Source organism: Chenopodium album, chromosome 19 (assembly GCF_948465745.1).
Source record: "Chenopodium album chromosome 19, dcCheAlbu1.1, whole genome shotgun sequence".
NCBI classification, from domain to species: domain Eukaryota; kingdom Viridiplantae; phylum Streptophyta; class Magnoliopsida; order Caryophyllales; family Amaranthaceae; genus Chenopodium; species Chenopodium album.
The window spans coordinates 11,193,391-11,263,716 of record NC_137852.1 but is presented as its reverse complement, the minus strand read 5'-3'; the positions used below and the strand labels follow the sequence as shown (position 1 = coordinate 11,263,716).

Sequence of the window (70,326 nt, the reverse complement as noted above, 5' to 3'; positions counted from 1 at the left end):
TTAAGAATTCATGTATATATGTTAGAAACATTAATGTTAGTTCAAGAAAAAAAAAATATATATGTGATGGAATTTCAAAATAATTTAATAAATTCCTCATTTTTATATAGTACAAAATTCTCTTTCAAAAAAAAAATTTAGTACAAAATTGTTTAATATTGCATGAAACATTCCGTTACATAATCTACAACGGAGTATTATGTTAATTTAATAATACACGACAAAATTACATGTCAATCACTATTAATGTTTGATCATGTTCCAACTCTTTATTTTAAAAATGTCAATACAAACCTCAAGATTGAATTTCTAGAAGAAGCACCCATGATCAAAACTTCAACTGCGGATTGAGTAACAAACTCTATCAATGCCTTTTGAACATCTGAATCTTCAAGCACGATGTCCCGACATTGTATCTATCCATAAAACTTTCAATAAATTTAAGGAAAAAAAAACTAATAAAAGGATTTTAGAAATAAATATAAACACCTAGTTTGAAGCTTTGTTTGTTAATCAAGCTTGAAGCATTGGCAAACACAACCATCTTATGAATATATGAAATACTTAAATCAAATATGAAGTATTTTGAGTGTCATATAGATATCCGATAATGAGTATATGACACAAGTATTTGAGGTGAAATGAATATAGTAGAATTATGTAAATTTTATATGATGATCCTACATATGTGTGCTGATAAATAAATTTCCATATAAATCATGATTTAATTTTCGATTTATTTACTATCTTCGTTATATAATATTATGTGCACCTTTTGAATGTTTTATATCTCATAAATATTATTCAAAAGTCGCACATAATATGTAATAGAGATAGTATTTGTTGTAACTACAAAAATGGAGCGCAAGTACCTACATCTTTCCTCGTGCAAAAACAACGAAAGGGGAGGAACAAATCCTTTGTTTGTTGATCCCATTGTCTACCTACACAAGTGTAGAAATATATAAAGACCATAGAGGCAAAATGGTGTCGCATTATCAATATATATATTCAAAAAAAATTTAACCGTGCATTTCATAATTTTTTCAATAGACGAATATATATTTATTCAAAATGTCAATATTTCATGAATTTGTCAATCAATGAATATAATAAAGAACTAAACATTCATAATCATGTGGTGATTAACTTCGCACACTACCAGTAGTCATGGTCAAAGTTATGCATTGATTTTCGAAATCTTACACTTACCATTGATAACAATATGGGGAGAAGAGCCATAAGAAGGCCTAACTTTAACATGAACAAGAACAACAGTTTGGCCTCTTTGAAGAAGATTATCAATTGCCCATTTAAGAGCATGTTGACTTCCTTTATCCCTGTCTATTGCAACTGCAACCAATTGATTTGATGTATTTCTCTTATCTGAATTTTCTTTTGAAAGCCACATTCTTTGATTAATCTTTACAAACTCAAATCCTTAATTTTTTTGTATTCTACACCATACGTAATCATCCCCCCTTTTTTTAAGGTGTTGTCCTATAAATTTTGTTAAAAAGAAAAAAGTTTATTTTTATTCCCTTATTTTATTCATTTTAATGGGAATTGATATTTTGAGTTTCACGATCACCCACTAATTATTGTTCTAGTGGGACAATCTCTCTTTTCTTTGTTAATTCATTAATCTCCCCTTAAAACTAGCCTAATTTTGTTCATACCCACAAGTATGACACATAAAACTTTTCTTCCATATATATATAAATGTTTTTCTCATAAATATTTATATCTTCTTTCTTTTATATCTCCCTTATATTTGATATATTAACTTCCCGTGATAATACACCTAGATCATTTCACATTTTGAAATACTATAATTAAATTTTATCAACAAACACCCTTGACCTCATCATTCATGGAAGCAAATGATTACGAGAGAATTTTATAAGTGCCCCATTGAGACTTTATTTTTTTTTTAAAACTATCTTTTTTGCTCATTTAATGATTTTATTCAAATTCATGACATGTTATACTCCCTCCTTTTTTATAAGTGCCCTATTGAGACTTTTAGCACTACTCATAAAACTTACTTTGGAGGAGTGATGGATGACTACCAAATATGAGCTTCTATGGTCCATACGGCAAAAAATGTATTTTTATACAAATACTTAGACAGTATTTCATTTCGTTACCAATTAAGCTGTAAAAAAAATACTCTATCTTCACCGGAATTCTCGCCAAAAAACCCTTTTTTTTTTGTTTAAATTATCTCCTCTTTCCCTTTGTAATTTGTAGATCTCAAAGGTTAGTTTGTATTTCGACCAGAATTTTCACTGGAAAACCAATTTGAAAACCTTTGAGGGAGAGGAGAGAGAAAATCAGTAAATCACCATCACCATCTTCGTCTTCATCAAGTACAATGTCCCTGGGTTACTACACCGTCCTTACCACCACCGCAATCGAATGTGTAATAATAATACTTCCTCCGTTTTTTTATACTTGCAACACTTTCTTAAAATGAAAATATCACAATAGAACACACTATAAAATGAAGGTTTTTATGGTGGAAATTGTGCTATTACTTTTATTTAAAGCACATGGCCCACTTGATTATACTCAGAACAACCACTTAACCCCATTTAAACTATATTATATATATTCTCATTATGTGAGGTTCATTATTCTTAAATACCGTGATAAAGTGTGTGTTGCAATTTTAAACAAACTAATGAAGTATAAAACTCTACTATAACAGTATGAAATTATAAGATAACATTATATAATTAAACTATAATTGTATACAAATCAATAACAACAATATAATCAAACCCACAATAAATCATATACCCGAAAACAATGAAAACTCACAAAACAATTCAACAATTACGGTATACAATTAAAAAATAACTGTATAAAAAAAGACACTCCCTCCGTCCCAAAATGATAGTCCCTTATGGCCTATTTTTAATCCCTAATTGATAGTTCCATTTGCTTTTTTCAAATATCATTAATATCAAATTTTTTTTTTATCAAAATTCCCTCCAATTGCAACAATATTTGTGCAAATTTAACTTTCTCATATAAATTTTGTTTTTTAATGTACTTTTATTACTTTTTCTCTCTACTATTTTACATGCACAATGTAAATTTATCTTTTATTACTACTTTTATTTAAGTTTCTTAATTCCCGTGATTTTTGCCCATAAGGGACTATCATTTATAATAACTGAGCCCCGATAAACAGTTAATGTCAGCATCTGCAGCTCTTTCATATCCAAATTGTTTCGAACTTTGACAATACCAAACAAAAAACTCGCCGTTTTCATGGATTAAGTCGTAAAATTGCACTGTGGTGGTGAATATATCGTCTCTCGTGACCAAAGTAATAAGATGTTTAAAGACCTTGAAAATCCTTTGCCGTCCCCCGACTAATCACCATTATTTCAAACGGCTAAACGCAGTTACTTAAATTTCTCAATACCGAAACCTCCTCCGAGGTGCAAAAATTGGTGAATTTTTGCTTGAAATTCGATACACATTGCTCGCCTCAAACTTCGCCACTGTCGAAAATCGCCTCCGGCTACAATTGGTCCCCCCCGAAAAGGGATAGGACCTAAAAATGGCTTCTAATTTTTTTTTACCCTACGCCTATTCCTATTTACTAAAAAATATCATTTCCCTTAAAAAAATAAATATAATTTTTTTAAAAAAATTCTGATCTGGTATGGGGCAATGACCGCGCACCTATACTAGGTAGTGGCATATACTTCCTCCTCACTTTGACCAATGTTTGTGAATTAATATTCAATTGTTCTAATTTATTTTTATTGAGGAAAATTGTTCTAATTTATAGTTATTAATAATTTAAGATATTACTGGTCAAAATTTTATGTCGACATACATATCATGTCACTCAGGGGCACTAAAAAAACAGAGTACATGATAATAATGAAATACTCTTTCGTATTATTATAATTGTAATACTTTGACATGCATGTCACTATGGGGCACTTACAAAAACAAAGGGAGTACAAGATAATAGTTGTAAAAAGTGTTAATTATTATTTATAATTGCAAGATAGTGTAATAAGTGGGGTAATAGTGGGTTTATAATTGTTTTAAACTTACAAAAATATTTAAGAAAGTGTTGCAATTATAAACGATCTTTCAGTTATAAAAAGTGTTGCAATTAATAAAAAACAAAAGAAATATAAAATTACTCATTTTTGTTTTACAAATTAAGCAAATCGGTGGTAATTCAAATGATTTTTATAGGCAATAAGTAAACAAATTCCCTGCAAAATTTGGGGCATTAGAGTGTCATGCCACGCCACGACAAATACATTGTGCACGACAAAATCACGTTGTCATGAGCGACAGACTTGCATTGTTACGTGACACGCTTCCCCCTATTCGACTCAAATACGAACTTCTGTTAATGCCCCGAATTCAATTTTAGTGCATTTCTTGAGATACTCCGTTCAATTTTATTGTTTTTAGTTTTTTTTTTGGAAAAATGGAAACTAATAATCCCACCTTTGACACTTCTGCTCAAAACAATCCCACCTTTCGAATTCCCAAAATAATCCCACCTTTGACCCCCATCTTCTCAAAATGAGCCTTTTAACCCTCAACTTATTTAACAGGTTAACTTTTTTTTTTTTTTTTTCAATCTATCATCTTCTACCTTAGCTATCCACCATTACCACCACTAAATTGAATTAAAGAAAAAGGGTCGGAAATAAATAGTCTAATTTCCGAAGAAATTAGACTATTTCCGGCCTATACGGCCAAGAAAACTAAAACCCTAGAAGAGAGAGGAGAGTGAAAAGAGTAAAAGACGTTTTTAGAATTCTTTTATATGTACATTTGTGTTTTTTCTTGGATTTATTCTTAGGGGAATTTAATTCTCCTGTACTTTTAGGGGAAGTTAATTTACCTAAACTCTAATTTTCATTTCTTTCTTGTGAGATAATTTAATTTTCCTAAGGTTTAATTATTTATTTCTTTTTGGGGATATTTAATACTTCGTATTTTAATTATATTTTGCTGTCTCTAAGTTTTTTTAATTTTCCGGGATAAAATCGGATACCCTTCATTTGTGATAAAAATAAAGGAATTCTTTTTTGCATCAACTCACTGACAAGCTAGCAAAACTAATTTGTCAAGTCAATAAAAATGGCTAAATACTACCTCCGTTACATATTATTTGCAACGATTTGACATAAAGTAGAGAGGGAAAATGTCTAATCGTTACAAATAATATGTAACGGAGGTAGTAAATGGACAAGTAATGCAATCTGGTCAAATGTACAAATGTACGAGTAGTAATCTACATAATAACATAAGTACAATGACATAAGTAAAGTCAAATATGTACAAAGTCAAAAATCCCTCAGCATGCAGTCTTGGAGAAACTCTCAAACTATCCGTAGACGCTCACACTGACACCTAAAGGCAAGGCCGGAGATGATCACCACCATTGTGCACGCGGAGTGAGATCTCAAGTGACATCTGCACCAGTAGGGTCTGAAGTCCTAGTTATCAGCCCGCTCCACATAGTGTACTGTGAGCCAGAGCCTCTACACTCCTAGAACTACGATGGACAAAGTTGTATCTCCATCGGCATCCTCTACAAAGTGTGAAGCCTGATCTGAGGCCTATTGCAAGGAGTAGGCATCCACGATAATGGCCCACCGGAGATCGACATGAGCTCAAGAGGAGGTTGCAACGACTGCAACAACTGTTAGGGTACAATTTGTTTGTTGTACCTTCGAGGTGGCAAAAGAACGGCCTGAAACGGCTGAGGAGGTAGAAACTTATGATACGGCTGAAGCTGAGGCTGCCTTGGGAACTCTGGAGAGGACCGGCGATGACTGACTCCCACTCTGTCCGATTCACCATGCCCCGGACGAGAACGAGACCGATGTCGTGGCTGAAATGAGACAAGACATTAGTAGGCAAAAAATAAAAGCAAACAAAAGTAGTACACAAAATAATAAAGAGATCATACCCGTTGCTTGTCCTCTAAATCACAGTGACACTTCATTTGATGACGCCGCAACTTGATCAAGCTATACTTGAGAGCGTCAATGACTTTCAGTATCTTCATCAACTCATCACGGGATACCTGTGAATTAAAAGAAATTAATTCAGAGAAGAAATTAATTCAGAAAAGAAAGTTGAAATTTCAAATACACCATCAATGCAACAAAGATAAGACTCACCTGCTCCAGCTCATCTGGCAGCGAATCTTGGGCTTGCCGATAGCCCTCCGGGGCATCTGGGATGTGCTCTTCTGTCTCCCCGAATAGTCCCTAATACCGGATCGATTGACTCGGAATCTGGAACGTCTTACCACGGCGAGGAGCCTACAAATCATTGGAAAATCATGTTATCTGATGATATAATGGGGCTACAAACAAACCCACGCGAAAATAATACAAACCGTTAGGAAGCCGGGAGCTAAGGCCAACCTCAGAAGCAGCTCTGTTACATAGTCACGATCCATGTAGACCAGCTCACGCCAGGAGGTTCGAGAAGGACCTCCACCATCGATAATGGCGAAGATCCTATGGGGATACATCATCGAAGCAGGCGGGTCCCGAGGGACCACAAAATAGTTTGTGCTGTGCTGCTTGGTGACCCTCTCACCCAAGTACCAAGTCGGGAACCTAGTCCCAAGAAAAATCGCGCGATGGGTTGAGAGATAAAAAGTGTACTCATAGCCCTCAATACTGCCCATACTATCCCAGGGACGATACCATACACCAAACCTTGACTGAAAGAAAAGGTATGTTGTAAGCACAAACAAAGATACAAATTACAAAGAAACAAAGACAATGTTGAATACTCACATCGGCACAACCAACACGCTGTAAAATCCCTTTCAAAGCAGCCATGGAGGTGATCGCAGACGCACCTCGCTGTCGCCAACTCGCTCCTATTGGGAACGAGCGAGTGACCCCAATAGCCCGGGTTGGGGCCAGCGAGGGAAAATACTCATAGAACCATAGCTGCAACAAAGCAAAACATAAGATTTTGATTATAAACTTACATAAAATTACAAACAAAAGAAGAAATCATACCTCTACAATTCTCCAAAGGCCACTCATGGTGACCTTGGGCGTGTCATCGACCTGGCGGCAGGCTTGTCTTAGGGACATGAACATGTCCGCATAGCTAAGACTAGCCCAGTCGTAAGAGCCCACGTCGGCAAGAACAGCAAGAGATGGTAAGTACTGGAGCATGACACGACTCCCCCCATTAGAAGAAAGAATGCTAGATAGAAACACTAACACAAAGATCCGAACCCTCTGCTCTGCAGTGGCTTGAGGGTGGTGAAAACCCTCTGCAAGTGATGCCGCTGAAATCATCTTCGTACCTTGGCGATTGCTACCCTGTCGGCCCCGCAACACCTTAACGATAGGACCCAATAGGTCCAAAACCAAAGGAGACGACAATCTAATCTCCACATCCTGCTGCAAAGGTTTCGGGCGGAAATGAAGTCCGCTGATCATCATGAAGTCAAGGGGGGTTACCGTCATCTCACCCCAAGGAAAGTGGAAAGTGTTGGTAGTATCCCAAAAATACTCCAAAAGAGTTCGGACTATTCCGGGTCCACTCTCATGAGGACTCACAAAACCGGTGACAGATCGCCAGAAGTCGCTCAAACCACACGACAACCACAAAGTGCGAGTCTCATTGTCAACCATGACACGTTCGTATAAACCAGCTAAAAGCCTCTCAGATCCAAAGTCGTGGTGCCGGTCAACCCGCCCCACAACTTGCGGATGAGAAATGTGCTGCTCGGGGCAACACACCAACTGGTGTGGCTCCCAAGACAAAGGAATCCACGCTCTCCCACAAGAATGACGTGAATTGCAAGACACCAACTCCTCCATGAGAATCGCTCCAGTAGGAATGTCCTCTCGATAGGCTCCTTCTTGAGTGTCATGATTTATACGTTTAGGCATGCTATTTTCCAAATGGTTATTAGAATCAATTTCCAAACAACTAATTATAAGATTAATTTTCAGAGTCTAATAAATATTTCTAAGCACTATAATGTAACTAATGGAGTTCTTAAAGTATTAGGTTTCTCATGGTAAAAGTTAGCTAAATATATGGAATAAGTAGTATTATGTTTCTCATGATAATTTAATAATACAATTTTCCTAGCCGCATGATACTATGTTCTTCCCAATACCAGGGATAGAGCAATGTTCAACTTATATGAAACTTCAAGATCTACACACATAAAATAATTTTTACAAGATCTACAACACCAATATCATCATCACTTCAAGTGCAAAAGAGGCAAAATATATAAACACCAAAATATTCTTCACACACAGCATACTTCTTCAAAATTGGCAAATTACTCATTTATTCACCAAATCAACAAAATTAGTATCAAAACACTCACATGCATACATACATACACACATCAATATACAAGAATTTATAATCAAGAATAATTGAGCAAAGTTGAAAATTAGTAATATGAATTATCCGCCAAAACCAAACCATTTCAAGCAATTTTAAGCACGACAACATACTTCTTCAAAATTGGCAAATTACTCATTTATTCACCAAATCAACAAAATTAGGCCCTGTTCTTTTCACCTTAAAAAAATAATATTAAGTAAAAATAATTTCAGCTCAGTAAAAATAAGTTCAGTTCAGTAAAAATAATTTCACTTCAGTAAAAATAAGTTCAGTTTAGTAAAATTCAGTTTTCTTAAAGAAGAATTATAATAGAAAATCAGTAAAAATAATTTCAATTCAGTAAAAATAATTTAATTTCAGTAAAAATAATTTCAGTTCAGTAAAATTAAGTTCAGTTCAGTAAAAATAATTTCAGTTCAGCAAAATTAAGGTGAATCAAACAGGGCCTTAGTATCAAAATGCTCACATGCATACATACACACACACACGCACATCAATATACAAGAAATTATAATCAAGAATAATTTAGCAAAGTTGAAAATCAGCAATTTGAATTATCCGCCAAAACCAAACCATTTCAAGCAAATTTAAGCACGAAATACTTACATGGATTGTGGAGTGTAGTTTTAAAAATTTGAAGCAAGGTAGAAGATTTGAGAGAATTTAAGCCATGAAACAAATTTGCAAAACAACTTTTGGTTTGTTGTATTTGCAAGTTGTAAAAGTTATGAATTTGAGGCGAGCAAAAATCTATTAAGTATATTTAAAATCAGAGTATCCTAAACAAGAACCGGTTAATAATTTCTATGATCCTTATTAATAGGTTTCGGTTCTGATTTCCATTGTATTCAATTTCTTGGACCTAATCTATAGATTTCGCTTTTAATTTCCACTTTGAGGAACCGATTCCACAAATAGGATGCCTCGTTATGCTCACCCCTAGTTGTATGGTCACGCAGTCAAAGTAAGTAGTCTAGTTATTCTTTTGTTAGATAATTAATTATTTTACATGTTGTGGTATTCCTTGCTTAGTATGTTTAATTATTACTCGTAGTATCATGTTAGGTGTTGTATTGATTTTGTTAGTACCATACTCCCTCCGTATCTTGGGTCAATCATCCAGAAGAATGGTGACAGTGACCAAGACGTGGCCCATAGGATTAAGTTAGGGTGGCTTCTAAGAAAGAGCATATTAAGAAGATGGAGGTTACGGAAATGTACATCTTAAGGTGGATGTGTGGAAACACTTTAAGAGATAGAATTAGAAATGAGGTTACTCGCAAGAAAGTAGGTGTGGCAAGCATTGCAAACAAACTAAGGGAAAATCGTCAGCGTTGGTTTGGACATGTACGACGGAGACCCGAGGGTACACCGGTGCGAAGAGTGGAGGAGTGGGACCATGGAGGGATTAAACGAGGGAGAGGGAGACCAAAAATGACTTGGTTGGAAGGAGTTAGGAAGGATATGAAGTGCATGGATTTACATGAGGATGATGTCTTGGATCGTAAGGAATGGAGGAGAAAGATTTATGTTGATGACTACACGGAATAATCAAATTTGGTTCATATTGGCCGACCCCACTTTTGGGATTAAGGCTTTGATTGATTGATTGATACTCCCTCCGTATTTAATTAATTGCTCCACTTGTCGTTTGCGGCCATATTTAATTAATTCCTTCACTTTCCTTTTGTGGTTGTATTTAAATAATCACTATGTTTACTTTTTTAAAAAACATTTAACAATATTTTATTATTTTTCTCCCCACCAGTGATCCCCTCATATTATATTTTAATATTTTATATTCTCTAACCTCCCCATTTATACCCACTAATTGATTATATGTTAATCAAGATATGCAATTGCAAATCATGACTAATAAGATAATTTGGACGCCAAAGTTAGATCCTGTTGATTTTGTTGCTCAATCACAGTGATCACTAATTAGTAATTTGTATGTGCATTAAGTATTCAATCGACTTAACATAATCTACTTTGGAGTAAATGAATCTTTGTTTGTATTTTTTGGTCGCACTTAGCATATGTCGCAATAAAAATCAAGTAGAGGCTAATATGAACAAAACTATCTTATTTATACAATTTTATATCATCATCCCCGACTCCTCCTTTCATGTTTCGTGACCATATAGAATATAGATTTAACAATAACATGGATTGTGATAAAGGTGTAACATTCATGTATATAAATTATTGTTGTCTTCTGTATTGTCCCTTTTGTGGTTATTTTAAATGATCCATGAATTGTTCATAAGTTTCGTAAAAGATTTGTTGACAACTCCCTACTTTATCCTTGTCCATATAGTTTATTTGTCAAATTCACCACTTCCTATTATTTGTCAAGCATATTCACATATGTTAAGATATGCCAATTCCCATGAGACATTGAGACCTAGAGACACATACCCTGTCACTGTCAAACATGGGTACCCAAGTCTAAGGAACATAGTAGTCGCCTATATTTAGCTTCAACTTTGAATGTCATAAAATCAAAAGAATAAGTAGAATTGCACCTGAATGCTTCTATGGTTTCATTGCCCACTGTGACTGCAAGGTCATTTATGTCACCTGTACATATAAATATATATCCATAGTAAGTATATACTATCAATAAACTTATTTTGTTAAAATTTATGAACCTTGCTAATTCTAATCTTTCATTACATAGAAATTGAACGGATAAAAATAATCAAGCGGAACTGTGGCCTCTTGGTCATATATAGAATTAAATGTAATAAAGTAGATTGTAGATTGTCTCAAAAAATTTATTATCTCAGTAAATTAAATACAAAGGATGAATTCTTTCAAAAAAAAAAAAAGATTCAAAGAATGAAAGAAAAATGGAGATGTAAACTTTATTATCCAAATAATTTACAGGAGTAACAGGACCTTCTCCATCAGATCAAACAATAAGCACCTAAAGAGCTATATTAGAGCATTTGAATATTCTAAGTGTATGCACCTCATGAAAATCGATGTCAATCGAAACAAAGTGCTTCCCCATGTCAATAATAACAGTGCTACAGAAATGTCAAAAGAATGCGAGCAACAGCATTTAAATCTCAGCTTTATACAAAAAATTGAAACTCACACAAAAGTTTCCCTAATCTTCAAGCCAACTTTTTTATAGCATATGAATGCCATCGACTTTTATAGAGTATTCCCTCCATACCTTTTCTATGGTAACATTTTGACTTTAGTGGTCAACGTTTAATAACTTGACTATAAAAGTATACAATTATAAAGATCAAAACCATAACATGTGAGATGTTGTATTTGTCTTGAAAGGAATTTTCAAATAATCAATTTTTTAGAATGTTTACTCAAATTATATTAAATATATACATGGTAAAAAATGTGTATAAGAGCCATAAAGGTCAACGTTACCATAGAAAAGAGACAGAGGGAGTATCATATAATCTTTACAGGTAACCAATATATTGGCTTGAACCTATAAAAATGAATGACGCTCATATATTAAAAACAACAAGGTGGGAGCATGAGGAATTGGATACTTAATTGTGCTCTAGCAACTTATAAACCCCTTTCAAGATGATATTCATGAAGTTCATGGTGCTAGAACCATAACAACACCATGACATGGAAAAACCTGGATAAGAATCATATCCAGGCAGTTGCAACTGTTGCCATCGCATAAGGGAAGCAGACACTATCCCTGATCTTTCTTCTTCTACTTGACGAGTGATATAAAATGTTACTGAACTAGAATGTCTAAAAACAGTGTGAAAAAAAGCTAGTGTTAAAAAACAACACGGACCTAAATGCAAAACAATCAGAAGTACGTTGGAAAAAGAAGCTGGAATCTTACAGAATCAACATTTTTCAAAAGAAAGATGGAGCACCACCATAATGATAGAGGTCATAGAGACATAGACCATACAACGATGTCAACTGAGAAAAGCATAGGCTTGTCAAGGAAATGGAAACACAAAAGATAAAAATAACTACGGCACATATCACAATCTCTAATGTCAAATAAATAGGAGTACAAAGTGGAAAACCGGGAGGCAGATAAAGCACAAAGGAAACTAAGTCTGAAATACTTAGTATCATCCAATTTTGACTGATCTATCTGAAGACCCATTGCTTAATAGCATTTGGAAGCAAATAACACAAGGTCATAAATTTTACTCCTCTCAGTTAGCAACGAGCATGCCTTACAAAGCTGGTTCAGATATGGTAGTTTCAAAGGATTGCAAGCATTGCAGGAAGAAAAAAAAATAGACTTAAGCTTACAGATACATATATGTAATAGTCAGCATGACAAAGCAGCTTACCTCCATGGACATCCTTGTTGGAGGAGTATTTCGCCCTCAGGTGACTAGCAAAATCACCTTCATACTGGCCATACTTTGAGATTTCATCAGCAGTGAAGCACCTGTCAATCGTCCCAGACATTGATAGACTTGCGTTAAGCAATGCCAAGAGCCTAGATTATGCATTCCAGATACATAATAACAGTATGACATAGAGGTAGCTGCACTATGCAATTATTGCCTAACTTTACATGACAGCTAAAGCAATCAGTGTACTCCATCTACTAGACTCGATAAAAATTGAGATGACAGATCAATCTGTAGATATGCATTTCTTGATGGCATTACAGGCAATAACCTCTATTTACTCATTAGGATTCCTTAGGAAAGGTTTTGGGAAATCCTCCTCACTAATATCCCTTCATATTTAGGCCATGTATCTCTTCATCTTAAAACTAAAATATTTGGTACTCCTTACATTTTATAATAATCGCAACATATTCCTTTTACATCTGTTATATAATAATTGCAACACTTTCTAACTTGGTAAGGACCCATCACTGTTTTATTATTTATCTTTCCCACTAACCCCAATTGCATAAATATTTTAATATCTCTCTCTTCTTCTAACCTACTTTTACTACTTATTTTTTTTCCTCTCCAACTAGCAATCTAATATATCGCCTCTGAGGCACCGACTATACTTTATATTATAAAATTCACCGTATGATCTCTACCTTATAAATTTCTTAAAACTTTGTGCACATCCTATTGTTGCGATTTTACGAAATGGAGAGAGTAAAAATAATTTTAGTTCGGTAAAACTAAGTTTAGTCGACAAAAATAAGTTCAATTAAGTAAAAATAAATTTTAATCGGTAACTTTAATGAGCAAATATAATTGAAAATTAGTAAAATCTAAAAAATTTTAATTCAGTAAAATAATTTCAATTAAGTGAAAATTAAGTGAAAAGTATAGGGCCCCCAAAATCACACTTTGAATTGTTAATTCGTATTAGGATTTAGAAACAATTGAAAACATTTTGTTAATCAATAAACAAAGGAATGACAGATGAAAAAAAAAATCCAAGTGCCATTTTTTGGCTTAATGTCGCCGGAACCTTTAATTTTTACTAACGTGTCATTGCAACAACTTTTTCTTAACAATTTGTCACCAGAAATATGATTTTAACTTAATTGAGTTTGTTTTAAATGCTTCTTTCTGTTCCGGGTAATTCCGGCACAGATAATCTTCGTGGGTTGGTAAAGGTTTACCGTCCAATTACGCACCTGCACAGTCAACACAGATAAGCTAACCCGGGGGTTATCCGGGAATAACCTCTCCGATGCTAAAGTCAGCAATCCGATAAGAAGAAAGAATGAAGAGAGAGAAAGTGTTTTTGATGTGTAGAGAGAGAGAGAGAGAGAAAAGATTGTACCTTTGGATGAACATTTGCTTGGGTATATATAGAGAAATAACCAAGCTGGTGCCACCTATAACGATAGGTGGCAAATCGACCCCATATGCAGCAGGTGCCTACGTGGTCTGAAGCAGCTCTCCACGTGGCCGTTTAGAAAGGCCGTTACGGACATTTGAGCTTTCTTACTAATCAGTTGTTTCTGTGTTATTATTGCATATTACCGGCTAATTACTACCGGTACTATCCCGTACAACTAGCCCCCCAAGTGAGGTCGTCGGTGAAACCGGCGTGCTCACTTGTAAGTGTAAGAAGAATCAGAACAAAATGTGGTACCGATAGTATGTTGAAATTAGAAATGTAAGATTCGCCCCTTAAGTGAGCTAAGTACCGACAGTACTTTGGTCACTTTAAAACTGATTGTGATTTTACAAAAAATCTCTAATTTGCCCCTTTAGTGAGCTAAGTACCGATAGTACTTTGGTCACTTTAAAACTGATTGAAACTTTACAAAAAATCTTTAATTTGCCCCTTAAGTGAGCTAAGTACCGATAGTACTTTGGTCACTTTAAAACTGGTTGAGATTGTACAAAAAATCTCTGATTTCCCCCTTAAGTGAGCTAAGTACCGATAGTACTTTGGTCACTTTGATGAAAAAATTTAAAAACTGCAAAATTTCGTGGGCGGGAAGAGTTTAAAATGAGTGGGGCACGTGTCATTCATCCTACGTTTTGAGGTTGCGAAAAGGCGTTTTTCCCCAGCCGTTGGATTGCATGCACAAACTGTCACTTCAACTGCCACTGTTCATGGGGGTATTTAAGCGTCGAAAATCAGCAATTTTCCTCATTTGCTGTTTGTTTCAAAAATTTTCTCCGACGCATTTTCTGCGAACACACTTAGGGTTTCGTCAATTGATTTGCATTATCAAGAGGAGAACGATTTCAATTGCTTGCTTGAAGATCCAAGTCTCTCAAGTTTCTCACTTCAGTGTTTCTGTCCGTTCTTTCATACGAAGTTCATTTGATTCTACGAGGTAAAAAGCCCTAACTTTTGCTTATTTTGGTAATTTAGAGCGTCAGTTGCCTGTTTCGCCTTAGTGTTGTGTCTGTGGTTGTATTTGTTAAGTTTATGCCTAAATTTGTTCAAAACTCGACTTCGGGTAAGGCCGGCGAGGCTGACCCGTTTGCACCCTTGTCCCCAGCTCCGGTGAACGAAGTTGAATATTCTTGTCAGCCTACCCGGTCTAATATTTTGGAAGACGTTGAGATCATCTCAATCTCCCCGATAAGCATTTGCCCTCAATTGCATTCTACTTTCGAGATTATTCAATACGGGTCAAACTTAGGCAAGATAGTTATCTCAGTTGTACGGGATAGTACCGGTAGTAATTAGCCGGTAATATGCAATAATAACACAGAAACAACTGATTAGTAAGAAAGCTCAAATGTCCGTAACGGCCTTTCTAAACGGCCACGTGGAGAGCTGCTTCAGACCACGTAGGCACCTGCTGCATATGGGGTCGATTTGCCACCTATCGTTATAGGTGGCACCAGCTTGGTTATTTCTCTATATATACCCAAGCAAATGTTCATCCAAAGGTACAATCTTTTCTCTCTCTCTCTCTCTCTACACATCAAAAACACTTTCTCTCTCTTCATTCTTTCTTCTTATCGGATTGCTGACTTTAGCATCGGAGAGGTTATTCCCGGATAACCCCCGGGTTAGCTTATCTGTGTTGACTGTGCAGGTGCGTAATTGGACGGTAAACCTTTACCAACCCACGAAGATTATCTGTGCCGGAATTACCCGGAACAGTTGGCGCTAGAAGGAGGGGATAGTAATAACTTCTATCGTCCAAATAACCTTCGCCAGTCATGGAAGAAAATCAGGAACGCATAACACCGACAGCAGAAACCGAAAACCGTTAGTATGATAGCAGCACTTTGAATGTCAATGCAAACAAGACCGTCAATACAATACCCGAGATTGAAGTGGAGGATGAAACTCATCTTCTCCACAGGAATACTGTGAACACACCGGTAACACCAGAACGAAGCCCTGCACGAATGTTGGACCCCATGGAGGAATTTACCCCAGAGGAGTTAGAGGTAACGGCAAGGGTAATGAAGGCGATGTCCCGAAAAAGGAAGGAGGCTGAAGCTGCAGTCAACAGGGGGCGAAATAATACACCGGCCATTCCTGTGATTGTGAATCTGGCAAGCCAGTTCAACCAGGCGGACGAGCAACCGCCGCCACAGCCCCAAAATCGAGGAATAATTATCCCCAGTGAACGCCAACCAACTCATGGGACGCTGATAGGAGATTCAGGATCCCGACAGCAAGAGGTCAATAGCGGGCCGCTAAGGCGTGGAACCAGGACTATAGTCAGGCCGAGAGTATCACCCTTCACCCAGGAGGTACTGGATCAACAAATGGAAAGGATAAAAATGCCGGCATGTACCTTTGATGGGAAAGGAGATCCCAGGCGATATGTAGCAGCGTTTGAAAGCCATATGTTACTTTATACCGACACCGATGCGGTGTGGTGCAAGGTGTTTCCGACAACGCTCACGGGCCCAGCCTCGGATTGGTTTTCCAATTTGGAGAATGAATCTATAGATTGCTTCGATACTTTGGTTGAATTGTTTACCGGTCAATACATTAGCAATAGCGCAAGGCAAAGAACTTCTGAAGAGCTTATGTCGGTCAGGCAAAGAAGGGACGAGTCCCTTAGGGATTTCATAAGGAGATTTAACAGTGAGGCTAATACGATACCGAAATTACAGCAAGAAATAGCTGTAATGGCCTTAATGAATGGTCTATGGGATAGTGATTTCAAAAAATATATGGCGAGAAAGTCGTTTCCAAATTTAGGCGTGGCCTTTGGCAAGGCCTATGAATACATAAAAAGCGAGGAGTTGTTGAAAACCAGTAGCCAGATAGCGGCATCAGAACCCTCTCGAAGGCAGAACGACGGCGTTGCGCCTCACGCTTACATTGGCGGGACGAACAGATTACAGCAGCAATCAGGCCCACCAAGAGCCGCCAGGCCACCCAGAGGTCTTGGCCGGTACAACAGTTACACGCAATTGAACACACCTAGGGCCGCGATATATTCGATAAATCAACACCGAGAAGAATGGACGCGACCGGCACCAATGATAACCAAAGGTCGGGACACGAAAAAGTATTGCATGTTCCATAGGGATATCGGCCATTATACGGAGGAATGCACTCAGTTGAAGGAGAATATAGAAGACCTTATTCGAAAGGGCCACCTGTCTCAGTACCGGGCACAAGCAGGGTCAAGCCAGCAGCCAGCCCCGCAACCCAGACAAAATGAGTATCGAAGACAGGGTGACTCGTCCATGCAAGATGACACCTACCGGCGAAACCACAACGGGGAATACCGTCAGGGGAATGGCGTGCCCAATCACAAAATCACCATAGAGGTTATTACCGGTGGTCCGGTACATGGGGGATCGGTTAGCAGGGCGAAAAAGAGTTTGTCTGAGCACCGACACACAGTAAATGCACTAGGTATAGACGAACGCCCAAGGCCCGCGTCCATGCCGTCAGTGTCCTTTTCAGAGGCAGACGCCAAGGGCTTGGTTTTTCCTCACGATGATCCATTGGTTCTAATTCTGACGGTCAATGGAGCCAACATCAAACGCGTGCTGGTCGATGGAGGAAGCTCCGCTAACATCCTGTTCGCAGAAGCATTTGATGCAATGAGAATAGGCCGGAAGTACCTCACCCCGGTATCGTATCCGGTTATCGGTTTCAACGGTTCTACAGTTAGGCCGGAAGGAAGTATAGCATTGCAAGTTCGAATTGGCGAGGGCATGGCGGCCAGGGATGTTATGACGGAGTTTTTAGTAGTTGATGTGCCATCGGCGTACAACGCCATTGTCGGTAGACCCCTGATCCATGATGTGCAAGGGGTCGTTTCGACATATCATTTAACAATGGTATACGTTTCAAATTTGGGGAAGACAGAGCGCGTTAGGGGAGGTCAGACAATGGCCAGAGAGTGCTATGTAACGGCTCTAAAGCAGCCCAACCGACAGCCCCAGGTTAATCAGGAAACGCAGAAAAGGGGGCGAGCTATATCTACACACGACTTAGCAATGGAGAATTTCGATACGCGCCCGGCAGCAGTTCCCCGCCCTTCGCCGGGAGGGGAGACAGTAGAAATTGAATTACAACCTGGGGTATCGGGAAGGACTGTGCGAGTAGGGTCAGACATGGATGTTGATACCCGTTGTCACCTGGTAGAACTTTTAAAGGAGAATGCTGACGTATTTGCTTTCTCGGCAGATGAAATGCCAGGGATTCACCCAGACGTCATAGTGCACAAGCTGAATGTGGATAGAAAGGCCAGACCGGTTAGGCAGAAAAAACGAAACTTCTCGACAGAAAAGATAGAAGCAATACAAGCAGAGGTAAACAAGTTGCTAGCGGCAGGGTTTATTGAGCCTTGTACATACCCCGAATGGTTAGCAAATGTGGTCATGGTGAGGAAGCCGTCAGGAAAATGGAGGATGTGCGTGGACTTTACTGATCTGAATAAAGCCTGCCCAAAGGATTGCTATCCACTGCCCCGAATAGATAGGCTGGTAGATTCCACTTCCGGCCATGCTCTGCTCAGTTTCATGGATGCTTTCTCGGGATACCATCAGGTCAGCCTGTATGCACCAGACAGAACGAAAGCGGCATTTATCACTGATGCCGGAGTATTTTGTTACAAGGCAATGTCGTTTGGGTTACGAAACGCCGGGGCAACATATCAGAAATTGGTAGACAAAGTCTTCGCAAATCAGAAAGGGAGAAATGTGGAAGTATACGTTGATGACTCCATCGTAAAAAGCCGGTTAGCCATGGATCACGTTGCAGATTTAAGGGAGACATTTGAAACTTTGCGTCAATACCGAATGAAGCTCAATCCGGAAAAGTGCGTCTTTGGGGTTCGTTCAGGGAAGTTCTTGGGGTTTATGGTTAGTGAGAGGGGGATAGATGCAAATCCCGACAAAATAGAAGCTATACTTAGCCTACCACAACCCAAGTCGATAAAAGATATACAAAAGCTTACTGGCCGCATGGCGGCGCTGACAAGGTTTATTAGCAAATCAGCTGATAAGGCCTTACCGTTCTTTGTAGTCCTCCGGCAAAACAAAACATTCATCTGGGGAGAGGAGCAAGCAAAGGCATTAGAGGTGGTCAAAAGCCATCTAAGGTCTCTCCCGACCATAGCACGGCCGGAACAGGGAGAGAGCCTGCAGTTGTACATCTCGGCATCTCCGAAGACGGTTGCAGCGGTGCTGATAGTGGAGCGAAAGAAGGCTCAATTGCCAATTTATTTTGTGAGCCACGTTTTGAACGCGGCTGAGAGAAGATACCCTCTGATAGAGAAGATTGCATATGCAGTGGTAACAGCAGCAAGAAAACTTAGGCCATATTTTGATGCGCATACCATTGAAGTTTTAACAAACCAGCCGCTAGAGAAGTCCCTACAGAAGATGGAGACGTCAGGAAGGTTGCTCAAATGGGCGGTAGAGTTGTCGGAATATGCTATAATTTACAAGCCACGAGTGTCGATAAAGGCTCAGGCTCTGTCTGACTTCATTGTGGAAGCATCTTACACAGAAGAAGAAGAAATCAACGGATTGTGGAAAGTTTCCGTTGACGGCTCCTCAGCATCAACAGGCTCCGGCGCCGGTATTGTCATGACATCACCGCAAGGTGACATATTTGAATACGCCATCAAATTCAAGTTTAAAGCCTCTAATAATGAAGCCGAATACGAGGCAGCACTTGCAGGGGTGCAATTATGTGTTGCGGCTGAGGCAAGGCGGATAGAGCTCACGACATACTCACAATTGGTGGCAAGTCAATTTGACGGCACTTATGAGGCCAAGGAACAAACAATGATGGCTTACTTGGCAAAGTTGAAAGTGATAACGGCTAACTTGGAATCATTCGAAATACAATTGGTGCCGAGAGCGCAAAACACACAGGCAGACGCCTTGGCAAAATTGGCAAGTTCAAGCTTCAATGATCTGGAACGTACTGTGATGGTGGAGCTTCTGGGACGTAAAAGCATTGACCCCGACGATACTCCAAAACAAGTGAATTGCGTGGTTAACAGCAGCGAGTGGTATGATGGCATACTGGCCTACAAGGTGCATAACGTCTTACCGGCGAACAAGATAGAAGCCCAGAAAGTAAGAAAGGACAGTGTCTGGTTTGTCATGTTCAAAGGAATGTTGTATAAAAGGGGGTTCTCGTTACCGTTGCGAAGGTGTATAACGGCCTATGAGTCAGCTAGGCTGGTAGAAGAGATCCATGAAGGAGATTGCGGAAATCATGCTGGAGGCCGGTCAATGTCCTTGGAAGCGATGAAAAGAGGGTATTATTGGCCAACAATGAATGCCGATACCTTAGCATACGCGAAAAGGTGCGACAAATGTCAAAAATTTGGGCCAGCAATAAATCAGCCGCCAAACGACCTGACACCAATTTTAAATCCAATACCGTTTGCACAATGGGGAATGGACATTATCGGACCTTTCACGTCAGCAACAGGGAGCAGAAAATTCCTAATAGTAGGGATTGACTACTTCACTAAGTGGATAGAAGCAGAACCGGTAGCAAAGATAACAGCCAGTGAAGTTAAGAAGTTCATATGGAAGGGTATATTCACCCGATTTGGTCTACCGGTCGCCATGGTATTTGATCACGGCTCCCAATTTGATTGCAATCCGGTTAAGAACTTCCTTAGCATATACAAGGTGAAATTTGCATATGCGGCTGTCTGCCATCCTCAGTCAAATGGGCAAGCGGAAGCCGCAAACAAGCAAATATTAACGGCACTAAAAAAGAAAGTGGAAGATGCAAAGGGCTTGTGGGCCGATCTGATCCCGGAAATATTATGGGCGAATAGAACGACAACAAAGGAAACCACCGGAGAGTCGCCATTCAACCTTGCTTTCGGCTCTGAAGCTGTCGTTCCGGCTGAAGTAGGACTCCCTACATTTCGTGTTCAGCATTTTTGTGAGGATCAAAACGACTTGCTCCTACGACAACAGTTAGACTTCTTACCTGAAACTCGGCTTACGGCGGCCATCAAGTCAGCGACATATAAGAATCGTATGAGTCAAGCGTATAACAAGAGAGTTAATTATCGGCCTCTGGAAGATGGGGATTTGGTCCTTCGTCGAACGGCAGCGACGGGTAGAGGGAATGCAGAAGGCAAACTCACAGCAAATTGGGAAGGCCCCTATCAGGTGTATGAAACGGTTCGGCAAGGATCATATCGGCTAATGACTCTAGAGGGAGTACCGTTAAAGAATGTTTGGAATACAAATGTCCTTAAAAAATATTACGTTTAGTTTATGCATTTGCTTCTTATGTTAGGTACCGGCATGGCATGTAGTCATGATTTAATATTTTTGTAACCAACCTCCAGCTTGTAATTTGTTTTGATGATTTATGGCCACGGCCGTTAATTAATAAAAGAAAGTGCTATAACATATGGAGCCATCCCCTACTTTCGATATGATCTGATAAACAGCCTAGCTAGCTGTCTCTTTCATTCAAGTAAGGAGGAAGGTTGGATAACTATTGCGCCTCAAGGCAAGTTGAAATTGATGGTCTGATCTACTGTCAAATACTTGGCCTGATAAAGGCTGCAGATACTGGAAAATACCGGCAATAACAGATTGATAAGGAATTCCGAAATCAATTTCTACGGAAATTAATTGCGGAATTCGGTGGCATATGCCTAAGCCTAAGAGTCGAAAAGACGGGAGGGCAAGTTATAAAATTTTTTCGTACAAATAAAAGAACGAATATGCAATTATAATACAAGTTACAATCTACTTGTAAAAAGCAGTTGTAGAAATCGCAGACAAGCATAGTGTTATCTACGGCATTAGAATCAAGACAGTAAAGGAACGTGCACACAGTAAAATAAAATCAACGGTAAAATTATTCAGAAAATGGGCTCAATAAAGAAGCAGTCGAACGACATCGCAGTCAAAACATGCAGGACGCTAAGTTCAAACATTACAGATACGTGTTTTAACTCAAACAGGAAATAAAAATTGTTAGAACATACATATGAAATCGACAGCCATCACCCAAAAAAGACAAGGGTCATATTGGCCAAAATACAAGTTTTAAAAACAAAAAAAATTATTGTTGTCTTCGAGCAGAAACAAACATAAGCTGCTCAACAGTGAGCTGCTCAACAGTGAGCCTTGGAAATTACAGATAAGGAGGACCCGCAAGATTCCGGTGATGACTGCCCGCCCCATTAATCTTTCTTTGACCCGGGCTCCTTCTCGGGGGCAGGTTCAGAGGTGCCGACAGCAATGTCCTCTTTGACAGGACTAGCAATAGGAGCATCAGCAAACTCTTCTTCCGGCAAATCTCGCGGATCCAGGTTCTTCAGCACTTCGATTGGAGGGGGGTTGTCAAAATAATCCCCTTCGTAGCTGGTAGGAGAGAGATGCATGTCTTCACCATAAGCAGCCTCAGCTGCCTGCCATTTCTCCGCATCCCAGTTCTCGGCTTTGCAGACGCAACGGTGAGCGGCTACCCACCCACCAGTATACCGGTCCACCAGCAAATTCCGATAGTTGTCGGACTGTAGGAACCGGTTGACTGCTCGGCGCCTGATACCGGGCTTCTCCTCTTCAGCTTTTTTCAAGGATCCCTCCAACCTTGCCTTAGCCTCTTTTTCTGCTTTCAGCTCCTGCTCGAGGCTGGTAATCCTCCTCTGCATAGACTCCTGATTGGTCAGCTTTGTGTTTAGGGCAACCAGTTTGTTCTCCATAGTTTTGACGGTGCCTTTGAGTTTCTCCTTCTCGTTAACAGCAGCTTGTCGGGCGTCGTCGCACTTCTTGAATTTCGCTTCAGCTTGATCATGACAGCGCTGGTAATAACGGTACATGTGTACCACCTCGACAGCCGAATTAACCGTCTAAAGCAAAAAAAAAAAAAAAAAAAAAAGAAGAAAAAACAACATAAATATATATATAGTAAAATAAAAAATAATAATAATATATGAATCAAAACATAAGTAATAAAAGTAGCAAGGGTCATGACGGCAATTTTGTCTTACTCGGAGCATATCATTCATCATCTGACCGCAAGGAGCTATCAGCTTGTCGACAGGCCTGTCTGCCGGCGTGGCCAAATCTTTCAGCATTCTCCACCCCATGCTGCCTCCGGTATTGGGATCGTCGCAGATAACAGACTCTCCCCTATTCACGTTAATGCGCGGAAGCCACGGCTCGCCAGCACTGCCGCTAGGAACCAAAAACTCCTCAACCACCTCGGTAGGAAGCTTTACATGGGGGACTTCGATATAATCCCCTGTCAGCACAGGTATAAAGGCGTTCTTGCTGCTGGCGGACTTCCCCGACAACCGAGTTTGTCGGACCCTGAGAGAAGACTCTTCCGCCGCTACCGTCTTCTTAGTTGTAACCACTTTCTCCGCTGCTATCACACTTGTCTCAGCAGGTCGGCGTAAAGTGATATTTAACTTCTTGACACCGGTAGGAGCGTCGTCCTCCAAATTCACGATGTTCAGATCCTTGAAGGCATCTGACGGCTTCTGCTGATCCTTAGCGGCCTCCTCCTGCTTTTGTTTTTTATTCTGGTCACGGCCGGAGAGGTCGATGGACCTTTTCTGAGCATTTGCTCCACCTCTTTTGACCGGAAGAGCACGGGGAACTCTGGTCCTGCGTTGCTCGTTGGAAGTCATGTCTTGCCGTCTTCTTTTCTTCCCTTTATGAGCACGTGTGCAGTAAACAGGTAAGGTATCGTAACTGTGCTTTGGATTTGGAGGGTACTGATACTTCACCCTGCCGTCAGGATATAAGCCCAAGTTGGCGAAGTCTAACTTATCAATACCTGCACCACAGCAAGCACGCAAGAAATGAATACGAGTAACAGGATTGTGAAGCTTAGATACACTAAAAATCAAGATACCGACAGGGCAGTCAGTTATTTCCAATAAAAGTACATAAATAAAATATAACAGTGAAAATAGAAGAAGACAGTAACGATGTACATAAAAAATAGTAATAATAACGATGAAAACGAAAAAACAAAAGCAAAGCTGTTAATATGAGAAGAGCCATACCAAATGCGTCAGTCCAACAGAGACCGACATGAGACAAAGGGGCGTTACCCAAGATATAATTACAGTTGGGTAGCCACACCCCCGGTACAGCTTTATTCCTACTACCGGCCCTTACATATGTACAGTCAAAAAACTTACAAGCGTACTTCTCTATCTCACCTAATCTTCTACGCCTAATAGTATCAAACATGCTATGAGCAGGATAGAAATGCCTGCGAACTTTGTATTCTTCAGGAACACTTAAAAAATAGAAATTCTCCATCCAGCCTTTACAACTGGTCAGTTTCGGCCAAACCGTGCATTTACCCCGAGCCGTGAACAATGACCAAAACCCTGGTGACTGACTATCTCTCTTTAGCCAGTTAAGAGTGCGAAATAAGTTCAAAGTAAGAGGGAAGTCCATGAATATCATTACCCATACCAGTGAAATAAGATTACGAATAGCAATGGGCGTTAGCTGCGCCACGCACACATTCCAAGCCCTAAAAATTTTCTCGACAAAAGGATGTAGTGGGAACCGTAAGCCATACTCGAGATGTTTTGCATATACAACTATATGACCGTCAGGACAGTCAAGAGCAGTTTGACCCTCTTCGGGTAATTTCAAATCATAGCCGTCAGGGAGGTTGAAGAAATGAGCACCGATACGGCAATATTCTTTCTCGGTAGCCTTCGCAAGCCATTTTGGGTCAACTTTTGTTGACACAACCTTATACTCGGCCTTTAACTCAAGGGGTTCTCGGTATTTTGGATCGTCGTTTTCAAAGTCATACCCCTCGTCTAAATTCTCTTCTTTTATGACGGCATCGCTTCTTTCAGCGGCCTCACCCTCCCTCACTCTGACCCTTTGCTCACTTACCTCGGTATCCTGGCTGCCATCCCCACTACCAGGTTCACCGGATCCCTCATCTCCACTCTCACCTACACCTTCATTTTCACTGTTGCCTACACTCTCCTCACCCATATCCTCCAGAAATCTCTCTACAGACTGTATGTGCTCCTCACCGACATCAGAATTTCCCTCAACCACAGGTTCTTTGCCTTCACGGTGTTCAGAGTTTTCACATTCCTCAGGTTGATAACTAGTTCTTTTAGTTCTCGGCATTGCTGTTGTTTTACGACCTATCTTGCCTAAGTTTGACCCGTATTGAATAATCTCGAAAGTAGAATGCAATTGAGGGCAAATGCTTATCGGGGAGATTGAGATGATCTCAACGTCTTCCAAAATATTAGACCGGGTAGGCTGACAAGAATATTCAACTTCGTTCACCGGAGCTGGGGACAAGGGTGCAAACGGGTCAGCCTCGCCGGCCTTACCCGAAGTCGAGTTTTGAACAAATTTAGGCATAAACTTAACAAATACAACCACAGACACAACACTAAGGCGAAACAGGCAACTGACGCTCTAAATTACCAAAATAAGCAAAAGTTAGGGCTTTTTACCTCGTAGAATCAAATGAACTTCGTATGAAAGAACGGACAGAAACACTGAAGTGAGAAACTTGAGAGACTTGGATCTTCAAGCAAGCAATTGAAATCGTTCTCCTCTTGATAATGCAAATCAATTGACGAAACCCTAAGTGTGTTCGCAGAAAATGCGTCGGAGAAAATTTTTGAAACAAACAGCAAATGAGGAAAATTGCTGATTTTCGACGCTTAAATACCCCCATGAACAGTGGCAGTTGAAGTGACAGTTTGTGCATGCAATCCAACGGCTGGGGAAAAACGCCTTTTCGCAACCTCAAAACGTAGGATGAATGACACGTGCCCCACTCATTTTAAACTCTTCCCGCCCACGAAATTTTGCAGTTTTTAAATTTTTTCATCAAAGTGACCAAAGTACTATCGGTACTTAGCTCACTTAAGGGGGAAATCAGAGATTTTTTGTACAATCTCAACCAGTTTTAAAGTGACCAAAGTACTATCGGTACTTAGCTCACTTAAGGGGCAAATTAAAGATTTTTTGTAAAGTTTCAATCAGTTTTAAAGTGACCAAAGTACTATCGGTACTTAGCTCACTAAAGGGGCAAATTAGAGATTTTTTGTAAAATCACAATCAGTTTTAAAGTGACCAAAGTACTGTCGGTACTTAGCTCACTTAAGGGGCGAATCTTACATTTCTAATTTCAACATACTATCGGTACCACATTTTGTTCTGATTCTTCTTACACTTACAAGTGAGCACGCCGGTTTCACCGACGACCTCACTTGGGGGGCTAGTTGTACGGGATAGTACCGGTAGTAATTAGCCGGTAATATGCAATAATAACACAGAAACAACTGATTAGTAAGAAAGCTCAAATGTCCGTAACGGCCTTTCTAAACGGCCACGTGGAGAGCTGCTTCAGACCACGTAGGCACCTGCTGCATATGGGGTCGATTTGCCACCTATCGTTATAGGTGGCACCAGCTTGGTTATTTCTCTATATATACCCAAGCAAATGTTCATCCAAAGGTACAATCTTTTCTCTCTCTCTCTCTCTCTCTACACATCAAAAACACTTTCTCTCTCTTCATTCTTTCTTCTTATCGGATTGCTGACTTTAGCATCGGAGAGGTTATTCCCGGATAACCCCCGGGTTAGCTTATCTGTGTTGACTGTGCAGGTGCGTAATTGGACGGTAAACCTTTACCAACCCACGAAGATTATCTGTGCCGGAATTACCCGGAACACTTTCGATTCAAATTGGATCTCAACTTGGCACACACCTCTTTTATAAACTAAATGAATAATATGAGAAAATCCAATTTTGCTAAACAAATTGCTAGTTGATAAACGTCTTTTGTTTACTAATAGATTGGAGCTTTGCTCGTACACAAATTCTTATATGTGGCTACCCGTATAACCACCTAAGAAATTAAATTAATTACGTAACGTAATAGGAAAACGGGGTTACTCAAATGAACAAATGGAACTAATATACCAAAAACAAAAAAAAAATAACAAAAAAAAAAACGAAAATAAGAATTGAAAAATCTTACAATAATTGCAGGCCATTATGGGAATTATTGGTGCTATCCTTGGGCGGAGCCGTAGCACCGGTATCCATGGCAGTATCTTCTTCTTCTTTCTGAATTCTGACAAAATTTCAGAAACAATTCAAAAACATCAATTGAAATTAAAAGGAAAAAAAAAGTCAAAATGGGTATAAAGGAGGAGAGAGAATGACCTGGGGAAATGAGGGTATAGTGGGAGGGGGGTGAAGGATTATAACCTGGGTTTGATCGGATGATATTTTTGGGACAGTTCACTAAAACTAGTGTTTGTGTAAACTCAAGAGGTAGGAGAGAAAGAAGAGTGAACAATTGCAGAAGGAAAGAGAGTGTCTGGTGAAATTACAACAAGTTTTACGGTGGCAAATTTGAGATACGGATTACTCCCTTTGTTTCAAAATAAATTTCTAAATAATTGAGATGAGTATATTTGTCAATATTGAATTTTGATCCTCTATCTATAGATAAAAGTTTGATACTTGAAAATTGAAATGGTCATATTCTCATATACTTTACTTTGTTTGATACTTTGATAATGGATATCACAAAGGAAAATTTGACAAAAATAATCCCAACCATTGCTAGTTCACTCAAAATAATCCCAACTTTGAATTATTTTAAATAATATGAACTTTAGGAGTTCTTCGCTTTCAACGGTCCAAGTGACTGGTAACCTGTTAAACAGGTAATTTTTTTTATTTATGTGACATGTGTCACTACATTATTGGTTGGAAATTAAAAAGAAAACCCAGTCGGAAACCCCACCACCAACCAGATTTCTGGCAGCCACCGCCCACTCATTACCCAGACCCTAACTGTCGATCCTAACTGCCGCTCCCAGAACCCCCTCCCCCGCCGACTCCGGCGTTTCCCCCTCCCCTAATCCCTGAACCACCAAAACCCCCACCACAAAACCCCCTCACCTTCACCTGAAACCCATAAAAAAATAAAGCCCCACTGCACAAAACCCCTCGGTTTTGTGCGGTGGGGCTGGGTTTATTATTTTAGGCTTCGTGGTTTTGTTTTATGGTGGAGGTTGGGTTAATTACGGGTAAGGAGGATAGCAGCGCCGGCGGCGTGAACGAGGGTCTTGGAGCCGGCGTCGGCGTTAAGCAGGGTTGGGGGCTGTAGTTGGGGGCTCCGAAAGCAATCGGTGGCTGGTGGCATGAAGAGTTGTCGTGGGTGGGGGCCGAGTTTCTTTTGATAATTTTGTTTTTTTTTCTTTTTCTTTTTTTTTGTTGTTTTTTTTCTTTACATAAAATCAATCAATAATGTGGTGCCACATGTCCCCATAACCTGATATAATAGGTTGGGTGACCGGTTGGGACCGTTGAAAGCAAATAACACCTAAAGTTCGGATTATTTAAAAAAATAATCCAAAGTTAGGATTATTTTGAGCGAACTGGCAATAATTGAGATTATTTTTGTCAATTTTTCCTATCACAAAACCCAAACATTAGGCTTTGTTTGGTATCATTTTTGGTTTTCAGTTTTCTATTTTTTAAAAAAATTAAAAACCAAAAACAGGAAACAAGAAAAAGATGTTTTTACTTTTCTGTTGTTAGTTTTCAAAACTATCATGATTTATTATGTGACATATATAATATACTTTTAAAAAACAAAAAACCAAAAAACAATAAACCACACCGATGCCAAACGAACCCTTAGTTAAAGCAAACGGAGCGGAAACGTTATTATTTTGCTAATTTCGAGCTCAATTCGGATCATAAAGGGCTTAAATGACTCCTAAAACCTTAATCGGATATTTTTGACACATAAACCTATAAAAAAAAGTTAATCGACTGTAATTTATTATTTATAAAAACTTTAGGGCTTTAATTTTTATTTTTTTTAAAATGGCTGCAATTTGCAAATTTTCCTCTCTTTTACGATAAATTCTTTAAAATGTTTTTTTTCCCAGCAAAATAGTGTATTTAAAAAGTTATTTTTTTAATACACTATTATTTTTTAATTTATTTCTTTTTTCTCCGTGAAAACATTTTACGTCAAACCAAACAAGGCCTTAAAAAAACAAAAAAATTTGAATAACGTCGTTAGGAGGCGAATCAATCCCCTAAAATGCTACGAGTAAAACCCTACGAAAACCCAAAACACTGGACTCCATTTTCCATTTTCTCAGATTGCCACAATTTTTCTCCATTATATTTTGTAACACCCATTTGAAGCTTCATCAATATTCTTAGGGCTTGTTCACATTTACTGAATTGAGCTGAACTGAACTGATTGGAGCAGAACTGAACTGAACTGATTGAGCTGAACTGAACTGATTGAGCTGAACTGAACTGAATTGAGCTGAAATGAATATTTTATGAGATAAGGAAATTAGGAGCTGAATTGAACTGAATTGAACTGAACTGATTGGAGCTGAACTGAACTGAACTGATTAAATGTGAACAAGCCCTTAGTCAATTGAAATAATCAATCTTTCTGCAAAACCCATTTATGCAAGTTGTTTAATTCTGTTGTGTGTCTTTGATAGTTGCTTTAGCTGTTTTCACGGTGGCGGTAACATCTTAGATTTTTCAATTTCGAGTTTTAAAGAGCAAAACAGGTATTTTAAAGGAAAGGAATTTCTAAGGTATTACAACGGTGGTCACGTGTTTCTAATTTTTATCCTAGACCTATTTTAATTCGGATTTTTGTTGTTTTTCCTTCACCATTTATCCTTCAATCTTGTTTCCGAGAGCTTTATTCCTAAAAAAATTCTCCCTTTATTTTTTACTTTTTTATTATTTTCTTTTGGAGAAGTTGTAAAACTGGTCCCATTATTATTTTTTTTTTTTTTCTTTTGGGGAAGTTGTAAAACTTGTCCTATTTTTAATTTTTATTTTTATTTTATTTTCTTTTGGGGAAGTTGTAAAAGCTGTCCCATTTTTAATTTTTATTTTTATTTTCTTTTGGAGAAGCCGTAAAATTTGTCCCATTTTTTTATTTTTATTTTCTTTTTATTTTGGAAAAGTTGTAAAGCTTGTCCCATTTTTATTTTTATATTTACTTTTTTTTTATTATTTTCTTTTTATTTTGAAGAAGCTGTAAAACTAGTCCCATTTTTTCCTTTTATTTTCTTTTTCTTTTGGGGAAGGTCGGTACCCTCCACTTACGAAAAATAACGATTTTTTTTCGCATCATTAATAAATACACAATCACACACAGTCAGTCTCAAGCACACACTAACATGCACACTAATTGAGTAAATAATGTCAAATACGTAAAGTGTGAATAAAATATACAAAGTGAGTCATGCTTTATAAATGATGTCAAGTCTCATCAACGAAGTACATAATAAAAACCCTCGGTCAATACTACTCAGATCCAGAGCTGGGATCACTGTCATCTTGAGGTCGCGAGTAAGTGAATGGCGGACCAAAAAGACCCTCCATCATCCGAGTGCGAGGAGTAGTGTCCCTACTACTAGTACCAAGAGCTCCAACAGAAGAAGCGGGTACTGTCCACCTAGTAAACTGCGTAGACTGACTCCAAGATGTAGGAATCGTCGGAGGAGGCATCATCCCAAACAATGGAACTGAGAATAAACCCTGGTCCGTAGGAGTAATGACCGGCCTATACTCAAGCTGAAATGACTGAGAAGGCTGAGACTGCTGCCACTGAGTCTCCTGAAACGGCTGAGAGGGTCGAGTCTGCTGCCAATGAGTCTCCTGAAATGGCTGAGAAAACTGAGACTGTGGCCACCGAGTATGAAACCCTTGAAATGGCTGAGAAGTCTCAGGCTGCTGCCGTTGTGTCCGAGAACGTCGACGAACCTCCAGGGATCGTTAGCGGTGACTAGGCTCCCCCTCGTCCGAGCCCGAGCCTCTATGCCTCGAGCGCGAGCGAGACCTCCGTCGCTCCTGAAAGACACAAAATGAAAAGATATCAGTGATACAAGAAAAGGTAAACATGAGAAAACAGATGAATATACCTCATTAGCATCGTTTGAGCCACTCTTACAACTCGCACCGCATCGTAGCTTGATGATACAATACTTCAAATCATCAATCAACTTCATAAAACCCATCACATCCGAGTACGTGAGCTGAAACCAAAAAAAGAATCAGTAACAAGCAGTATTAAGAAGATAAAAAGACATGTCAAAAGGCTTACCGGCTCGAACTCATCGGGCACGGACTCCTGCGCCTGTCTGAAACCCTCTGGTGCATCAGCAATATGCTCCTCAATCATACCAATCGGTCCCGGGTAACGAACAGACTGAGGAGGGAGCTCGACCTTCCCCCTACGACGAGCAGTAGTCTAAAACATGATCGAATAATCAGGTTATTCGACGGTTTAAGCATGGACTAGCAAAATAAAATCCTAAAAGAAAAGCAAACCTCGGGAAGACGAGGCGGAGGGGCCAAGGAAGGAAGCAAGTCCTGGGAATAATCGCTCTCCATACGCACGAGCTCCTGCCAAGGAAACGTATAGCGCTCCCCCCTGTCCAACAGCTCCCCCAGCTGGCGTGAGTCTAACATCGACTCCGGTGGAGGTAATGGCACTACAAAGTGATTAGCGCTGTGCTGACGAACAACACGCTCTCCAAGGTACCAAACAAAGCGTGATGTACCAAAGAAAACAGTACGACACGCCGAAAGCTGCAAAGCCTCGAGAAGGTCGGTCATGCCAGCCCAAGGCCGATACTGGATCTCGACAGCAACCTGAAAACCATAAGAGATTTCAATTAATGTCGAAAAATAACATCGAAGTAAAAAATAATACACTGTGAAATCGATCCTTACGCCAACAGTAGAGGTGCCCCGACGCAGCAGCCCGCGCAAACTCGATACAGACTCCACTCGTGACTCACCTCGGTCACGCCAGCTAGCTCCAATAGGGAAATCATGGACCGCTCCGCGACGCCGTTGAGGGGCCAATCCTGGAAAGTACTCATAAAACCACAACTGCAACAAGAATGACCTCTAAGCATATGAGCTAAACCGATAAAAGCAAAACAAGAAGAGGAAAAGACCGTCACCTCTACGACTCTCCACAAACCATAGACAGCAACAGGGGCCTGATCGTTCAGCTGCCTGCAGCCATGACGCATCGACGAGAGTAGATCAGCATATCCAATACTAGCCCAACTGTAGGATCCTATCTCGCCAATCCTAACCAGAGACGGCAGGTAGCAAACAAGCGCACGAGAACTCCTATCATGAGAAAGAGTCCCGGAAATAAGGATCAAGATAAAGATCCGTACTCGCTGCTCAGGTGTCGTCTCAGCTATGTCAAAACCATGGGCAAGAACAGAAGCTAACTCTGATCGTCCACTCCTATGACCACCCCGAGGCACTGGTCGAGTCCTGATATGCTGAACAACAGGACCTAATAACTCCGCTGCCTCGCTCGCCCCCCAAGTCAGGTCAGGAATCTGTAGTACAGGTCACTCGGTGAATCACAAGCCGCTGATCATACTGAAGTCCAGAGGAGTCACCGTCATCTCTCCCCAAGCAAAGTGAAAAGTGTTGGTAGTATCCCAAAAATACTCCAACAGCGCTCGAACAACTGTCGAACCACAACCTCGAGGGCTGCGAAATCCCACAACCGCTGAATAGAAATCTCCCAAACCAGCAGACTCCCACAAGGCGTTGGTAATAGGATCCCCTTTGATGATCCTGTACAGCCGAGGAATCAAATCTCCAGCTCCTGATCCATGATGGCGAAGCACGCCATCGACTATGCTGGTAAGTGGACGGTGAGAAATATGATTCTCACGACAGAAAACCAACTCATCAGGTGTCCACGGAGGTGGAGTCCACCTACCCCTACTCGTAGAGGGGCGAGGCTCAGTCTCCAAGGCATCATCTATGCCCTCGGAAACCGTAGGAGTGTCCTCTCGGAAAGCCTGACGCCGACCACGAGTAGAAATGTCTCGATCTCGTTGTCTAGGCATGCTACTACGTTCAAACAAAAAAAAATCTAACTACTTAGCATAATTTCTTAAGTTACTTAGTTATTTATTCAAAATATAGCTTAATAGCTGCCTCAAGTTGCACTATCTGTTATACGCTAAATTTTTACCTCAAGGTCAAAAATTAGCAAAATGATATAATCATTTCTAGTACTTAGTTTCTCCATAACAAACTAATAATATAGTTCTCCTAATTGCATCATATTATGTTCTCCATGACAATATAGTACATACACAAAACAGAGCATGTTTCGAAATTGCACAAAAACAATAGATCGGCACATCATAGCATGTTTTACAAGATCTATAACCATTATATCATCGTTTCAAGTGCAAAGAAACAACAAGAATAACTAGAACACCATTTCACGAACAAAGTAGTACCGAAAATGGTGATTTGTTCATTCTTCACCAAATCATGCAAACCTAGTCTCAAATTGCTCACAAACCGACATGCATTCATATACAAGCTAATTCATAGCAAGAATTTCAACATAAAAGCTCAAAATAAAAAAACCCCCCAATTTGATTTTTCAAGGGTTTCACATGGAATCACTCATTTGAAGCAAAATTCAAGACAAAAAGCAAGGAAACTTACATAGATCCTTGCAGAAATTCGAAGATGAGGGAGCTAGCAAGAAATGTAAGTAAATTTGATGAAGAATTGAGTGAGAAAAGCTCGAAAAACCGCAACGATGATAGTTTCGAAGTAAGAATTATGTTCGTTTTATTTCTATTATTTTTCTAACGATTTAAATTGTTGGATTTATTGTGAAATTGCTTCCAATATTAATGTTAATTCTATTGTTATTATGATCACCATATTGCATGTTAAAGGGAATATGTAATTGAAAATCACACCTAATAAGATAATTTGAACGACCGATTTAGGTTCCTTTTTAATCTTGTTGTTTAATCAAGTGATCACGATATTGTAGAATTATGTGTGCATTAATATTCAACTAATTTAGCATAGTATTAGTTTGGAGCAAATTAAATCTTTGTTTGCATGCCTTTGAAATAGCAGGATTCACTTTTTCATTATAAGAATCGAATAGAGGTCAATACGGGTGAATGTGACTCCATGTCTCACTTTGTACCATCATCCCCGATCCTCTTTTTTTTTTGTTCTGAACCATATGGAATTAGTAATCACATGGATTATAGATGGGGTGTAACCTTCACAAGTCAATCGTTGTTGCCTATCGTTGTCCTTTTATTCGTGGTTGTCTTTTATGATCCGTGAACGGTTTACAAGTTCCTTAAAAAGTTGTTGGCGGCTCCCTACTTTCCTTTTCCCTAATCGTATTTTGTCAATTCCCATTTTTTATGGGTGTCAAGCATATTCACCACATGCTTTAACGTAGGTGCACTTCAAACGACGCCTACAGGTACCAACACTATTTTATTATTTATCTTTTTCACTAACCCCACTTGCATAAATATTTTAATATTTTTCTCTTCTTCTTAACCTACTTATACTACTTTTTTTTAACTCTATAACTAGTAATTAAATATATCTCCACCAAGGCACTGACAATACTTTATATTATAAAATTCACATTATGATCTCTAACTTATAAATTTCTTAAAACTTTGTGCACGTCCTATTGTTGTGATTATTACAAAATGGAGAGAGCAAAAATAATTTCAGTTTAGTAAAACTAAGTTCCCTTAGCAGAAAAACAAATTTTAAATCGGTAACTTTAATGAGCAAGTATAATAGACCATTACAAAAGTCTTAAACATTTCAATTCAGCAAAATAATTCAATTCAGTAAAGGTAATTTAAGTTCAACCAAAATAAGGTGAAAAGTATAGGGTCCCAATTGTCATCATAAGCTCACATCAACTAATAACGCTAAGGTCTTGTTTAGTTCAATTTATGTTAACTTATTCAAAAAATAAAAAATAAAAAAAAAAAGTTTCAAATGCTTTATGTGCAACTTTTTATCGCAAAATATCTTTAGTTTCGTAATATAAAAATTAGGGAAAATTTGTAAATTACCACCCGAAAAGGGGTCCTGTTTTGAAATTACTACCCATTAAAACTTTTATTTTAAATAACCACCCATTAAATTAAAAAACATTTCAGATTACCACCTTTTTTAGAATTCCGGTGGAAAATCCGGTTGAGGGCCCCACATAACGGCTAAAAACGGCGAATTTGACTCTTTTAAATGTTTCCCTCCTTGATTTTTTTTCTTTATAAATTATCCAACATCAATTCACAACTTTTGCCCCAAATTTCCTCAAATTGCAGCTGGTACATGTCTGAAATTTTGGAATTAGGGTTCCTAGGGCAATAAAATTGGGGATTTTCTGCAATTTTGGAATTAGGGTTATTAGGGCTTTAAAATTGGGGGATTTTTTTGCAATTAGGCTACATGTCTGAAATTGTAAAGGGTCCTAATTACTCACCTCAAGCTCGCCATTGACATCACCTTTTGACAGAAGCTTCACCTACGCGCTTTTGGTCCCCAGAAAACACACCAAGATGGCGACTTCAACAGCAAATGCAAGTACAAATAGGGTCCCAATTTGCAGAAAAAAAAAGTTAGGGTTTTGATTCAATCCTTAAGGGGTAGTTGCAAAGTTGACAGAGAATTAAAGGAAGAAAAAGGGGAAAGATTGATGCTTTTGGATGAATTAATTGAAGAAATTGATGAGAGAAGATGTTTTTTTTTTTTAGTTTAATGTTTCAATCAGAAGGTTAGGTCGAGTGAAATGAAAAAAAAAAAAAAAAGAAGGGAAGTTGATAAGGTGGGGCCCTCAATCAGATTTTCCACCGGAATTCCAAAAAAGGTGGTAATCTGAAATGTTTTTTAATTTAATGGGTGGTTATTTAAAATAAAACTTTTAATGGGTGTTAATTTCAAAATAGTACCCCTTTATGGATGGTAATTTACTACTTGATATATTTTTGCCTTATAAATTATCGTACAATTAAGGTCAAAGTTTGCTCAAATCAGAAAATAAGTACAAATAAGCAAAAATAAGGTGAACTAAACATGCCCTAAATACGTAGTATTAAGGATTTAATGACATCGATTTTATTACATTGCACTAGCTTTAAATTTAAGAAGAAAAAAATATATATAACAATAATAATAGTTATTAAGTAATTTATGAAAAAAAATCACACTTGACATTTTTAATTCATTTTAGGATTTAGAAACAATTGAAAATAATTTGTTATTCAATCAATAAAGGAATGACAGATGAAAATAAAAGCCAAAAAAATGTCTCTGAAACCTTTAACTTTACTAATGTGTCACTGCAACAACTTTTTTTAACTAATTTGTTACCGGAAATATTATTTTAAGTTAATTGAATTTGTTTTTTGATTCAAATTAGATCTCAACTTGGCAGTTGGCAGTTGGCAGTTTGGCACACACCACTTTTATATAAACTAAATGAACAATATGAGAAAAATAGGAAATCCAAATTTGCTAATCAAAATTGCTAGTTGATAAACGTCATTTGTTTAGCAGATAGATCGGAGCTTTGCTCGTACACAAATTCAAATTCTTATATTTCTTCAAAAAAAAAAAAAAAAATTCAAATTCTTATATGTGGCTACCCGCTTGGTATAGCCACGGAAGATATTAAATTAATTACGTAATGTAATGGGCAAACGGGGTTACTCAAATAAACTAATGGAACTAAAAAAAACATACGAAAATAAGAATTGAAAAAAAATACGAAAATAAGAATTGAAAAATCTTACAATAAATGCAGGCCGTTCTGGGAATTATTGGTGGTATCCTTGGGCGGAGCCGTAGCATTGGTGTCCATGGCAGTATCTTCTTCTTTCTCAGTTCTGACAAAATTTCAGAAATTCAAAAAAAAAGTTAAATTAAAAAAAAATTAAAAAAAAAAAAAAAAAAAGTCAAAATGGGTATAAAGGAGGAGAGAGAATGACCTGGGGAAAGAAAGGTAAAGTGGGAGGGGGAAGTGAAGGATTATAATCTGGGTTTGATCGGACGATATTTTTGGGGCAGTTCACTGAAATAGTGTTTGTGTGAACTCAGAGGTAGGAGAGAGAGAGAGAGAAAAGTGAATTATTGAAGAGGGGCAGTTCACTGAAATAGTGTTTGTCCGGTGAAATTACAACAAGCTTTACGGTGGCAAATTTGAGATACGGATTACTCCCTTTGTTTTGAAATAAATCCCTAATTTAATTGTTACGAGTATATTTGTCAATATTAAATTTTGATCCTCTTTAATTATCTATAGATAAAAGATTTCCCTAAAAAAAAATCTATAGATAAAAGATTGAGGAATATTTGTTTCCACTTTCACGAAGGATATGTTTATTTATAAAGTAAGAAAATATTATGACCAAAATTCAACTTTGAGGAAAATATAAGGGAAATCGACCCTCAAAACTTCTTTAATAGGGTATTAATCACTAACACTCAAAGTTGAAAGTATAATCTTGCCCATTAGACTGTGCTTAGCTATCTCTAATATTCTCAAATATCTTTTTTCAAAATCTATACTCAATATATACATATCTATTTAGTAATAACTAGGTTAAGTCCCGTGCCATGCACGGTAATTTTTAAAACTTAATACTTATCATTAATTTAGCATTATTATTTAATTATAAAAAATTAAACCTAATTGCAGAATAAGATAAAAGTTTTGTAATTACAAAAAAATTTAAAAAAATTGATCACACTAAAGAAAACAGAGAGAATGCGAGTGAGGGATAGCTCAAGTGGTTAGAGCTCCTTCCCGGTTCCAGGAGATCTTGGGATCGATTCTTACCCCGCCCTTGTGGCTCTCTTAACACACACACACACACACACACAATAAAAATAAAAAAACAACTAATAAAAAAAAAATAACAACAGATTGAATAATGTATACACAACTAATAAAAATAACTATGATTTACATCATAAAGTTATAGATAGAAAACAATTATTGCATAATATTGTATATATATATATATAAAAAATATCTTTGTTTGATTGTGTACAAATGTCAAATGGAATATACTTATAAAAGAGGAAGTGAAATATTATTGAATAGTTTTTGGAGAGAAAATTTTTAGCCAGGAGATGACATGTGTCAGTCCTGTTTTCGTCTTTAGTATAAAGTTATAATATTTAATTATAAAAAATTAAACCTAATTGCAGAATAAGATAAAAGTTTTATAATTACAAAAAAATTGATCACACTAAAGAAAACAGAGAGAATGCCAGTGAAGGATAGCTCAAGTGGTTAGAGCTCCCTCCCGGTTCCAGGAGATCTTGGGATCGATTCTTACCCCGGCCCTTGTAGCTCTCTTAACTAACACACACACACACACATGTATACACAACTAATAAAAATAACTATGATTTACATCATAAAGTTATAGATAGAAAACAATTATTGCATACAATTATTGCATAATATTGTGTATAAAAAAAAATCTTTGTTTGATTGTGTACAAATGTCAAATGGAATATACTTATAAAAGAGGAAGTGAAATATTATTGAATAGTTTGTATTAAAAAATTTCTCTAAGAAGCTTTAGCCCAAAAAAAAAAAAAAAAAAAACTTTTGGAGGGAAAATTTTTAACCAGAAAATGACATGTGTCATTCCTGGTTTCGCCTTTAGTATAAAGTTATAGATTGTAAATACAACATTTAGAGCCTGTTCTCATTGACTGAATTCAGCTGAGCTGAACTGAACTGAACTGAAATGAATATTTTATAAGCAAAGCAAATTAGGAGCTGAACTGAACTGAAGTTAATTGAACTGAACTGAACTGAATTGAGCTGAACTGAACTGAACTGAACTCAGCTGAACTGAACTGAACTGAACTGAACTCAGCTGAACTGAACTGAACTGAACTGAATTTCAACGTAAGAGAACAGGCCCTTAGAAAGTATTTATCGAAACGAATCTAATAAAATCCAACACGACTGTATTTTCCTGTAATTAATTACAAAAATATGGGTCAAAGAACTAGTGTGAAAGTGAAAAGGTTCAATGAGACTATTAGAGTAATGAAGCCTTAGATATAGAGATATTAACCCTATATGCACATTGCACATAATAGATAGAACAATCATTGATGTCATAAGTGAGAATATACACTCACAATCATATATTTCTTAGTGTAATGATCAAAAGTTACATCCCACTCTAAGTTAAATCGTTTTTATTTCCTTACATAGTGTTATCTTTCTTGAGTTGTAATTTGGGAATCAAGGGATTTTGAGTAAACTCTATATTAGCTTTGAGTGAAGTTTAATGGGAAGAAGAGGGAAGAGAAGAGTTGCAAGTTGAAGGACTTGTGCTCGAAACTTTAGAGAAAGTCTTAGCATTGTAATAGGTTGTTGCTCTATTATAATAAAGTGTCTTTATCTAATAAAATCCCTTTGGGACATGATTTTTCTTCTTGTTTACAGCCAAGAAGTTTTCCATGTAAAAAATTCTCTTCACATTTTTGAGTTTTTTAAGCTTTCGTTTTTAATTTCGCAAAAAATTAGCTAAGTAGCCAAACTACAATTCACCCGCCTTTTGTAGTATTCATGGGAGTTGCATAGACAAAAATATTATCCCAAAATCCAATTGACAACATGACCATCTTTTTCTTTGTTTTGAAATGTTTTTTTTTTAAAAAATATTTATTTCCTTCACCTCACTTACTTAAAAAAATCTGAAAAGTCACCGTTGCACTTAATTACAAAAACAAAATTTAATAGATTCCGTTGTATAAAGTGTATCAATAAGATCAATAATATCCCAAAAAAAAAACTATCATATCTCTTGCCTCTCCTCTCCTCCTCTCTTATAGGGTTTCTCCAAAATCTTGGTGTTTAAGCAAGAAATAATAGTTTAAGAACTTAGACTATTTCCAACCTTTTTTCCTAAATTTTCTTAAGTTTTGCAATTTAGGTTTCAATAAATATACACGAGTAAGTGTAGATACATCCGCCTCCCTATGGTGACGTGGAGGCGTTAGTTTTTGTTGTTTTAGGGTTTGTTTGGCATCATTTTGGTTTTCAGTTTTCTGTTTTTTTAAAAACTAAAAACCAAAAACAGGAAACAAGAAAAAGGTGTTTTCACTTTTTTGTTGTCAGTTTTCAAAATTATCATAATTTTAATAAGTCTAAATAATTTTTTATTCATTATGTGACATATATAATATACTTTTAAAAAACAAAAAACCAAAAAACAGAAAACCACAGCAATGCCAAACGAACCCTTAGTTGTTTGTTTATGTTTAGGGTTTGTTTGTGTGGTAGGGTTTATAGGTAATCATCTTTTTCCCTATTGTCAGTTCTTTGGTAAAGATTTGTTCGGGATCGCAACGATTGTCAAGTTTTTAAATGCGTTCAAGCGAATTAGATGAAAATCATCCTTACAGCTACAACAAATTGTTAGACCGTATCTCCGAAAAGGCTGTATATTCCAGCGATGTGTGCGAGAGATGTACCACAGTGCAAGATTTTTTCAACGATGGTAGCTTTGATGAAGAAAACCCTAATTTGATTCAATTTTATGTATTTGTTAATGTAGATTTCATTTGTAGATGTCGGATGGCTTTTTATTAATGAATTGATTTGTTTCAAAAAAAAAAAAAAAAAAAAGTGTGTCCGTATGTAGCCATTATTAAAAGCTCTCCTTTTACTCTTTACTCTAAAAAAAAGTGTAATAGTTTGACCGATTGTTTGTTAAGTTGCAACAAAGGAAATTTTCAAATCTTACAAATAACACCTTGTAGTTAAAAAAGATAAATAAATAAATAAAGGTAATAGAGTTTTTATTTTATTTTTTTTATATAAACATGTGAATTAAATAGAGTAAAATATTGTGTGAAATCTATGTTACTGATTAAGAGCCTGTTCTAATTTATTGAATTGAATTGAGCTGAGCTGAACTAAACTAAACTGAACTGAATATTTAATAAGAGAAAGAAATTAGAAACTGAATTGAACTGAAAATAAGCTGAAGAGAATAGGCCCCAAGGCCCCGTCTGGTTTGATGTAAAACATTTTCAATGAAAATTAGTTTTCATGGTAAACATATTTTCATATAAGAACACAATTGCAAATTATTAATCCTTTATTTGGTTGCATACAAGAAAAGTTAAGAAAAGTAAAACATAGGAGTGAGAATGTAAGGCCAGATGAGAGGAAATCTAAAAGAAGGTAAGGAGGAGGGAGGAAAATGTGACTTTCCTAGTTTTATAAAGAAAAAGAAAAATTGTATTCTTCCCCTTCACAAACTAAACAAAGCAAAGTGGGAAAAATAAGGGATTTTTTTTTTATTTGAAAAATTTGTAAGAATTTTTTTTTTTTTTTTTTTTAAATTTGCAAATAGTTGTCACTTAAAGTTTGTATTTTGCAAATTGTAGCCACTTAATTAAAAAAATTGCAAATTGCAGCCCAAAAGTTCTTATAAATTGTATATTGCAACACGTTTTAACTTTTTCATCGGTGTTTGTGTCGAAAAATATTCATTTAAGGTTATAGGGGTCATTTTAGTTCTTAATGAATTGAATTGAGCTCAAACTTAGCAAAATAATAATGCAAGTGTCACGTTTTGCGTAACAAAATCATATCGATTGCGGGATAACTATTTTTCATTGTAGCCTGTCAAAAAAGAAAAAAAAAAAAAGTATTTTTTGTTGTAAAAACCAAAAAAAATTGAACAACGTCGTTTGGAGGCGAATCAATCAATCCCCTAAAAGGCTAAAACCCTACAGAAACCCCAAAACACAAAACACTGGACTCCATTCTTCATTTTCTCAGATTGCCATAATTTTTCTCCATTATATTTATGTAACACCCATTTGAAGCTTCATCAATATTCTTATTAATTGAAATAATCAATCTTTCTGCAATACCCATTGATGCATGTTGTTTAATTCTGCTTTTTAATCAAACCCCAGATGAAATCTTTGAGAGTTTTAAGAAATTTGTCATCTTTATCTTCAAAACCCCCCATCAAAACCCATTTCAATCCCTCATATTTGTGCCAATTTTTCTCTGCTCAATCCCAATTAGATCAACCAACAACCTCTGAAAATGAAACTGACAATGAAGCTTCAACTTTTGACAGTTCCCACTTCACTCTCCCATCAGAAAACACCCAAAAATTAAACCCCATAAAGGTGGAACCCACTTGGGATGAGGGCTTTAGGGCCAAGGTCAAGAGTAAGGTGTTTGGGGAAGAAGAACCCACTAAGGGGGAATTGAAGATTAAGAAGAAGAAGGAGAAGGTGGGAAAAGATGAGGAAGAGGAGGAGAGGAAGCGGGTGCTAGCTCGAGCGCTACTCGAGGCGGCGCTCGATGCGCCCGATGAGGATGATGAGGAGGAAGAGGGTTTGGAGGTGAAGGTGGAGGATCAGAAGTCTTTGTCAGTTGGAATTATTGGGGCTCCTAATGCTGGTAAATCAGCACTGACTAATTTCATGGTCAGTCTTTTGCTTATAATGTTTGTTTTTGAAGTTTTTAAAGTTGATTTTATTGCTAATATAGTGTGCTTTCTGTAAAATTAATCAATTATTAATGAGGTTTCTAGTGCTTTGAATGTCTTTCTAGATTGTAAACTAGGGTGCCTCTAAGGCTCTAAATATAGAATTGCATAGTTGAGTCATTGTTTACTATTATTATTAGGTGCTCAATGCAACGGAATGATGGAGTTTAAGAAAAAATGCTACTTAATGTGTGAATATAGTTATATAGTTGCATTAATTGTAAATGGTTCATGCTTTTCGATTTGAAAACCTTAGAGAACGGATGGTATTGAACTATTGACTGTATTAGAGCTCGAGAAGGTAAAGGGTTAAGAATTTTATAGATAAGAAAGAAAGGAAGCAACTTTTTTTTTCCGTAGTAGTTGTTCATGGTACAATCATTCTATTCATATGTTGGGATGTAAATGTATCCTTATGAAAGGAAGGTCTAAATGTCATTGGAGTGACATATGATATTTGTTGAAAATGTGTTTATCCTAGCTTAAATCTCCCTGTTGGTTTTAATGCAAATGGCTGTTGCTTTACATGTATTGCAGGTTGGGACTCAAGTTGCTGCTGTTTCACGTAAGACAAATACGACTACCCATGAAGTTTTAGGGGTGATGACAAAAGGAGATACTCAGATTGTATGTTTGGTTCTCTAATTGCTCAAATAAGTATAATTGTTGATGTTGATTTGCTTTCCTCTATCTCTATAAGATCTGATATCCTAACATGATTGTAATTCTAGCGTATTTTTGAGGATGAGATTAATTTAAACTCACTGTATGAGAACAGTAGTTCACACATATGATGTGCTAGTTAACTTGCCTACAAACTTTTAGCATGTCATTATGCCAAACTCATACCTTTCCTGGTAAAGAAGGTGGCTCAGGCACAGGGCCACACAGCCTTCGACTCACCAGGAGGGCCTAACAGACTATGCTTTAATCTTATAGCCCTTTTAATAGAGAATCAAACTTCTATTTTTGTTGCTTACTCATTGCAACACATGTTGCACTGAGCAATATAGGTGGAATCAATTTTGGTGAAAGAATGGTTGATTTAAGGGATGTATTACATGGTGGCCTTCTAGATTGAAAAAGTCTATTTGGCCATAGTTTTTAGTTACCCCCTTATTTCTTAAAATAGCTAACCCTTTCTGATTTTGGGCTTATTCTTACCCTAATTCCCTAAATTTCTAACCCAAATAAATTACTAACCCACATCACCACTGTCCACCCACACCCAAAACTAGCCCCTTCCCCCTCCATTATTACCTGTCAGCCCTTTCCTGTCGACTCGGCCCGCACCCAGCCAGCCCCCTTCCTCCCTCAATCGTAGCAACTCCAACATCCCCCTTCATTCGCTGCCTCGCCTCGCCTCCCTTCATTCACCCACACCAACAATGCACCACCGTCACAAGTTGCTGCCCACCAAAGCCAAGCCAACACCAACCCACGACCGCCGCACAAAGCCCCTGCCCTCAAATTGCAACCCACCACTTTCCTCCCTCAATCAATGCTAAAGAAAGCTTCAATAAAGGGCAAAAAAGCTCATAGTACGGTTCAATGGAGGGGAGGAAATGGTGTGAGTGATTTTGGGGGAAGGGGGTGTGATGATTTAGGTGGTTGGGGTGGGTTTTGGGGTGGTGGGTTTGGTATCTGGTGAAGGGGTGGGTTTGGGTGGTGAGGTGGCCGAGTTTTCAAGGTGGTGGGGTTGGATTTGTCGCTGGGTGGGTGGGTTTTTGGGTGGTGGAGCTACCGAGTTTTCTAGGTGGCGGCGGCGTAGTGGCTGGATGGTTGTGGGGTCAAGGTTGTGGACTTGTGGTGACTAGGTGGTGGTGTGGTGTTAGCTAAGGGGTAAGTCAGTAATGTAATTGATTTAGGTTTAGAAATGAACCATAAACCAATCGGTTAACCATTTTAATGAGAACTAGTCATCTAGCCCGTGCAATGCACGGCGCTTGTTCATAGAAAATTGCATTGAGAGATGGATGAGGAAATACCAATAAATAATTATGGTGTAATGTGTAACTGAAAAAACATAATTAAAGAAATAAATGGGACTTTAATTTGAAATGAGGTTTGATAGAAAGAAGATGGAGGGACTAAAATCAAAGATAGAAAATGAAAAAGGTTGAATTAAAGAGGGGAGATGAAGATCAAGTGTTTAATGAAAGAGTTAAGAAAAATAGTATAATTAAAAAAAAAAGAAAAAAAAATGTAAAACGACATGTGGCACATTGAGTTGAAAAAGAAGATAGGAAAGTGTAATAGAATGATGACATATGTCTTTTTTGGTTTGCTTTTTTAAATACTAAGTATAGATATGCACACTACACAGAGTTAATCAAATGTAGAGGGTCACTAGAAACTATGGCCAAAAAGAGTTTCCACCAAGTAGAATTTCCTAATCATGAAGATCACTATGTAGAATCCCCCATGATTAGAATATGGAATTGGCTACTGATTCCCTCTCATACATTTACCGTATTTTGCTTTATAGGTTAAAGGGGCAGCTTTGTAACTTCCTTGTGGGTCAATTGAAATTAGTATGTGTGAAAATGATGCTTTAGATGGCATATTTGTATCTTGAGCATGCAGTTCTTGCTCTTTTATAAAGTGGGGACTAGGGACTTTCTTTGGTGGAACTTTTCCAACTCTTATGATTTGAGGGCTCTATTGATCACTGTTTATTGTCTTTTTAGATCTTAGCTTTATTGTATCAATATAATGTTGCATTGTTATTTCTTCTGAAATGTTTTTGAAGGGGCATCAAGCCAGAATTTTTAGGCACGTATCAATATTATATGCTAATTTCCTGTACAGTGTTTCTTTGATACTCCAGGACTGATGCTTAAGAAGAGTGGATATCCAGCAAGGGATACTAAAGCTCGTATTGAATCTGCCTGGAATTCAGTTAATCTATATGATGTGCTCATAATCATCTTTGATGTTCATAGACATCTCACCAGGTTAGTTTTTGGTTATAGTTTATACTTTATAGAGAATTTTTCCCATTCTACTGACTGCCATCTAAATATTTTATTATGATATGTACGTTGCTTTCTGCCAATTTTGCTGAGCTACTCCAAGTTGGATTAATCGTAATGTTTTGACTTGTTTTTTCTGAATTTTCATTGAGTTTGGGCATAGGGTTTTTATAACTGATACACTGATTTAGTCTATGCATATGTAACTTCTGTGACTATTTATGCGTTCGTTCTCACTTTTTTTTTTTAAAATCATGAAATGTGAAAGTAAATCACCAGGGGATAATTTTAATTCAGGATTGGATTCTGCTAAAATCTTTAAGCTCCACTTGTATTTTGCTTCCTTTGTTCTTGGGAGTATGTAACTCTCAATCATCTCTAATGTGCCTAAATGTCAGTCCTTAATGTTTTCTGGCATCTGATGGTTTGCAGCTTATATTTGTCTATTGATATTTAATCACAGCTGCAAAACTTAATTGATTAAACTTGTCCAATATGTGACATTTATTGCAATGTTGTGTGATGATAACTACATTTGTGTTGTTCCTGATGTTCCATATGTATGATTCTTCATGCATGCCTGTTCATAATTCCATTTGTATTATCTGAGTTCACAAAGTCATAGTTATCCTTAATTTTATTGATCCTTCAAATCTGTCCTTGATTCTCAGGCCTGATTCAAGGGTTATTAGACTAATAGAGCGCATGGGGTCTGAGCCTAATTTAAAACAAAAGCGTATTCTCTGTATGAATAAAGTTGATTTAATTGAAAAGAAGAAGGATTTGCTGAAGGTTTCTGAACAATTTAAGGATTTGCAAGGATATGAAAGGTAGATTTACCTTTTTAATTGCTTTGTGTATATATTGGGTATTAGCTGTGAAGCAGAAAAGTTGGGTTTCTGATTTGCTATGTTCTACTAGGGTTTTCATGATATCTGGGTTGAAGGGTTCTGGCGTAAAAGATCTTTCTGCATATCTGATGGAGCAGGTACCTCTTATACTTCTCATAATAAAATTTGTGTTAATGCTGAACTTTCATTTATGGTTACAATAAATCTTGAAGAGGAATTTCCTTGCACACATCTCTGTTACCTTTTCATTTCTAAGAACTTATATATCAAATCTTAGGGGGTTTAGTGGCATAAGTTCTGGTTAGTTGAATGCTTGGATCAATATGGGTACACTAGCATGCCCAGTTTCATTCTTGGAACTTCCCAGAACTAGGCTCTTTGTTGCCTAAGCATTAAAGATTTTTTCCACTGATTCTAGTTGATTCTATTTTGACATGCATCGTATCTACATCTCATAACTGTGATTTGTCTTTTCCTTTTGATGCTTGTACTTCTTGGTATTCTTTATTTTGAAATTAAGTTGTCTTTTGAGTAGGTTTCCTACCTCCCAACAGTATTCTAGATGGATCTATTTACAATTTGGAGTGGAAGTGTCTTATTTGCAAAATAAAAATGTCTTATTGTTGTTTTTTGACAATGTAGGCAACAGAAAGACCTTGGGATGAAGATCCATTCACAATGAGTGAAGAAGTTATGAAAAACATATCCCTGGAAGTAGTCCGAGAGAGGTTGTTAGATCATGTGCATCAGGTAGTGCATTTTACTTCCTCTACATCTTTTATCGGATTCTCCCTTGCATTATTTTTCTTGTGTTGCATTTTTTAGTTGAAAATTTGGAATTGCTAAGCACATTTGACCAGTGCTGTATATCAGAGATTTTTAGAACTTATCAATTAATTATTTTTATTTGTATTTTTTGGCAGGAAATCCCGTATGAGATAGATCACCGATTGGTGGATTGGAAGGATTTGAGAGATGGATCGTTGAGGATTGAGCAACATTTTTTAACTCAAAAAGAAAGTCAACGCAAGATACTTGTGGGGAAAAATGGCTCAAAGATTGGGTATGTCCTCTAAATTTTGTTTGTTTCCTATGTTACTCTAATTGAAAGATAAGAGTACGTCAAATTTTTCGATGCGGGAATAGGGGACTTAGTTAATGTAAGTTAAAGTCTGGAAGTAGTTAATCAGCATAGGTAATTGGGGATGTCCCATGCTTGTCAAGTTCGATGAATGGAGCTGACTGCAGCCTTTATCGCCATTCTGTCTTTTGACATTCTTTTCTTTCTCTTTATGTTTTTTCATAATATCTTTTTCGTTTGCATGTAACTGAGTATCCAAAATAAGTATTACTTTCCTGAGAGTCACCCAGTATCCTGACAAGTGACAAGCACCTGCTGTTACAGTTTCTATTTTGATATATTTTGGCAAATGCTTGTATGAGTAAATGATAGTGGGAGAGTTGTTCCTCCATGGATTTGGTTGAATGTTACTTTCCAAAGAGGTATTCTTGTTCTGGTCGACAAAATTATTACCTGTTTGAAATAATTGTCTGCAAAGAAGTAATTTTGTTGTTGCCACAGAGTTCAGTCCTCATTAATGATTTTTAGGATGACTTGATGTAAACCTGACTGATGAACTTCTGTTAGTTCAAAGCCCTGAGAATATATATCCCCTCTTATTGATTCTTTCCTCAATCAAAATGTTTTGGCCTTTTGAACCTTGTTCACTGTAGGATTGTTGGTTTGTATCATGACTCACTTTCGTAATTTGGAATCTTATTTTTGTTAACTTTTACTGAATCACTACTCCCAATGGCTACAGATCAGGTTTCAGTTTTAGGAACCATTTGCACCCAGTTCTGATTTCAGTTTCAAAATTTTGACCTGATAGTGTTACTCATCCTAGTTTTTAAAAACCATTGCTTTGTATGGAAGTCAGATTTTTTACTTAAGCAAATTAGATTGGGCTGCTTGACTTAAGTTATTTTTTCTGAGAATATTCCTGTGTATGCACTGAATACATGTGTATTGTTCATGTGATTTGTCATTAGGAGGATCGGTATGGAAGCAAATGAGCAGCTAAGGTCGATTTTTAAGAGAAATGTCCATCTCATCCTGCAGGTTAGAGTAAAATAGCATGGATTCTGGAAGCTCTAATACTTTTTGTTGTATATATATCAAGCATTACTGAATTGTTATGTATTTCATCTTTTCAAGTCAATACATTATACATCAGTTATAGGTTTATATTTTCTTTATTTTTTGACTTGGAAACAACTAGGAGATAAAATGTATCTCATAACCACAGCTTGGAGTTCCCTTGTTCATTTTCTGTAACTTTTTATACACAAAATTTTGATGAATTTCAATATATCGGTTTGTATTTGAACAAGTATGATTTTGAGTGATTCCTTTAGCTAGTCTTCACAAACTTAAACTTCCCATAGCTTCAAACCTCAGAGACATCCTATCAAAATCATAGTAGAGTAAGTATGAAGTTTTTTAAAGCTGAAAATGGTATCCTGTTAGTCGTTGATGAGAATGCTCTTAATAGCTGCCATCCCATGCTCTTTCAGCTACTCGAATTTTTGTATTGCAAGAACATTAGGAAGATTATCTTGCTCTATAGTTTTCTATAGTGTCAATATGTTAATTACTTTGTCAATATGTTAATTACAAAAGTTTTGCCATAAAGAATAGTACCCCGTATAGAAGGTTTATGCAAAGAGGATCTCTGTGTATATGATCGTGACAATTATATACGTACGAATAGTCTAATGTTGTATCTTTGCTATATAGGCTATCTTTTATTCCCTATTCCACACACCTTGGATGAAGGTCATAGTCACACACATCACAGGAGAAAGACCAAAACCTTCCTTGCTTTTTGCAAGCATCACAAACATAAGCCTTTGCCATGTCTAATTTAAGCTCATGTACGTGCTTTGGGTCTTGAACTTTATGGGGCAATTTATCTCCTTCTTTCCTTAAAGAGGCCTCGATTCCTGCAATTCGTGGTTCTGTGAATGGGAATGCCATGGCTCCATACATGGAGATCATAGCCCTACCATTGGAGCTGATGGTTTTTCCATCTGGTCCAATTATTATAAGGGTTGGTATACCTTTTATGTCGAAAATCCTTTTAAGGTCTTGCCGGGTTTTATCCTCGTATGGAATTGCAGGCCATGGCATGGTAGATAAGCTGCAGTTGAATTCATCGTGATCCCTGTCAGTTGATATGAAGATTACTTCGAATGGTTGGTTTAGGACAGTTACAAGCTCCTTGTAAGACTGAATAAGTTGTGAGGTGAAATTTTGAGCAGGAGGGCACCAATGAGCTCCAAAATACAAGCCTATTGTCTTACCAACCAGCTCGGACACCAATATCTGCATAGTCAACCAAACATGTCCTTATTAGACGACGAAGAAATGTATGTACAAAAAATAAGGCTAGGGGAAGAGGAATGGATTGAGCTCCTATCATGAAGACTTGCTACATTTATACCTTTCTTCCATTTCTGGAAATGATATAATCCCTTTTAGCATGTGCCAAAAGCTCTTCTATTTTACCCCCTCGACGCTTTCTCTCATCCATTGCTTTTAATTCATCTCTTCTTTCTCGTGTAAATGGAAAGGCATCAGCACCATAATCTTCAACCAAACTAACAACATTATCTTCAACAATATTTCCATTGACACTGAGTGGAATCAGTGCTGGGATAAGATTAATGTTGAATAGACTAGTTAGTCGTGTACAGAGGTTTAAATTGAATGGAACAGCGAGCCAGGGCATTGTTTCAAGATGCTTATTGTATGCTTCTTCATCTCGGTCAGAGGATACAAATACTATCTCTAGGTTTTCCCCAGTCTTCTTTAGAGAGTTGTACGTTTGTATAAGGTTCGGGGTAAAGGCTTTGCAAGGCCTGCACCAGTTTGCTGAGAAGAATAGACATACTGTTTTTCCATCTATAGCGCTCCAAGGTACCTAACCAGCAAGTTATACTCCTTAGCAACTTACAAAATCTTGCCTTAGCTAACCTTTTAAGGGAAAGTTGATGTGGAACATCCTCTTAAGGTTTAGAAATCGTGTTGCAAAGACATACCAAAAACAAAATAACAAAGACTAGCATATAGTAACCAGTCTACAGAAGTTATACCTTTCCACTAGCAGATGTGAGGAACTCAATCCCTTCAGAAGCTAATATCTTCTTGAACCCATTTTGGCCAACAGGCACGGCATGATGATCAAGTCCCGCCATGACGATAGGTATTCAATCTGTTCTTGATTCTGTTCTCACGTCTGTTAGGCACTTAATCATCAACAGAAAGAAGCAAAAATGTACAGAAATCATTAACCTAATAAGGATTTTATAAACTTCAATTGTAATTATTCAAAAGATATGTTGGTTCTAAATATGCAAAGTAGTCAAAATGTGGTAAAAAAAATGTTTGAAAAAGTCTACTAGGACATTAAAGGGGGTAATGTTTGTTGTGGTACTCAGGTTAAGAGAAAACCTCAAATTTATCAGTAGTTGGTTAAAAGTCAAAGTACATATATTTATTTTTGATTGGCACAAGCACAAGAAGTTTAGCACTTTTGGGGCTTTACAGTACATTATATATTTTCCAAACATCAATATCAAGTTTTATGAGGTACAAGCTGTCAGATAGATTTGGATAATTCAGAATTAGATACCCTACCAGGGTATGTCAGCTGGGTTTTTTTTTTTCTTTGTTTTATACTACTGTACACTATTCTCTTCGTCTCGAAATAAAATTTGACACTTTTATTTAGTATTTATTGAACTATTTTTAAGATTGAATTCTGATTTCTTACCATCAATATTATTTGAAGTTTGAACATATAATGGTCAAAATTATTGAACAAGAACTTTATCTAGAGATTAAGGGATTACTGTCTTCTAAATCCTCTGAAAACTTTGTCAGCAAATTGAAACCATTCCAGCTTATCTCAAACACAATTATTCATTATACTTTTTGGAGTTCAAATAGAAATACAGCTTATCTGAAACTAAACCCACTTCACAAGACTCAATACCTTTTTTAACTCCTCAATAATAAAAAAAAATATCAAATTTTCCTGCCTTTTCTTCCTACTAAGAGAGAAAGATGAAGAAAAAAGGAGAAAAAAAACCATATATATTACAGAAATAAACAGAAAAATTTAGACAAAATGATAGAAAAGATTAGATTTTCATGCAAAAAGAATCAATATTTACAAGTACTATAAAAGAAACTAAAGATTGAAGGGTATACCTCAAATCAAAGTTTTGGGGTGGTGAAGATTGAAGAACTCCTTTGATGAATATCAGCAAAGAGAAGCTTGGACCCAGTATATAGGAAACAGAGAAGATAATGGATATTATTTATTTTGTGACAAAGTGACCAAAGTAAGTAAGGCAAGTTAAAGCTTGAGCTTTATTTATTTATGTGATAAAACTGACTTGGGAAGTTGGTATTGCTTGGAATATCCGAATTTATGGCTTTGTTTCAATCCTATCACGCGTCTTTATTGCTCTTTTCCAATTTAGAGTGTGTTTTTTTAGTGAGGGAATTGAGCATGAAAAGGACAGAGAAGATCATATTGGAGGGGCAATCGGGATTCGTTTTGGGTCATATTCGAGTGATGAGTTATTTGGATCCATATTGGTGATATTTGAGTTTGATTGCGTTTAGCTTTTTTTCCAATTAGCTTATCAGTATAGAATAGCAAACATTTGTCAAGTAATTTTTTCGTTATTGGTCCATTTCACTAAGGTCAAATTTCGGGTTTTAGAAGTTCACCAATGAGGATATCATCGAGTTTTTTTTTTCTTTTGAAAAGGTAATGAAATAATATTGTCGTAGTTCTTTTGTCAAATGGTCTGACCCAACGTATTAGTAAAATGAAGTAAATTATATCTTAATTTCTGGGCTTTTAAATTTTTTTTTTTTCTACTCCGTAAACTAACTTATCATTTTTTTCTTCCCTCCAATTAATTTTAATCTTTTCCTCCTTGATTTTAATCTTGGTCTGACAATCATATTTTTTAAAATTGGTGAAATTAGAATTTACGGAAATAACCCATAGAAGATGATTTTAACTTTTATTCTAAAATATAAATAAAAAAAAGTACTTCTTTATGTAAATAAATAAACTCATAAAAGCCATAATGATTTACAGAAGTATCATATAAAAATTACCTACAGTATATATTTTGAATAACACTAGCTGTATGTATCATATTCTAATACAAATACTCTGTAATTGATATCTCTATTTCACACCCTCAGCCTAATTGGAAGATGAAAATTTAAAGTTTTAAAAGTAAAATTAACAATTAAATGGATATTAGAAACAGCAAAAATAAAAAAATAAGGTACAATAAATTTCTCACCTTTTGTTTTACATCCAACTATTCAAGTATGCTGCTCTCACCTTTTGTTTTACATCCAACTATTCAAGTATGCTGCAAAACTAACATGAATTTTTGAATAAAACTGCTACCTCAAATTTCAAGTACTCATCCCTTTGTCCGAATTTAGTTGTCACGTGACTGTTAAACCCAAACGCGGGAGTACTGTACTATGCGTACGTAGTTATATTCCATGATTATTAGTCCCTAAATCAAACAACTTCTTCAGTTGTTATTGATGCTATTCTTGAATATGAACTCTCAGAAGAGAATGATCTTCCAGAATATGATCTTCCACTAGGAAAATCAGCTAAATCATCATTATCCATCTCTTTTAATTCCTCGATTTTTTCGACTGCATCTCTTAAACTCCATCTTTTCTCTTCATTCCATTCACAACACCACATTCCAATCTTCAACAACTTCAACATTTCACCCTTACAACTTCTTGATGCTCTCATTTCCATGTCGAACATTTCACTGGACCATTCTTCCTTGATAACAGAATCAACCCAAGTGGCTAACTCGTCGTTCCCACCTTTTCCGTGCTTAAGATAATTTGCTGGGAACTTCCCTGTTAAGATTTCTAGTATAAGTATTCCAAGACACCACACGTCGGTTTTTTTGGTTATGGTGTTGTTTTGGGTGAACTCTGGTGACTTGTACGCGGCCATGACTTGTTCACCGTGTTCTTTGTTGATCAATGGTGTGAAGGCATAGTCCGATAACAAGGGTTCGAATTTGTCATCAAGGAGTACATTGGATGATTTAAGGTGCCCGTGTGGTAAGGCGAGTTCGGGGAGCTCTCTATAGAGGTATGCTAAGCCTCTTGCTACTCCCTTGATTATCTTTAACCTTGTAGACCACCTTAGTCCTGGTTGATCCGGAGTGCGCTTTCCTACATAATATATGATAATATATGAATACATGTTTACTTAATATGTATTGTAAAATATGAATGAACCTTTCTCATGCATCCCAATCAATCTTCAAGTATAAAACATGCACTATATATGCTCATGGGCTCATGGCTAACTATATAGAATCTTAAATCTATTGTATAAGGTTTGTGCATGATGCTATTAAGTTTATAAGACCAAGTGTAACATTTTATGAAATTCGGGATGATCTTGACTTGATCAATTTGTGATATATTTTTGAGACACAGTCACCAAGGGTACTATGGCAAAGGTTTTCTTACACGTGCAAACTAATAAATCGGCCTTTAAATGCAATAATGCAATTAGGCCCTACTATATATATCCGTCACAAATCACAAGTAAGCTAAACTTGCATGTTACATGACACACAAATATGCCGTTTTAAGCTAAACACAATTATATATATAACAGATTAGGTTCAACTAGTGATGTGTAAAAAGAACTAGAAAGAAATTAAAGCAAGATTAATTAGAAGAACTTACCATGAAGATGACTAGCCAAGCTACCATTCTCAACAAAATCAGAAATAATAAGCTTCTCATCCCTTTTATGAAAGAAAGCAACTAAAGGAAGCAAGTTAGGATGTCTTAATCTTCCAAGCTTCTTAATCAACTCTTGAAACTCTTCTTTACCAACATTATTCATTTGCCTAAACCTCTTAACCACAAAAGTTGGTCCACCTATAATTGCAGCCTTATAAGATGACCCAAAACTCCCACTTCCTAAAACTTCAGCTGAGGCCTTAAGTAAGTCTTGCATCTCAAATTTTTGCCTATCATTTCTTAAGAAACAAAGTTTTCCATTGTCACTTTTCTTGTAACTTGTTGGCCTTTCTAGAGCCCTTGCTTGGTTGCTCGGGTACAAATCGTTACCGGCTTGCTTGAGCTTGGCCTTCTCATGTGGTAGCATCTCTACATCCCTCGCGGTGATTTGCTTACCGGTGTTTGTACCCCGGTACTTGGTTAGTACTATGAATATTCCGGTCATGAATAGCAATAGTACCACGGTTATCACAATGATTAATACCATGGAGAGGGAGTTCTTGTGTATTGAAGGTTTACATGCTGGTAATGGACTCCCACACAAGCCTGGATTTCCTGTTTTGTTATATCAAATAGAAGAAAATTAGATACAAAATACTCCTCAATTCGTTCAAGATTAGTGTCATTTGTCACATCGTCTCAATCTTTCATATTAATCAATTGAAACACAATTATACAAAGACATTTTGTAATAGGTGCATAAAATTAAATTGGTAACATCTACACACATAAACCAATACTATAGATTATAAATTAAATTTACAGATTCTCTATTATATTCTTTTTTACGGTTACAGTTTTTTTACTGAATAAAACTTATTTTTACTTCACCAAACTTAATTTTACAGGATTTTATAAGAGTTAAAAGATTTCATATTATTTTCCCAAAAAAAAAAAACTATTCTCATTCATTTAGACAAAGTCAAAACTTGATGGAGTGCATGTAATTGGCAGCCTTTCTAATCATTGACCATATAGCTTAGATTCCTAGAATATATCTTAGCCAAGATCTTTCAATTAAGCAAAATAGTGAAATGAAATTATTATATTAAAAAAAAATATAGTTAAATGAAAGAATGATTTTGCATTAATAACGATAATTATGCAAGACGGCCTACGTGAAATGAAAATGAAACAATATGAAAGCAACTTAAATAAAATCAAATCAATTTTTGGTACGTGTCCCTTAATTTGTTGTCATAAGCATATTAACGTTGAGGGGCGCAAATAAGTTGGTCAAGTGTATTATTTCATGACTAAACGTGCCCACAACTACTAATTTTTTTTTTTTTTTTTTTTTTTTTTTTTTTTTTTTTTTTTTTTTGGCATCATATAGCATTAGTGATATCATAGTCAGTTGTTTAAGATGATTATTATATATACCCTTATAAATTGATATTCAACGAACTCTATCTAAATCAATTACGTCGGGTTACTATTCAAACAATACTTTACATTATGCATTTTTTTATTAGTAAAAATATGTGGTGTAATATTGTATGTGATTAGTGTAAAAAGTAAAATTGTCACTTAGAACACTTAAGGATGAATAAGAAGTACTCCGTAATAGAATTTGTGTGTATTTTTTATTTTGTCGTCTTCATCATTTAATTTAAATAGTTGTATATTAAAAACCCACCTATGGACTACGGAGTCTAGACAAGCGCACGGTCTTAGAAATGTTTATTATGATAGTTTTTTTGGCAAAATAAAAATAAAAATAAAAATAGAACTTCAAAGAGTTTATTATGGTACTATATTGAGAGACCTAGCAAGATTGCTAACTACCAATTGCTAAATGATACTAATTACAATAAACTTGATTATAAAAGCAAGTCATGTATCATCTTTTTAAAAGTAAAAAAACAAAAAAAATATATACTTCGTATTATCCCCAATTATTTCCAAAAGTAAATGTTTTTGCTATGAAATTCAATTCAATCATCATATGTATCTCTCTCAAAAAAATACGTATAAAATTCATAAACATAACTTATATTGTACTAATTTAAACAAGTCGTCAAAATTAGAGAGCAACATGAACCTATAAACAGGTCGTCAAAGTAAGTTAAAGAGCACCCTAAACCCTTAAGTATGTTGATTATTAGCTTTAATATAGTACTGCAAAAACTAAAAAATATACCAAAGTAAAAAGAGAAGATAGATTACTAACCCAAATATGTAGAAGTATTCATGTGAGCCAAGAAAGGAGGAACTTGACCATCAAAATAGTTGTTTGATATATTAAACACCTTCAATTCAGAGGATTTAAAATTTGGAACATGCCCATAAAACTGATTATTCTCTAAAGTCACCTCTAATAACATAGGCAAATTAGCCAAAGAATTAGGCACATTTCCTGTAAACGAGTTATTAGCCAAATGCACCTTCTTCAACACGGTCATATGTTCAAATGCATCATCATTAATTTCGCCGGAGAAGTTGTTGTAGGAGAAGAACACCGATCTAAGCCTTCCTAGCTTGTTTATCGCGGGGAATGGACCTTCCAAACTATTATTCATAACACTAATAGTCCTTAAAGTTGACAATTGAGCTAGTGTGTCAATATCAATAGTCCCCTTTAAGTTCATATTCTCAAGTTGTAAACCAAACAATGAACCTCTATTGCATATAACGCCTACCCAATTCCTTGTGTTGTTTGTACAAGGTTGCATAGACGACGTCTCCCAAGTGCTTAGGGCATCGGTGTTCATGAGAGATTGCTTGAACTTGAGGAGGATTTCGGCATCATTAGCCGCGCAAATAATCTCAACTTGTAAGATTGTTACAACACAAAGAAGAAAAACAACATTGTTTAGCCAAATGGTCTTATGGTAGGCTAACATTATTGTTTTTCGAGCTTGTTAAAACTATATACTATAATTTTGTGGAGTTTTGAACATTTGGATGAAGAAGAGAAAAAGAAACTAGAAATGGGTTTAAAGGTATAGATGAAATAGTGCTAAGAATTGACCTTGGAATATAGAATTGGTCATTGAATTTGGATATGTTGTTCGTTGTATGTTGTTCTTTCTATTTAGCATATTATTAGCTGTTTAGGCCGGCTTTATAATTAATAGTTTAGATTATATGATAGTTGTTGCTGTTATGATCTTGTTGGTTGGTATGTAAGTTTTTCATCTTAGTCTTGATTAATTAGCATTGATCATTTTAATAATGATGTATTATATAGAAGATTATAGTGAGGTAATCATTTATAGTCTTTCTCCACGAACACTTAAAGATGTATCATGTATGTGTTTCCATATTTTTTAGTTTTCTTTTTCTTTAATTTTTAGAAGTTCCTTGTGTGAAACATTCGATCTTATATAAGTATTTTATTTATTTATTTTTCTTATTTCATTTCATATTCTCCAAATGAGTATATATATTATTTTTAGGTGCACCTACTCTAAGGTGCATGTAAATCTCTACTTTGAGAGTGGAGATCCCTTATATCCCTTTCCAACTCTAGTAATGTCAGTCCATGTGAGGTTCTAGCCCGATAAGGCAATTTTTTTTTAGTTTTTACTTAGAATTGTCTAAAAATTATCCATTTGAAATACAATTCGACAAAAATCAAAGTGATCCGAATAAATAGTTTTACATATTTGATTTATATGAATACAATGACTTAATGCAAACCATTATCAATTTTGACTTAAACTGATTAGATTGTATTCCACAACTCTAACCTTGCCCTTCAATAAATTATTTCTTGACAAATAAATAAATTAAAAGCTATTCAAAAAAATGAATAAATAAATAAATTTTAAAAAGTATATTAAAAAGCAACATTTGATATTCTAGCCCAATATTGTAACATTGGCCTAGTCTATATTTGGGCCAATGTTTGATTTAATTAGTTTGATGTAGCCCTTGCCCTTAACTACCCTCTACCTTCTCTCAACTAGGCCCGATGTAGTGACCACAAGTCACATGAAATGAAATCCATATTTTGTGGTAGTAAAATAAACAAATAAAAATTTCACATGTGAACCCTTTATTAATTTTCTCGTGTAGATAATTAATTTTAAAAACTTCTTTATATAATAGTCTTGTTGCTTTCATTTTCCTGTCGATCCATTGGGTCAACTGACTCAACTTTCATCTGATTCCCATAATTATTGTCACACTTAAGTTCATCTTTTAATGTGTAAAGTTTACAAAGGCACCCCTACTATCCTAGTACAATTGAAAGTTGTTTACAAATCACAATTACTATATGAAACTGAATTAGACTATGTTCTTTTCGACTTTTAAAAGATTGTGTTATATGTAGTCTTAAGAGATTCATATTCTTATACGAACTACAACTTCTAAATTCTCAAAACTCACAAACTTATGATAAATCCAATGATGAAGAATATCTTCTATGGTCAAGTATCAAACAGTTTAAATAGTGTCGTTGTTTCCCTCCAAAACCACCGATCAAATGATCAGTCTACGACCAATGAATTTGAAGGTGTAATCATTGAAGAACAACCTCATATCCCCTTACTCTTGCAAAAGTCTAATGAAAGATCCGATTCATCTATGCACGATGAACTTCGCCACTTTCGAAGATGCTTGAAATGGTGTGCACTTGATCTCTCTTCTTCCTTAGGCAAAAACATATCATACCTCACCTTTGTTATCCTCGCGATAATCATTCCAATCTTAACCACTATATCAGTTAAAATCCCGTCTTCTTCCTCTCCTGATAAGCCTCTTTCATTCAACAAACTAGTACAACTCCCTGAATCCGGCCTAGCCTTTATCGGGTTCTTGACATTATACCAATTTTTCAAGGAATATGGCCTTAAGCAACTCTTATTTCTTGATGGTCTAAATGATGATTCATTAGATGTTCAACTTGGTTACAAGTATCAAGTAGATAAAGCCTTCAAAAGCCTTGCTTTCATCCTACTCCCTTCTTTTATCGTCGAATTTGTGCATAAAATTGTCTTCTTCTCAACTGTTGTTGTTTCATTTCCTGTTATTGGTGTTTTACCAATCAACACAATTATGTTTATTTCAAGTTTCATGTCATGGGTGTATAGGACCGGTGTTTTCTTGCTTGTATGTGTCCTGTTTCGGCTAACCTGTGAGCTCCAAATACTTAGGCTCGAAGGCCTAAGACATATGTTCGAGGGTTCAGGGTCCGAGCCTTGTGCTATATACTTAGAACATCGAAGAATTAGAGATCAATTCTATGTTACTAGCCACAGATTTTGGTTCTTCATTGTTGGGTGCATGGTTACCATCACAGTTAGTCAATTGGGTGCACTTTTGCTCGTTTTAGCCTCCAAGTCTGACAAGAATTTCTTGAATTCGGGTGATCTTGTGGTAAGTACTTGTACTCCTTACATCAATCTCTACAATGAACACATTAATTCGTAACAAAAGGTTAAAAAATCATGTATTAATCGTGCTTAATAATCGATTTAGCCACTTAAAGGCCTAAGGAAAATGTAGGTAAAAACAGAACATGACTAAAATTAATGTAACATACTCATATGGTAGAGAATAACTAGTTGTTACATACACATTCGTTGCCAAAACATCGAAAAATAAGTAGAATCTAAGCTAAGGGTTATGTTTATTTATTTTAAACTACAAATGTACAAATGGATTAATGTCTAAATCATGTGTATAAAAATTTTGTGCTTGAAATTGTAGGTATGTTCAGCAAAGCAATTGAGTGGATTCTTCTTATGTTTGATGGGAGCAGCAAGAATAACACATAGAGCTCAAGGCATTGTTTCGGTTGCTACAAGATGGCACATGCTTATGACTAGTTGCTTTGATAGTACAGATCATAGTAAAGGTAAGAACTCCTCGAGTCGAAGCTCAGATGATTTCGATCAGTCCTCGTTAGACGAAGCTGTTGTCAAAGACTCAAATGATCAACATGCCTTTCAAACTAGACAAGCTTTAGGTAATTAAATGAGGAAATTTTAATATTTTGCAAGAAGAACCACTATTGCTGTTAGTAGCTAGTTTAAATATAGAGCCGCTAATGCCATTAGCATTTAGCAGTTTTACTATGTGTTTAAAAAATAAACGTGTTCCGTTATTTTAATTTTATGTGACTGTAGGATTATTTTTTTTTTGGTCTAATTCGGGTTAATGTTGATTTTCTTTTGTGTAGTGACATACTTGCAGCATAATAATGGTGGGATTACATTATTCGGATTCGCGCTTGATCGTGGAATGCTTCACACTTTATTTGCATTTGAAATGTCACTAGTTCTCTGGATATTAAGCAAGGCAATTGTACTATCTTGAATGATAATCTCCTGAGTGTTCACAACAAATTCATGTTTCACCCTAGTTTGCAACATTTTTTGTGTGGATAATATACATACCAAATGACTTCTGTTTTTTGTGAAATGTAATTTTGTTAAGGCAACAAAAAAATTATTGTATGTAATTTTTCAACAATTATCCTATTCATGTAAATTCTATCCTTGGCATTTTTATTTGATAATAACGCCCATGATTTGGTTCATTCAATCACTTGCAGCTTCCAAATAGGTTTTAACTAAAGGCTCTATCCACTAAGTCTTATATTGATCTTAATATATTTATCAATTAACCCATTCCTTTTTTTTTCTCTCAATTACGATCACAATTACGTGGAGGCTTATTGAGAGTTAATCATCTTACAATTCTCATCCTACCTTTTTTTAAGGCAATACAAGTTCCCATAACAAGAAGAAAGATTAAATCACAAATTGGGGTCCAATAAAGCCACAAAAATTTACTTTAAAATAGCTAAGATGAATACAAAAACAACAACGTGACTCTGTGGCCCAATGGATAAGGCGCTGGTCTACGAAACCAGAGATTCTGGGTTCGATCCCCAGCAGAGTCGACCTGATTTATCTTTTTGCTTAATTTCTTTTCTTGATTTTAAATTTTTATCATTCCTTGATTGATTTGGCAGATTACTAATCAAAACATATTGTATTTATGTATCCCTTTTAGTTTAAATAAATCAGGTATTAAGTATCATTTTCAAAACTTTAAACCAATTCAATTAAACTAGTTGACATTGTTCATTTGTATACTATCTTAATTACTACCTCCGTCCCCTATTGATGGTCACTTTTGCTAAAAAATCACGGGAATTAAGGAGAAATAAAGAAAGTACATTGAAAAAGTAAATTTACATTGGGTATGCAAAAAAGTAGAGAGATAAAGTAATTAAAGTACATGGGAAAGTAAAATTTACATGGGAAAGTAAAATTTGCACAAATATTTTTGCAAATGTTAGAGAATTTTGGTAAAAAAATAATATTAATGGTACTTGAAAAAAGCAAATGTGACTAACATTTTGAGTCGCCAAAAATGGCAAAAGTGACCATCAATAGGGGACGGAGGGAGTAGTATACATTGTTCGTTGTACAAGGTACTTAATATTTTAGGTTGCCCTTTCTAATTACCCGGCAACGCACCATAAGGCTCTCTATTACCATGCCAAGGGTAGAAATCGTGAGGTGTTACCATCAAATAGCTTACAAACCATTGGTAAAATGATAATCCACACATATTATTACTTCTATGTTGTTACCTAAGTTTGATGATAGTTGAAATCTATCAGCTATCAAGCCATCAGCCATTCCCATGTTGTGGATGGCTGATAAATTTCCAAAGCCAAAAAATAAATGCCTTTCTTTTCATTGTGATAAGAAATTCCATGGCTTGACAAAAACCCTAATCTAAGAGGTTCTTCCTCGAAATACCCCCTTCTTTCCCAAACTTCCCAAAACATCTCATATTTTTTTTTAAAATTTTCATCCTCAATGTACTCTATATAGTCTATACATGTACAAAAATAAAAGAAAAATATCGACCATCTCCGAGATGAATAGGGCAGCCCTGCATTTCCATAAATAGACAAAAATCCATACAGCATTGAATACTAAATATAGTAACTCTCATCAACAAAATTGATTTACCATTATCAACAAAAATTGACATGGTCACTTAAGTCTATACCTATAAAATTAGTCAGTTAGCGCTAAACTGCTATAGAGGTCAGAGGTACCTTGTTAACCTTTCTCCACTGCACCACAAAGGTGTTCCAGATTTTTGGCAAGATCTCCGAGGCACTCAACAAGCTTGTCAGCTTTACGTCTAACATTTTCAGTCTTCAGGGACTCCTCATTTCTTAAACTGGTCAAGTCCTCATCAACATTTTCAGTAACATTTCCTGCAAGTATGGCATGGATCAGCTCTGTGTTCTCCATGAGTTTCGCAGCCAGGATTTGCTCCATGTCTTCAGCAACAGGAGGCTCTGGAATCACATGCTCTACCTCTGCTACAGGCTGTTTCCTCCCTTCAGATAACCGTTTTTTAGGGATTGACCGACGCCTTCGCTTTTTGGGTTTTGGACCTAAAGCAAACAATAGTAAACGGAGAAAGCTCAATTTTCGAATCAAGATATAATAGAGCATGATAGTTGAGAGGCCTAACAGGTGACATAACTCTTACATAGAGATGAATGTCAGTTATCTGGAAAGGACATACTCTTCTAAGGTTTTCATGGAAAACTGATGGAAGAGTTTCAAACAATATGACTCTTTTGGATCGGGTCAAATAAAATCAAGGGCTGGAGAGATGGACTCTAACCAATAGTACCCCTTTGGGTGAGCATAAACCTTAACTGCTTAGAATCTCCTCACAAGTCAAAGTCTAGGTAAACTACAACAAAATGCAACACAAATGTCCCACTTACAATTGGGTATGTATACCATGCAAGGTGCAATACACAAGGAGACAGTAAGGCGAGAGGTATAGTCAGCTGTATACTCCTCAGTGTGTTTAGAATTCAGTCCACTCTCACCCATTCTTCTCATAAAAAGCAATGACTACTTTACCATGGTTGTACCAAAATAACCCTTCCCTCCATCCTCCCCCCCCCCCCCCCCCCCCCCAAAAGCTATCTAAATTTCCCCTGAGTGGTTGAACAGAGATATGTGGACCACTCAGCAGGGGAGTGGAAGCAGAACACTAATTCAATCAAGCAGCTTTTGTATTACTAAGTTTTATTCCAAATAATAAGTAGTACTCATGTTCAAGACCATTATTTTGGGGTATTTACAGGTGGCTAACAGCCTTTCTTGACAAAAACTTAGCTGTTTTAGATTGTTTTACTCAGATAAGGTCAAATTCAATTTCTAGTCATATAATAGTTCAAATCTCAATAGACAGGGTTGGTTCAGGACCTGAATTAGTCAGCTGCTAGGGGAAAGTAGATGGACAGAATCGCTATATCCTTATCTAAAAAAGGCACCCCTTTTGTCCCGTATTACTTGCAACACTGTTGACATGCTTACATTTGCACAACTTTACCCATCAATGTCTTTAATTATTTATTAGTAAAAATCATAAAAAGTTAGAATATACATTATGATAAACACAATATCATACTATAATTTGTTTTTAAATATCAGGGGAAAAAATGGTCAAAATAGGTCATATGAATAATGCAAAACGTCAAACTATTGCAAGTGTTGGGACGAAGGGAGTACTAAACAAATTTAAATCAAAAGGGAAACCGACTTAGATTAAAATGGCAAAAGCATCACATGTCAATATTTTCACCATGCAAAGGAACTACATTCGTGATTTGTATAGAAAAACATTTTACCGGATTCCTCAGCATCAAGAACATCAACCTCTCCCGCATCCGGATCACATTCTGGGTCTGTATCTGCCCTATCTGATGCCTTCATGAAATCCTCCATAGCTTTATACAGGTCTTTGTCAAATTCCAAAGGAAGCCCAGCTTCTTTTCTCCTATCACACCCAAGAGACCAGTAAGAATCACTCCCAGAGTTCAATTTCCATTCCTTGACAAGATTGTAATCAGCAAGCAAGGACTGCCACTTTCTGCGGCACTGGTTTGCATTCCTTCCTACTCCCAGTGCAGTACAAGTTTCTGATATAATGGTCCATTTTTGATGAGTTGACAGAGAATTTTGCCAGTCCCCTTCAACAGCAGCAATTTCATTCACAAGAATAAGCATATCTTGTACAGTCCACACTGCTGCTGCTTGTAAATGTGATCTGGTGCATCGAGAACCAGAAATTGATTCTGCAAGTTGGCCCACATCTGCCTCCCTCATTGTCTCTACTATCTGTTTCAGGAAGCTCAAGCAGCACCTTCTCGTTCTTTATTAAGTTAATTAAAGCACGTGACACAGCTACAAGTCAAAAAAGAGAAGATTAGTTGGTTAGCTACATTAGCATGCATATTTTACAAGATGATATTTTCAATTTAGATATCATATGTTACATGTCACTCATGAAACCCCTGGTTGCTCTGACAAGAAGTCAATCTTCCATGGTTAGGGATAGTAAGAAGATGAGCTAACAGCCTGACCCTAATGCTACCGTTTTGAGTTTTGCCTCTCCTGGCTTTAAGATATATACAATATACCACCTACACACATTTGGTAGCCATGCAATAATAGGAATGAATATAAAGTGTAATTTAGTATGGAAAACAACCTACTATCTCCATGCACAATCTCATCCCCCAAGCTTGTGTTTTCTTCATTCTTTTCCATTACCATCCATTACAACTTGGGAGGTGGTATTAGGAAGAAATGGAGATTTATGAAGAAATATAAACAATTTGTTGGTCATATTGAGTGATCATGGAAATTAACATTGATTTTCTTTCCATATTTATAAACACATTCATTCTCATTACTGTTTTTTTATAACTGATTACCAAATAGGCTGTAATATATTACGTAAAACAACTTAAAGTATAAGAATTAGTTAGCAATGTAGCTTTACAACCCCCCTAATTGCAACATACCCTTCCAGCTGGACTTACTCGCTATAAACCTGCTGAGCTACCGACAGCTACCATCATTCAGTCCTCATCCTTCCTCACTCATTGATCCCTCTTTAACCCCTAGCATTGCCAACCAGGATTCTTTCAGCCAACAAACAAAGCAAAGAGATAGCTAATGCATATTCTTAAGTTATATTACTAGTTCTCATATATCTCATGCTTGCTTAAATGCTTACTTAATTCCCAACCCAAAAAGACTAAAGACAATTCAAACTGAAGCCATCTACCACAAAAGTAGGCTATCCTCTTCATGCACTACCTTGTGCTCCACAAAAAACTAAAGGTCTTATTTAAGAAATACAACCTATGGGCACTTAAAGTTCCTATATTTAGTCCATAATGAAGTATCAAGTGTCCATACCCAATCAACCATGTCAGAATATTTACTATTTAGGATCAAATATGTATTATTATTTGCAACTTTTAGTACTCTCGCCATCCCATAATAGTTCGAACACTTATCTTAGCACATAATTTTAGGAGATAAGTTGTTGAGATGTTATCAATTACTTCCACCGTATCAAATTGAATGACATGTTTCTTTTATCACGTTTGTCAATGCATAAATCAATCAAAAATATATTTAATTATACTATTGAAAAAAAAAATACTAAAAAATGAATTTTTATTAAGTACACATTGAAATGGATCTAACTGACAAGATCCAACATGACTATATGTAGTCATATCTTTGTTATAAAAATAAAAAATAAATAAATAAAAAAAAAAAAAACGTATTCGTATCTATAATTCACACATGTCATTCAAAGTGAAGATTATGAATAGCGTCAAAAGTCAAAATGTGGCAACTAAGTTGGAATGGAGGTAGTAATATCTGATAAAAAAAAGTGTATGTGATTGGAGATAGTGGGTATTACTTTATTTTAGAAGTAGATGCGATAGAAAATACTGAGGTTGATTATTGAATGTGAAAGTGGGGCCCAAACTATTTGGTAGTGGAAAGACTGAAAGAGAGATCTATCAAAATAATAGAGGGGTCCTTCTCGACAGAGTAAAGGAGAGTGTTCAAACTATTATGGTATTGGAAGGAATAATACAATTAAACATGATGAACACCAATTGTATCGATTACTAATCTGAATTGGTATTGCACCCTGACAACTAGGGCAATTTCTCCTATAATATAAATGTAAAAACCCTTGTAATGACCATTGAATTGGACATCCTAAATCAAACTTTTAGTGAATTTCATCAAATTATAATGTCACATTCTACGCCACAACTCAGCCCATTATGATCTCAAGTCGAACCAAGTCCAAATCAATATCACTAGTCAGGGTTTGACCTAACCTGGCTCATGTAACTTGTGAGCAAGCTCATATTTTTATCACCTCTACTCACATGCAACAACATGTCCAATCAAACTGACTGTCAAATTGAAGTTCCAAATCTCTGGTTAGTCTGGTAAGAAAATAACAGATAACAACATAAGGACCAGCATGTAGCAAAAGGCACTGATTGCAGGCCACACTCTACGGCTAATCAAATACAGCGCAATACATGTCACTATTGCAAATCTGAAGTTTATTCCATATTTGCTTTACTTCAATTGTGATCCTTGATTCAAATTCTAATACTATACAATAAGCCTTCCATCAATGAAATCACTATTTCATTTTCCATTCAGATAAGTTCAAATGAAATCTATAATAAGAACATGAAATGAAGCTCCTCAAGGCTAACCCCTTCCCGAAAGACCTCCTGCGCCTATATAATAATTGTCTGAAATAAACCGATGCTCCGTCCTCAAGTGAGAACAAGTTGCTACAATAGACTATTCACACTCTAGTAGGATTTCAACATATATACTACTGAGCTATTAAACGATCTCCAGGGAATGGAAATAATTGCTTCTAAGGAATTTTCCTTGGAGAGGGGGGGAGAGGAGGTCCAATTGTAAACATCTCTTGGTGCCATGTCAGCTCCAACAATCTGATAAGCAAGATTAGTATATTAAAGAATAGTCCAAAGAAAGTAGCCATAAGATCACCATTACTGTGAGACAAAGAATTGCCCTTACTTTCTAATTTGGATGCAGGTTACTTAGCTAAACCCACATGCAATCCTTCCTAGCCTTATAATCCTTACCAATAGGTATAAAGTCCACTCTTAGGCTCTTAGCTTATCCGAAGAATGTCAAAAGAAAGGCGGACTACTGGACTAGTATTGGAACAGACAGTGACTGCATGTATACCTCCAGATAGATGCAAAACTCCAATTCTCTGCCAAGTGCCAACGCACTAAGCACTAATACCACATGCCATTTCATCCATAATCTCCTTATACATCATATAAGGCCTCAATAAGACATAATAAAGGATTGTAGATTAGTCAGTGATCATATTATTATTTGACAATGAAACTTAAGTTCCCTGATAGTTAAAAAAAACTCCAAACTTTCTATTCCAATTAATTTCATTCACAAAATTCTACAGCAAAACTCATTTCATGATCATCACAACAATAAATAAATAAAATAAAATAAGCACAAAAAGTCACACTATAGCCTAACAACCCCAAGTCCGCAACTTCCCACACTCATTCTTCTTCCCAAAGCAGTTCACAACATAGTCAAATTTATCTTTCCAAAGATCCAAATCCAAACAAAGCAAAATCTTAACACAGCCTGAAGTGCTAGGTAACATAAAGCTACCTTCTTGATCGACTTTAGATTATGAGCTCCACTTTCCAATCCCAAGTGAACCACAATCTACTAAGCAACAACATATACATATTCTTCCTTCCTTAATTTCCAAATCATCATATGATGAGCAGTATTATCCTTAATAATCTATCTTTACTCTGATAAAGTAAAATTAAAATTAAATACAGTAACAATTGACTTCTACTCTTCACAACGAAGATAGAGTACTCAGAGTAGTTTACACTCATACTCAAACACTTAACGTATCAGCTGATACTAATAAGAGTTACAAACTCCATATATGAGCAGGATTACAAATGTCAAAGCATGTATGTCTTGCAACATATAGCCAAATTTATTTTTTTTTAAGAAAAAGAATGTAATACCTAAAATATGGTTTTGTGATCTACCATTCCTTAATCCTAAACTTTCCTACTAGATTTGTCAACTTTTAGTTAAATCTCCCCATAACAGTATAACACCACAAACTTTCCTAGCTTAACTTTGCCTTCTCGAAAGCTTCGTCCAAGCATTACTTATTATGTGCATCCACTAGGGTCTCCAATTCTTACATCACTATTCATCACCCTTAACCTCTTTCTCTCAATGATATCTAATTCCTCGAACCACAATAGTGACTTCAGATTCCACTTAAGCACATCAGTTACTTTACTACTACTCCTAACCACTCCCTCCATTCGAAATCAATAGTCACATTGATAGTGTTTTTGTAATTTGAACTAGTAACGTGACAACTAAATCCGCACCAAGTAAGCAACAACTAAAATTTGAAGACGACAAAACAAAATCAAAAAGTAATTAAGAATTTAAGACTCCCCCATAATTCAAAAGAAAAGCAGCTTATCCACAAAATAAATAAAAAAAATATCAGCAAATAAATCACAAACCCGCAACAAACAAGTAGAACAATCAAATTTTGGAACAACATAGATTAAACAAGTAACAATTAATAGAATAAAAATTAATAATGAAGAACAGTAAAGCTGAAAAAAACGAGGAATTTTAGAAGAAATTAAAGAGGAGAATAGAAATTACGATTCGATTTTTACCTGAATTGAAGTTGAATTACATGAATACAGACGAATTTGGAGTGATAAATTAGGGTTGATGTTGCCGCCGATTGCCGGAGAATGGAGTAGGTTTGTCGGAATCCATGGAAATTAATTGTAAGAAATGAGGAAATTTTAATTTGGAATAGTATGTAAGAAAAAGGTAGAAAAGGGCAGCTTAGATCGCGGGAATCGTAGATCACTTGTTTTCTTTGATTTCGGAACTGAGATACCAAATACGGAGTACTCCGTATTCAAATACGGAGTGTATTACGGAGTACTATGTTAGGGACAACATTTAAATTAAATTTAAATATTGCACTTTTTAATTTTGAAACTAGTGTGTGACCCAGACACATTTCCCGTACGTACTCCGCAGTATGTTACTATGTCAGGCACTAGTACATTCAAATTAAAATCGAATAAGTTTGCACCAAAAAATAAAAAAAAATTAAAATCGAATAAGTCGATGGACGATGGTATCAACTACCAAGCTATCTATTAGAAAGATGGCACATTTCAACATTGAGGTATGGGATAGTATATTTTCCTCCTTTGTCATCCATTGTGAATGCTCATAGCCCTTAAATATTACCAATTGGGGGCATTTTTTGCTTGCTATGATTCAATCCCTAGATCTAATGAGTTGCATAAAGTTTTAAACATGAGTTGAATTGTCATTGGGACAATGCTTCGACCGTGATACTTTTGTAGACTTGTAGTATAAACAATACTAGTATATATAACTGTAATTTGAAAACAACTTGATATTGTCCAACTACTATATTGTTGGTGTACTTTGTATATCATATTTATTAATTATTTTTTAAAAAAAAAGATAAATTAAATCTTTAGTCATGGTTAGATTTTTACAATTCAATTATTAATTGATAATTAAAAAAATAAAAAATACCACCACCATCCCCACTCCTACCACACAACCACCTCTCCTCCTCCCCCTAACTACGGGCCCCTCCCCTTTCCACCGACGACCCCAGCCCCTCCTTCACAGCCCTTCCTTCCCCGGTTGGCACGACTTTCCAACCCCTTCACAAACCCTAACCTCACAGCTTCCCACAAGTCCACAACACTAGTATAGCAAAAGTAATGGACGTACAGCGGATAGAGGTACTGTATATAGCAAAAGTAATGGACATACAAGGAATAAAGATAAATGTATGTATAATTATACTAACAAAGATAAAAACTAAATTCAGCCTTAGGGTAGCCAATATAGCATGATAAACTTGCATTTTTGCAAAAGCAAATTACAAGCATTCCTAAAACAAGTGCTACGGAAATAACATTTACTTTTATTACCTACTCA

General features: G+C 36.4%; 7 protein-coding genes, 1 long non-coding RNA gene and 1 other non-coding gene across 12 annotated transcripts in view; 3 read left to right on the top strand and 6 right to left on the bottom strand.

The window, feature by feature from the left end:
- Window positions 1-1,411, bottom strand: part of LOC145594021 (U-box domain-containing protein 52-like) — a 5,355-nt gene extending 3,944 nt beyond the window's left edge. Inside the window, exons 1-3 of the mRNA XM_081650369.1 lie at window positions 1,227-1,411; window positions 877-958; window positions 295-416 (exon numbers count right to left, since the gene is read on the bottom strand). Of these exons, the coding sequence (XP_081506495.1) occupies window positions 295-416; window positions 877-958; window positions 1,227-1,411 (389 nt within the window). The remainder of the gene's footprint in view (window positions 1-294; window positions 417-876; window positions 959-1,226) is intronic.
- Window positions 1,412-30,482: 29,071 nt separating this feature from the next.
- LOC145595834 (uncharacterized) lies at window positions 30,483-32,604 on the bottom strand. The gene is made up of 6 exons (XM_081652265.1): window positions 32,256-32,604; window positions 32,020-32,181; window positions 31,615-31,938; window positions 31,388-31,534; window positions 31,206-31,319; window positions 30,483-31,134 (listed from the first exon to the last, which is right to left on the bottom strand). The coding sequence occupies exons 1-6, from the start codon at window positions 32,325-32,327 to the stop codon at window positions 31,060-31,062; spliced, it is 894 nt and encodes a 297-aa protein (XP_081508391.1). The 5' UTR covers window positions 32,328-32,604; the 3' UTR covers window positions 30,483-31,059.
- An 88-nt stretch (window positions 32,605-32,692) lies between these two features.
- LOC145593476 (uncharacterized) lies at window positions 32,693-37,254 on the bottom strand. Its single transcript, XR_014102744.1, has 3 exons — window positions 37,116-37,254; window positions 36,921-37,013; window positions 32,693-33,177 (listed from the first exon to the last, which is right to left on the bottom strand). It is a non-coding gene; the product is annotated as an uncharacterized LOC145593476 (long non-coding RNA).
- A 4,629-nt stretch (window positions 37,255-41,883) lies between these two features.
- Window positions 41,884-48,754, top strand: LOC145595990 (GTP-binding protein ERG-like). The gene is made up of 8 exons (XM_081652419.1): window positions 41,884-42,618; window positions 43,218-43,307; window positions 45,492-45,637; window positions 46,327-46,485; window positions 46,577-46,643; window positions 47,149-47,256; window positions 47,430-47,569; window positions 48,559-48,754. The coding sequence occupies exons 1-8, from the start codon at window positions 42,094-42,096 to the stop codon at window positions 48,641-48,643; spliced, it is 1,320 nt and encodes a 439-aa protein (XP_081508545.1). The 5' UTR covers window positions 41,884-42,093; the 3' UTR covers window positions 48,644-48,754.
- Window positions 48,755-49,176: 422 nt separating this feature from the next.
- LOC145595991 (putative nucleoredoxin 3) lies at window positions 49,177-51,963 on the bottom strand. 3 transcript variants are annotated; one of them, XM_081652422.1, is made up of 4 exons: window positions 51,785-51,963; window positions 50,665-50,795; window positions 50,013-50,492; window positions 49,177-49,894 (listed from the first exon to the last, which is right to left on the bottom strand). In XM_081652422.1, the coding sequence occupies exons 2-4, from the start codon at window positions 50,764-50,766 to the stop codon at window positions 49,322-49,324; spliced, it is 1,155 nt and encodes a 384-aa protein (XP_081508548.1). In that variant the 5' UTR covers window positions 50,767-50,795; window positions 51,785-51,963; the 3' UTR covers window positions 49,177-49,321. The 3 variants fall into 3 exon arrangements, with proteins under 3 accessions (XP_081508548.1, XP_081508547.1, XP_081508546.1); XM_081652421.1 differs by having other exon boundaries at window positions 50,665-50,817; window positions 51,785-51,962; XM_081652420.1 differs by having other exon boundaries at window positions 50,665-50,807; window positions 51,785-51,962.
- Window positions 51,964-53,096: 1,133 nt separating this feature from the next.
- On the bottom strand, window positions 53,097-57,252 carry LOC145594020 (pollen receptor-like kinase 4). Its single transcript, XM_081650368.1, has 4 exons — window positions 56,580-57,252; window positions 54,834-54,961; window positions 54,347-54,797; window positions 53,097-53,821 (listed from the first exon to the last, which is right to left on the bottom strand). Exons 1-4 carry the CDS (start codon window positions 57,250-57,252, stop codon window positions 53,136-53,138), a joined length of 1,938 nt encoding a protein of 645 aa, XP_081506494.1. The 3' UTR covers window positions 53,097-53,135.
- A 1,341-nt stretch (window positions 57,253-58,593) lies between these two features.
- Window positions 58,594-60,878, top strand: LOC145595196 (uncharacterized). The gene is made up of 3 exons (XM_081651577.1): window positions 58,594-59,734; window positions 60,068-60,326; window positions 60,540-60,878. Exons 1-3 carry the CDS (start codon window positions 58,751-58,753, stop codon window positions 60,674-60,676), a joined length of 1,380 nt encoding a protein of 459 aa, XP_081507703.1. The 5' UTR covers window positions 58,594-58,750; the 3' UTR covers window positions 60,677-60,878.
- Window positions 60,879-61,192: 314 nt separating this feature from the next.
- Window positions 61,193-61,265, top strand: TRNAR-ACG (transfer RNA arginine (anticodon ACG)). The gene has a single exon. It is a non-coding gene; the product is annotated as a tRNA-Arg (tRNA).
- A 986-nt stretch (window positions 61,266-62,251) lies between these two features.
- Window positions 62,252-69,188, bottom strand: LOC145595168 (uncharacterized). Of its 2 annotated transcripts, XM_081651543.1 has the most exons (4): window positions 69,000-69,188; window positions 66,576-66,686; window positions 64,047-64,602; window positions 62,252-62,789 (listed from the first exon to the last, which is right to left on the bottom strand). In XM_081651543.1, the coding sequence occupies exons 3-4, from the start codon at window positions 64,522-64,524 to the stop codon at window positions 62,446-62,448; spliced, it is 822 nt and encodes a 273-aa protein (XP_081507669.1). In that variant the 5' UTR covers window positions 64,525-64,602; window positions 66,576-66,686; window positions 69,000-69,188; the 3' UTR covers window positions 62,252-62,445. The 2 variants fall into 2 exon arrangements, with proteins under 2 accessions (XP_081507669.1, XP_081507668.1); XM_081651542.1 differs by lacking the exon at window positions 66,576-66,686.
- Window positions 69,189-70,326: the final 1,138 nt, after the last annotated feature.

Coding starts and splice junctions, on each gene's coding strand:
- LOC145595168 (XM_081651543.1), bottom strand. CDS start 64,524: ATGAGGGAGGCAGATGTGGGCCAACTTGCAGAATCAATTTCTGGTTCT. Junction 62,790..64,046: donor TCTTGATGCTGAGGAATCCG/GTAAAATGTTTT, acceptor TGTTTGCTTTAG/GTCCAAAACCCAAAAAGCGA.
- LOC145594020 (XM_081650368.1), bottom strand. CDS start 57,252: ATGTTAGCCTACCATAAGACCATTTGGCTAAACAATGTTGTTTTTCTT. Junction 54,962..56,579: donor GAATACTTCTACATATTTGG/GTTAGTAATCTA, acceptor ATAACAAAACAG/GAAATCCAGGCTTGTGTGGG. Junction 54,798..54,833: donor TCATGACCGGAATATTCATA/GTACTAACCAAG, acceptor AACACCGGTAAG/CAAATCACCGCGAGGGATGT.
- LOC145595196 (XM_081651577.1), top strand. CDS start 58,751: ATGATAAATCCAATGATGAAGAATATCTTCTATGGTCAAGTATCAAAC. Junction 59,735..60,067: donor TGAATTCGGGTGATCTTGTG/GTAAGTACTTGT, acceptor TTGAAATTGTAG/GTATGTTCAGCAAAGCAATT. Junction 60,327..60,539: donor TCAAACTAGACAAGCTTTAG/GTAATTAAATGA, acceptor TCTTTTGTGTAG/TGACATACTTGCAGCATAAT.
- LOC145595991 (XM_081652422.1), bottom strand. CDS start 50,766: ATGGCGGGACTTGATCATCATGCCGTGCCTGTTGGCCAAAATGGGTTC. Junction 50,493..50,664: donor TCACATCTGCTAGTGGAAAG/GTATAACTTCTG, acceptor CTTGCTGGTTAG/GTACCTTGGAGCGCTATAGA. Junction 49,895..50,012: donor TTTCCAGAAATGGAAGAAAG/GTATAAATGTAG, acceptor TTGACTATGCAG/ATATTGGTGTCCGAGCTGGT.
- LOC145595834 (XM_081652265.1), bottom strand. CDS start 32,327: ATGCGTCATGGCTGCAGGCAGCTGAACGATCAGGCCCCTGTTGCTGTC. Junction 31,939..32,019: donor GGGGCACCTCTACTGTTGGC/GTAAGGATCGAT, acceptor TATGGTTTTCAG/GTTGCTGTCGAGATCCAGTA. Junction 31,535..31,614: donor CTCCGCCTCGTCTTCCCGAG/GTTTGCTTTTCT, acceptor ATCATGTTTTAG/ACTACTGCTCGTCGTAGGGG.
- LOC145595990 (XM_081652419.1), top strand. CDS start 42,094: ATGAAATCTTTGAGAGTTTTAAGAAATTTGTCATCTTTATCTTCAAAA. Junction 42,619..43,217: donor CAGCACTGACTAATTTCATG/GTCAGTCTTTTG, acceptor CATGTATTGCAG/GTTGGGACTCAAGTTGCTGC. Junction 47,570..48,558: donor AAAAATGGCTCAAAGATTGG/GTATGTCCTCTA, acceptor ATTTGTCATTAG/GAGGATCGGTATGGAAGCAA.